The 65,149-nt window shown below is 41.7% G+C and overlaps 1 protein-coding gene across 1 annotated transcript; it reads right to left on the bottom strand.

Annotated features, from left to right (window-relative positions):
* Positions 1–23,894: 23,894 nt before the first annotated feature.
* Positions 23,895–59,994, bottom strand: scarf1 (scavenger receptor class F member 1). Its single transcript, XM_002936053.5, has 11 exons — positions 59,712–59,994; positions 55,346–55,407; positions 50,156–50,257; positions 47,605–48,130; positions 45,521–45,739; positions 43,108–43,236; positions 39,012–39,115; positions 33,175–33,289; positions 28,087–28,208; positions 27,457–27,594; positions 23,895–25,077 (listed from the first exon to the last, which is right to left on the bottom strand). Exons 1-11 carry the CDS (start codon positions 59,831–59,833, stop codon positions 24,044–24,046), a joined length of 2,673 nt encoding a protein of 890 aa, XP_002936099.3. The 5' UTR covers positions 59,834–59,994; the 3' UTR covers positions 23,895–24,043.
* Positions 59,995–65,149: the final 5,155 nt, after the last annotated feature.

The raw sequence follows: 65,149 nt of genomic DNA, 5'->3' as shown, positions 1-65,149 counted from the left end.
ACCTTTTAATGCCTTCATTGTTTTCCCCCTGCAGTGTTCACACCTCAGGCTCAGGCTGTAATCACCCACATTGTTCCCCTGTTCACACCTCAGACATTCCCTCTGACACATCCAGCATTGTGTCACTGTATGCTGCCTGTGTGTGCAATAGGGCAGGCATAGTATGGCACACATAGGCAGGGGTGGGCAGGAAATGTATGGCACACATAGGCAGGGGTGGGCAGGAATAGTATGGCACACATAGGCAGGGGGGGCAGGCATAGTATGGCACACATAGGCAGGGGAGGGCAAGCATAGTATGGCACACATAGGAAGGGGAGGGCAAGCATAGTATGGCACACATAGGCAGGGGAGGGCAAGCATAGTATGGCACACATAGGCAGGGGAGGGCAAGCATAGTATGGCACACATAGGCAGGGGAGGGCAAGCATAGTATGGCACACATAGGCAGGGGAGGGCAAGCATAGTATGGCACACATAGAAAGGGGAGGGCAGGCAGTACTCTGCCTGCTCTATGCCTCCCCTATGCTGCCTGTGTGTGCCATACTCTGCCTTCCCTATGCTGCCTGTGTGTGCCATACTCTGCCTTTTCTATGCTGCCTGTGTGTGCCATACTCTCCCTGCCCTATGCTGCCTGTGGAAGGTGAACCTGGCAGGGGTTTGTTCCTGGAGTTTGGCATTTGGAAATAGTCATTATATGGTCCCCAAGGGGTATAATTATATGCTGGGGGGTTGCTGTGCTATCCACAGAAGAGGAGGAGGCATATCAATTTAAGTGTATGACATAATATAATACTTTCATATATAAATGAAGGGTGATATCCCTTCAGTGAGCACCAACCATTGGGTTTTTGCTGTGTTGCCACCATTAATGTGGGGATGGTCTTAAAAGCTCTTGTGATAGCATGGGTGTAGTTTGAAGTGGGTGTGGTTTAAAAAAAGGGGAGTGGTCAAAACTGGCTTCCATTATCGGCCCTCCACCATGTAGGCAAGAAAAATTCCGGCCCTCTGTACCACAGAAGTTGGACAGCACTGTGCTAGAGTATGGGCTTTGATAAATGAGCCCTAGTTTTAGAGTGGAGAGTCATCAGCTCTATCATTCTGTATTTCTGTCCTACTTTCCTTAATTCCCTTCCCCTCTCTTATACATATGTAACACTTGTTTGGCTAGGATATGGCAAAACCTGGGCTAGTAAATGGTATAGAGCATGTGTTACATGCAACACTTAATACTTAGGAGTGGGCCTCCGCTAAGTGGGAGATTTACTATGGAACGAGGGTGTAGTTGACTACAACTAGCTGAGGTTGTGTGGTGCAATAGATATTAATAGATGCTAGAAAGGTTCTTGCTGATGAAATAGTAACTTATTTATTGTCCAAGACACAGATGTTATCAGGGTATTATACTCACAAGCAGTAGATATAGATTGTCACAGTGATAAACAGCAGTTGTGACCTTTAGGAAACAGCAAAGCCCAATATGGAGATGTGCAGAGTATTAGCTGATAGCCCAAGACTGATGCCCTTTACTAAAACAGATCCCCTCCAGCCAACAGTGGTTCAGGGGTGAAGTGCTGCCTGAATCCTGCGTCTTAACTGTGGTCCCTACAGCAAGGCATACAGAGCCTGGGGTAGGCTAAACCCTTAATAACTCCTTTGTTGGGGCTAATGGCTGCCCTTTCTAACTAGACTGACTGTGCTCACCTCTCCTAGAGAGTGCTATTAATTAATCTGCTGTGGCTTACTAGTTCTCGTTCACGGGGCCCTGTCCCCGACTTTAGTTGTTCCAGTAGTGTTACTGTGGCCTGACTGCACCCAGGCTCAGATGGAGCTCTGCCTAGGACACAGCATGCAGCCAAAAGAGGAAGACACTCCTCCTTGCAAGACACTATATCAGTCTGCAGGGGGAGTGGTCAACCTGTATAAACCTATAAGGGGTACAGTTACATAACTGAACCTGAGTATAAGGGCTCTGCCCAATAACAGTAAAGCTTGTGAAGAGGTAGGGGTAAAACCATAGGGAGCTTAACCCTATGGGTCCCTACACATATATGCATAGAAGGCCAAATGTTGCCAGTTTACACTCACTGGCTGGAAGTCATGGGGACAGCATGCTTGTTAAACACATGGACAGTATGGTTGTGGGATCTGGCTGATCCTGTCACACAAAGGAAAGTGGGCAGGAAACTGAGACTTGGCAAAAACAAAATGTTCAAATTGTAAGCAGCACCGGGGACTATTTCTGTCCGATGATCTGTCAGTCATTTCCCTGGCAAAACAGAACAAGCACAAAGTGTAATGTGTTGTAAATAAGCATTGCTAATTTTCTTTAGTGCAGTGTGTGCACTGTAATATTTTTTAACAAGTGATTCTTTCATTCTCTACTGCAAATTGTGCCACAAATGTGTGACTGCTTGATTCTGATTAGATTGAGAGATTTCTGAATCACGCCTCACTGCATGAATATGTAACACTTTCCTTGTACAAACGGCTAGGTCAGAAATACACTCTGTATACATGGGGCACCCACTGTACATAATGGGGACCATGCAGACCTGTGCACATCCTGGAATCCCCTCTCTCCTACCCCCTGAGGTTTGCTATACACACTGAGCCAGGAAGGTGGAGCAGGGTCTGTGCTTGAGAGTGGCAGGGGGTGAGGTGGAATCCACAGCACTGCTTTGGCAGGTATTACAGGCATATGGCCCACCTGTTTGCACTGGCCCAAAGTTGCCTTGATAGGAAACTTCAGGCGACTTTGGCAAATCATAGCATTACGTATGCCATCCCACCGGCGATTTACATTCTTGCCAGTGGGATAGCTTTGCGGCAGGAGCAACTAATCTCCCCGTCTGACACTGCCCTGGTATTCGACTGCATGGTGCTGATGGGACACGGAGAGATTTGTTGCCCTTGGTTAAATCTCAGTTACCACAGGCAACAAATCTCCCCAGAATGCTTTCGCACTGGCCATAAGGTGTATAATTGTTGTATGTTTTGCCACAGGTGATTCATTTTATCGCCAATAGGAAAGCATTTTAGGGAGATTTGTTGTTCATGGTAGCTCAGATTAAACCACAGGCAACAAATCACCCTGTGGTCCATCAACCTAATTGGTTGGGATATACCTCACAGACATGTCAACTCCCCCATTTTCACTAGGGGTTACACAGTTTGGACCTCCTTCTTCGGCATCCTGTCACCATTCTCCAGCGAATTCAACACACACACACGCAGTGATATCACATCGCAGTGATGTGATATCACTTCTGGCAGCAGGCACATACAATGACGTCACTTCTGGAAAGTGCCAAAAAATATTTGCAGTTCCCCCTGGCTAGAGCCTCCCCCAGATAGATACTCTGACCTCAGGATGTTTTGCAAGACATATCTGGACTGAGATTCAGTTATGGCATTTTTAAAAACACACAGGTCTAAAAAAGCCACCCCACTATCACAGTATTAGTTTATTGTCCATTTTTGCAATTTGTTGATTTTAGTTTGGTTTGTGGCATGTTGCAGCCTTGCCAGCAGCAGCTTCCCCATGCAGACCCCCTGCACTCCCCATCCCCAGCTGATTGGAGCATTCTCTGGCCAGGGACATTGCGAGAATGGGCAGGAACAGGATAGTACAGGAAGACTGCTGATGGGCTGCTAGGAATAGGAGGAAATCTCTGACCTCAACACATATCTGTGTAACAGATATTATCAGTTTATATTATTAGTTTTGAAGGTGGGCTGGCTGCTTGGCCAAGCAAGGGGGACTGAGACATTGGAATAGATACCACATTATATTGTAAAATAAAGAAAATAAAGAGGAAGTACTAAGCCATTCATTTTAATATATGCTCCATTTGATCCACCACCCAGTAATGGATTGATGGATTGGATGGATTTGTTAAGGCATATATATATGAATATATAGAAATGTCGAGCAGCCGCACTCAAATCTGGACTGGTGGATCAGCTGTGGGTGCAGGGTCAAAATAGCACACAATATATATATATATACACTTAATCATAGGGCTTTTTGGCTTAGGTATTATCCAAAGTTATTTTGAAAGCAAAGGACTCAAGACTGAAAGGCAGGCTGATTATTTATACAGCAGATAAAAGCTGTCTGTCATGAGGGAGCAGGTAGGAAAACACAGTGGAATAACAAGATTTCTTAGACTTGTCACATGAATACTGTGCACGTAGCTGAAAGTGTTATAGTTCTCCAGTTGTCCACCATGGGAAGTAATTGGGGATAATCCCATGTTTAATCTATGCAATTTGTTAAGAGGAAAGAAACCACACAATGGAGACATGTTCACTAATGCCATCTGACTTTACTAAACTTTACTAAGGTTTGCCTTATTTTGCCAAGCATCTTGTATTTACTAAAAATCCCAAGTGCACTTTTATGAGAGAAATGTGTCGGATTTTCTCCTGGTGTAAATTCTCTGTGAATATTTGTCCCATACAGTTTTCATATTGAAGATTCTCTAGAGAATTTTTAACATGAAGAAATGACATAGTGGTGTAGATAATGAAATGCAAAATTGACTGCTTTTTCTTTATAATGATAGCTGAACCGAAGATTCACTGGAGGAATTTTGTCTTGCAAAAAGATGTAATTTTTCACAAATACAAAGAGAATTTTCACCAATGCGAAGCAAATTGGGAAAAACATTATAATTGTCTTTTTAGTAACTTGTCAATGTCTTGGTGATTTTTTATATTTGGTGATAATATGCCAAATTTCAACTTTAGCATTTAGTAAATATGCCCCAGTAAAGTAAATTAGCCTCAGTGTTTTCAACAATATTTCCATTAAATGTTGCAGTATTTTTTCAGAGTTGTATTAATAGTTTGAATAAGAGCAATATCTGCATATAATGTATCCTGGGTGTTGAGTCAAGGCACATTTCTTTTGTTACAAAGTTACACAAGATCAGCAGCACGTGAGCACCTTGGGTGCCGCTGGAGGTCACAACTGGAGGGCTGAAATGCCTGAACTACAGCCAACAACATTTGCTTGTGCATTCAGGAATATTTTTAAAAGTATAATAATTTCAGGGACAATTTTCAGAATCACATGGGTGTCCGAAACCAGTTTGGTCAGTCTTTTGCATATCACAGTGTCAAATTTAAACATAATGAATTATACATTATGAGCCTAAGGTAATAGCTGGGAAGTCTGCAGTCTGAGCTTTCTCATGGTTTGTGTTTAAGGCTCTGTTTTTGGCACCCCCTACTAGTGGTTATAATCTCTTACTTAGACCTTGGGCTGATGCTCCTGTTTACTTCAATCTTTGGTGCTGCCTCGGGCTGGGTGTGTATGTGGATTACAACAAAAAGTCAGATTTTGCTCCTAAATTCAGTGTTTCACTCTATACACACCTGGACTGTACATAAGATCCAGAAAGCCAAAAAAGATGGTGGTGTGCCACTCCTACAGTTGTACCCCACAGACCTGGACTGGGATTCAAAATAGGCCCTGGCATTCCAAAAGATCCAAACAGCCCCAGCCAATAAATAGCAACTGTCTAAGGCAGGGGTGTCAAACTCAATCACATAAGGGGGCCAAAATCTAAAACACAGGCTAAGTCACGGGCCAAATTTTTTATTAATATACTTAGTAAGATACTAAGGGGTATATTTATCACAATGTGTAAAAAGTGGAGTAAGACATTACCGGTGATGTTGCTCATAGCAGCCAATAGATGCTTTGCTACTGTTAAAATCTGATTACTGATTGGATACCTTGGGCAACATTACTGGTAATGCTTCACTCCACTTTTTACACAGCATGATAAATATACCCCTTAGTCTTAGTTACTATGTGAGGAAAATGGAAATTGATCAGGCTGAATGGTCAGACACACTCACCAAGGGCCACATAAAACAGCCAGGTGGGCCGGATTTGGCCCCCGGGCCTTGTGTTTGACATATATGGTCTAAGGCATCTTACTGCAGCCTCTCTGGTATTTTACAAACACAGACTGCCAGGCTGGTGTAATTTTTTATTGAACAGGAGCATTAGTCCAGGGTCTCATGTAAGCGAGTACAATCACTTGGGGGAATATAATACTTGTTATAGGATATCCTTTCTTTTTTTTTTTAAAAGTTGTTTTTATTGAGTTTTATTTAACATAAAGAAAGAAAAGAGAGAAGAGAGAGGAGATAGGAAAGAGTGGAAATAAATATTATAGCATGTTACGGTTCTTGGTACAGGCAGTCTGAACAATGACTTACTTATATAGCATTTGGTACAGGCATTGAGTTTCCTTACAATGGTTCAAACAAGGCATTTGCAGCCTAAACATAGGTGAATGTGTAGACAGCTGTATTTTGCCGTTAACTTATAGTTATGTTAATAAACTGTTTCCCAACTTATATTGTTTACTGTTGTTTCCGAGGGGGGGGGGGGAGAGGGGGAGAGGGGGAAATGGTGGGTGGGGGGGGTGTAGGGTTGAGGGAGGGGGGGCTGACTCTCCTTTATGGTAATAATGCAGGTAAATGTTCAGTTATCCATGGGGTCCACACTTTGTGGAACTTTTGGGGGCATCCTCTGCTAAGGTATGTCAAATGTATAGGGGGACTGAGCTGTTAATGAGGTCTATCCATTGTTTTTTTTTTGGTGGGTGTTCTGATTTCCATTTGAGGGTTATTAGTCTTTTGGCTTGTATAAAGAGGAAGCATAGCAATGTTCTTTCAGCTGGGGCCGGGGTTATGTCTTCCACTTGGTTTAGTAGTAGTGGGGGTATCTCTAAAGGTAATATGAGTGCCAGTAGGCGGCTAGTTTCTTCAGTTATTTTGGTCCAAAATCTTTTAATTGTAGGGCAGGCCCACATCATGTGTATATAGTCTGCTGGGGATTGAGAGCATTTTGGGCAAATATCAGGGATTTCAGGGTTGATTAGGTGGAGTCTGTGAGGGGTGAGGTAGGTTCTGTGTAGGAATCTAAACTGGATCATTTTATCTTTGGAGTTAATTAGGGTAGAGTTATAGGTTTCTAAGGTCTCTGTCCACATTTCGGGTGTTAGGTGAGGGATGTCTCTTTTCCATTTTTCATAGAGTTTGGGAAGTGTGGGTTTTTCGGGTTTGTTGAGCAGTGAGTAGAATTGAGATACTGGTTTAAGTAGATTTGGTTCTAGGACCATTTCTTCAATTCTTCTGGGGGTAGTGTCTATTTTGTTTTTCCCAAATTGGGCTTGCAGAGCATGGCGCAATTGTAGAAATCTAAAATACATTTTGTTGGGTAGGTTAAATTTCGCTTTAAGGGTGTCAAAGGTGGGTATTTCACCTTGTTCTATGATTTCTCCTAGGTATTTTATCTCGTGTTTGGCCCAGATGTTTGGATCAGGGATTGTTAATAGGTGGGGGAGGTGAGGGTTGTGCCAGAGAGGTGTATTTTTGGAGCACCAACTTTCCTTTCTAGGGAAGTATACTAGTGCAGTTTTCCAGGTTTTTACAGTAGCTCTCATTAGGGGTGGAAGTGTTGCATTGTTGCTAATGCCCCGATAGAGTAGGTTTTTGAGTGTTTCTAGTGAGTTGACTAGTTGAGCTTCCAGTATAGTGGCTGCGTTATCCAGAGTTGGGGAGCCCCACCACCAGGCATTTACAAGTTTGGTGGCGATATAATAGAGAAACATGTTGGGGGCGGCCAGGCCGCCTGAGTCGGAGGGATGTTGTAGTGTTGTTAGGGCTGTTCTGGGGGGGGTTGAGGCCCAATACATTGTAGATAGTAAGGTTTTAAGTTTATGGAAGAAACTACGTGGTATCATAATTGGTGCTTGGCGGAATAAGTATGTAAATTTGGGGAGGAGAATCATTTTGAATAGGTTAATACGGCCTAACAGGGTTAATGGGAGATTGCGCCATGCTTTGCTTTTGTTTTCTACTAGTGCTAGCAGGGGGTTTAGATTGAGTTCTACATATTTCTCTACTTCCCTATGAATGTATACACCTAGTATTTGAATGTTGTGGTCCATTGCAGGGGGGCTTTATATTTAAGTGTGTCTAGGGAGAAGGTATCTATGGGAAAAATTATTGACTTGTTCCAGTTAATTTTTAGTCCAGAGTGTACTGTGTGTGTGTTTATAATTCTGAGGGCTGAGTCTAAGGTTTCGTATGGGTTTTCTAGGAAAAGTATCGTGTCATCAGCATACATGGCTATGGTTTCAGTGAGTTTACCTATCTGTAGGCCTTTAACGGATGGTGTGTTTTTAAGTATAGCAGCCAGAGGTTCCATTGCAATAGCAAACAATAAAGGGGAGAGGGGGCAACCCTGCCTGGTGCCTCTAGAGAGCGAAAAGGGGGATGAAATAGTTTGGTTTGTTTTTATGCGGGCAAGGGGATTGTTGTAGAGGGCAGAGACCCATTTTTGAAAATTTTTGCCTATGCCCATGATCTCCATAGTGGCCCATAGGTATGTCCATTCTACAGAGTCGAAAGCTTTCTCATTGTCGAGTGCTGTCAGGACCCTATGGCCGGAGTTGTCATGTGTAATTGTTAGATTAGTGTAGAGCCTGCGGATATTGATATCCGTAGTGCGTCCTGGTATAAAGCCAGTCTGATCTGGGGATATCAGTTTTGTAATAATTAAGTTTAATCTGCGGGCCAGAATTTTGGCCAAGATTTTTGCGTCTACGTTTATTAGGGATATGGGCCTGTAGGAGGCGCAATTGAGTGGGTCTTTGCCCGGTTTTAGTATTAGGGTGATAAAGGTAGGATATCCTTTCTTAAGTAATTTTCCAACTGTCATTTTATTGTTATTGTACTTTTTATTACTTATCTTTCTACCTCTTATTCAACGTTCAGTCTCTCATTTAAACAACTGCCTTGTTGATAGGGTAAAATTTACCCCAGGCAATTGGATTGATAAAATTCCAAACTCAAGAGCATTTCATTCTAATGCAGTCAATGTTACCCAGCAACTTGAATTTATCAGCCTGTAATTTACACCTGCCACTGACCAGACAGTGAGTACAGGCCAGCTTTTGCAACACTATGCCCACATGCTTTCTTTTGGGTGGAGGTGGAGTGGCATGATATGATGTGTGTGCAACTAAATAAATAATCTGAATGAATTACTAATCAGCCATGTAATGTGAACTGGATATTGTGTTTATACTTTATATTGTCAGTGCCTAAACTAAGGTAACAGATAGTTACACAGAGCACATTCTGTGAATCAACAGAAAAGAAGATCTATTGGGGGCATCGGTAGAGAAAAGATCTTCACTGCTAAAGGGTGTTGATGTATTTTGGTACAGGCCAAAATATTCAAGAGAGCATTTGTAGCCTAATTCTTGACCTGCTCCGGCGCTAAGAAAGTAAGCACGGGGATGCAAGTGGGCAGCATCTCCTTGGCCGTCTCAAGGTGGCACTAGGTTTTGGATCACTGCTGATTATTTACATCAGTCCCAATGGAGGTTACAAGACAGGCATCCCCAACTTTTTATACCCGTGAGCCACATTTAAATGGAAAAAGTATTTGGGAGCAAAAAAAGCATGAAAAAGGTTCCTGGGGTGCCAATGAGAGCTATAATTGGCTACTTAATAGCTCTTATGTGGACTGTCAGCCTACAGATGGGTCTCTTTGGCATTATATTTGTTTTTTATGCAACCAAAACTTGCCTCCTTACCAGAAATTAAAAAATAAACATAGTAACATAGTAACATAGTAACATAGTAAGTTGGGTTGAAAAAAGACATACGTCCATCAAGTTCAACCATAATGCCTATACCTAACCTGCCTAACTACAAGTTGATCCAGAGGAAGGCAAAAAACCCCATCTGAAGCCTCTCTAATTTGCCTCAGAGGGGAAAAAATTCCTTCCTGACTCCAAGATGGCAATCGGACCAGTCCCTGTATCAACTTGTACTAAGAGCTATCTCCCATAACCGTGTATTCCCTCACTTGCTAAGAATCCATCCAGCCCCTTCTTAAAGCTATATAATGTATCAGCCAGTACGACTGATTCGGGGAGGGAATTCCACAACTTCACAGCTCTCACTGTAAAAAATCCTTTCCGAATATTTAAATGGAACCTCCCTTCTTCTAAACGGAGTGGGTGCCCTCGTGTCCGTTGGAAGGACCTACTGGTAAATAAAACATTAGAGAGGTTATTATATGATCCCCTTATATATTTATACATAGTTATCATGTCACCTCTTAAGCGCCTCTTCTCCAGTGTAAACAGACCCAACTTGGCCAGTCTTTCTTCATAACCGAGACTTTCCATACCCTTTACCAGCTTAGTTGCCCTTCTCTGGACCCTCTCTAGCTCAATAATGTCCCGTTTGAGCACTGGAGACCAAAACTGAACAGCATATTCTAGATGGGGCCTTACCAGTGCTCTGTAAAGGGGAAGAATAACCCCCTCCTCCCGTGAATCTATACCCCTTTTAATACAGCTCAGAACCTTGTTTGCCCTTGCAGCTGCTGCCTGGCATTGCTTGCTACAGCCAAGTTTATTATCTACAAGGACTCCAAGATCCTTCTCCATTATGGATTTGCCTAGTGCAGTCCCATTAAGGTTATACGGGGCTTGCATATTTTTACATCCCAGGTGCATGACCTTACATTTATCCACATTAAATCTCATCTGCCACTTAGCTGCCCAGATTGCCAGTTGGTCAAGATCCTGCTGCAGGGATGTCACATCCTGGATAGAATTGACTGGTCTGCAGAGTTTTGTGTCATCTGCAAACACTGATACATTACTCATAATACCCTCCCCTAAGTCATTTATGAACAAATTAAACAAAAGTGGACCCAGTACAGAACCCTGAGGGACCCCACTGAGAACCTTACTCCAAGTAGAGAATGTGCCATTAACAACCACCCTCTGTACCCGATCCTGTAGCCAGTTTTCTATCCATGTGCAAACGACTTCACTAAGACCAATAGACCTTAGCTTAGAAAGCAGTCGTTTGTGGGGAACGGTATCAAATGCTTTGGCAAAATCCAAATAGATTATATCTACTGCATCCCCACTGTCCAGCTTCTTACTTACCTCATCATAAAAAGCAATTAAATTGGTCTGACATGACCTGTCCTTCATAAAGCCATGCTGATTACTGCTCATAATGCCATTCTCCACTACATAATTTTGAATGTGATCCCTTAACAAGCCTTCAAATAACTTGCCCACCACGGATGTCAAACTTACAGGCCTATAATTGCCAGGCTGAGATCTTATTCCCTTTTTAAATATGGGAGTGACATTCGCCTTCTTCCAATCACTAGGTACCATACCTGATGAAAGAGAGTCTGAGAATATCAGAAACAAGGGCCACTGCAATTCTGCCCCTAGCTCTCTCAGTACCCGAGGGTGTATTCCATCTGGCCCAGGTGCCTTGTTTACATTTATCGTGTGTAACCCTTTAAGCACCATATCCTGTGCCAACCACTGTGTAGTTGGAGCTGAGGCAACAGTGAAGCTATTGGGTGAGACTTGGCCCACTGGCTCCTCTACTGTATACACAGAAGAAAAGAACTGGTTAAGCACATCTGCCTTTTCTGTATCCGCTGTAACCATATTGTTATTATAACTCAATGGGGCCACACCCTCAACCTGCATCTTTTTACTATTAATATACTTAAAAAACTTTTTGGGGTTAGTCTTGGCCTCGGCCGCGATGCGCTCCTCATTTTCTATCTTTGCCTTCCGGATTGCTGTTTTACAACACTTGTTATAGTGTTTATATTCATTAAACGCAGCTACTGTCCCCTCTGACTTATATTTCTTAAAAGCTTTCCTTTTTTTCCCTATTAACTTCTTTACCTCAGAGTTAAGCCACATAGGGTGATTCTTAACACTTCTACTTTTTCTTATTAATGGAATGAATTGAGAACAGTAATGATTTAATATCATTTTAAATGACAACCATTTCTGCTCTGTATTTTTATCAGAAAACATAATGCCCCAATCTATGCCCTGAAGCGCTGCCCTTAAGGAGCTAAAATTTGCCTTCCTAAAATTCAGTGTCTTTGTTGCCCCCGTGTAAATTTGTTTCCTGCACCAAACATCAAATGAAATAACATTATGGTCACTATTACCCAGGGGTTCAACCACTTGCACATTTGCTATACGTTCTGGGTCATTAGAGATCACTAGATCTAGTATAGCATTGTTCCTGGTTGGCTCCTCAACAACCTGTGACATAAAGTTGTCGTGCAGCAAGTTTATAAACTTGTTCCCATTTACTGTCCTGGCAGTACTATTGCCCCAGTCAATATCAGGGTAATTAAAATCCCCCATTATTATCACTTGCCCCAAACTAGCAGCCTTTTCTATTTGCAACAGGAGCTGGGCCTCCTCCTCTTCGCTTACATTAGGGGGTCTATAGCATACCCCTACAATTAGCTTGGTAGATTCTTTACTATCTGTGAGAAGCTCAACCCATAAGGATTCAGCTCCCTCTGTTACCCCCATCACTTCCTCCTTAATATTTGCTTTTAAGTCGTGCTTAATGAACAGACACACTCCTCCTCCTTTCCTATTGCCCCTGTCCCTCCGAAACAATGTATACCCCCCAATATTAACAGCCCAGTCATGAGACTCATTCAACCAAGTTTCAGCAACACCAATCACATCATATTTTCGCTCCAACGCCAGTACCTCCAGCTCTCCCATTTTACCAGTCAGACTCCTTGCATTGGTAAACATACATTTAATACTGGTTCCGGCGTGAGAATGACGTGTAAACAACTTATGGGCCTCCCTGCCATTATCAGTATCCCGAAGCAAGTCTCCTCCCCCAATTTTCCTTACTATGCCCACTACCTCATCTATCCTGTCTACCACAGAATTTCCCGCTGCACCCTCCCCCCCCACTCCTAGTTTAAAATCTCCTCCAACCCTCTAGCCATCTTTTCCCCCAAAGCAGCTGCCCCATCATCATTGAGGTGCAGCCCATCCCTGGCAAAGAGCCTGTAGCCGATTGAGAAATCAGCCCAGTTCTGGAGAAACCCAAAGCCCTCCTCCCTGCACCAATCTCTCAGCCACGCATTAATCTCCCTGAGCTCCCGCTGCCTTCTTAATGTTGCTCGTGGCACAGGTAATATCTCTGAGAAAATTACCTTGGAAGTCCTCGCCCTCAACTTCGCACCTAGCTTTTTAAAATCGTTCTTGAGGACTTCCCCCCCTCCTCTAACTTTGTCATTGGTACCTATGTGTACCAAGACCGCCGGGTCTTCCCCAGCCCCTCCCAACAATCTGTCCACTCGTTCCACCACATGCCGAACCCTAGCACCAGGCAAGCAACACACAGTTCGGCATGTAGGGTCTTTGCGACAAATTACCCTATCCACCTTTCTAATAATTGAATCCCCTACAACTATAACCTGCCTTCCCTTCCTAGCACTACTCCCCCCACCTGTATTAGAGGTGCCGGCTCCCAGGGTGCTCTGAGAGTCAGCCTGCTCCATACACGCCAGCTCAGAGCTGCCTTCCCCAGCATCTTCACCTAACGCGGCAAATCTGTTGGTTTGTACAAGCTTTGAACCAGCCCCCCTACCCTTGTGTCCCCTACTGCCCCTCTTAACTGTTACAAATTTGTCTCCCTCATTAACCTCCACTGTCCCTTCTCCCCCCCCCACTACACCGGCCCCTGCCAGTGGTTGCTCAGTGAGCCTCCTGTTCTCCCCCATGTTTGCAGCTGCCCTCAGTGCTGCCAGTTCCCCCCTTAGATTCTGCACCTGCTTTAAGGCCACTGGGAGCAACATACAAAGAGTTGGTGAGCAACATGTTGCTCACGAGCTACTGGTTGGGGAACACTGGTCTAAGACAACACTACATTATTGTCATTATGTCTATGCAGACGTGTCCAGCCAAACAAAGGGTTATTAAGGGGGCAATTTCTAAACTGAGACTTTTTTGGGTCAGGCTTTTTGTTGCTGAAAAACAGAAAAAAGCACAACTTTTCTGATATTTTTTATGCAACAAGTCAAAAAAGTTGCAGTTTTTGTGACTTTAAATGTTTGTGCTTTTCAGTTTATTGATAAATACCGTTCCAGGAAATGAGTTTTTTTCATGGTTTCTAACAAATATAGGTCCGAAAAAAAAACAGGTTTTAGTAAATGACCTCCTTAGAGATGATTTAGAATAATTGTATACAATTTAAATGTAGGTCAAATCTTGACTTAAGTTTGCTGAACAATCTGCTTTTAACTCTCTGCTGGACAAACCAAAGGATGCATTCACACAAAGCTTGGGATGTTGGTTCATGCTGATCTCAGGTAATCCATTGGTTTGCACATTGTACTTGAAGGATTCAGTTCTTAGTAGAAGACAGATCAGGGAAACTGATATTGAGATTTTTGTCACAGTTTCTCCAAGTAGAGAAATTCATACTCTTGCAAAAAAGACCCATTCTTTAAAAAATAGGTTGGAGTAATTCTAACCCATTCTTTCTGCTAGTCAAAGTGCTAATTGGTGTCTCTTATTTAATAGCACAAATATCTGCTTACCTGCAGCATTTGTTCAAGTTCAGTTTATACAGTTATCTTTTATTGAGGTTCTGCAGGTTATTTTTGCCTGAGGAACAGTTTTCTGCAATGAAAGCTGACTCAGTTCCTGAGAAGAGGCTCAGACAAGAACAAAATAGCATTAGATTCCCTTTTGGGCCCCAAACTGGAACTCACAATTCTGCCAGACCAAGTCTTTCTTCTTTCTTCAGAATCCAGTTTATTTTTCTGCCTATAACTATTATGAGTGGGCTCTGAATGTCAGCTCATCTACTTTGTCATCTGTCTCAGTTTGCGACTACACACAAACATTTACATAACTTTAAAGGCAATTTTTTCAATTTACTTAATCAATATAGTATCTCTGAAACATATTGTCACGGTCAGTATCCCAAAACTCAGAACAGGCTCCAAGGGTCCGGTCTCGGCTCACGCTTCTGCCTATAACCGCCGCCTTTCACGTCGGGAGGAGCCCTTGGCTACTCGGATGCCGTCAGGTCTTATTGTGAGAGACCCAAGGAGAGAGTTCTGAGCAAGCACGGAAACCAATCGTATGACAGGTAGATGGGGAACACTTCAGAGTGGTCAGGGGAGGCTGGAGTCAGCAACGATCAAGCAGCGCAGTACAGAATCAGAATCCAAGAGAATAGTCAGACAGGCAGAGGTCGGTTCAGGCAGCAGACTAGGAGGGTCAAAAACAGGCAAAAGGTCAATACAGGCAGCAGGCAAGAGAGGTCAGGAACAGGCAAGGTCAAGAACACAGCAGAACAGCAGGATAATCGCACCCAGGAAGTAACCAGAGGTAAAACCTACGTTGGGCAACAATTTCCATTCAGTGAGCGCGCATGCGCATAAACAGCAGAGCGAGGCGTGCGCGCGCGCCTAGAAGGCATCGGCGGGCGTCCCCGTCGCCCCACTAGACCACCAGGTATTGTTACATTACCCCGCCCTCCAGAGGGGGCCACCGGACCCCTAGGCTTATCAGGGAACCTGACGTGGAATTGTCGAACAAGACGATCTGCCCGAACATCAGAGGCTGGGACCCACGACCTCTCTTTGGGGCCATAACCTTTCCAATGTACCAGGTATTGTAGCCTACCCCTAGAGAGGCGGGAGTCCACTAACCTTTGTATCACATACTCGGCCTGTCCTTCAACAGAAACGGGAGGAGGAGGAGACCTCTGCCGAACCACTCTAGCAGGTTTTAATAAAGAGACATGGAAGGAATTAGAAATTTTGAGTTCAGGAGGGAGCTCTAATCGGACCGTATTGGGGTTAATAACTTCAGATACAGAAAAGGGACCAATATATTTGGGTGCAAATTTAGAAGAAGAAACCTTCAGAGGGACATTTCTGGAAGAAAGCCAAACTTTATCACCAACCTGATATTCTGGCGATGCTTTATGATGTTTATCGAAGGCTTTCTTTTGAATAGCTACTGCGGTGGATAATGACTCTTGGACTCTTTGCCAAATGCTGGAGAACTGATTGACCAAGGAATCCACCGCAGGCACATCAGAAGATGTGGTAGAGAAAGAGAACACTCTGGGATGATACCCAAAGACCACAAAAAATGGAGACTCTCCAGTGGATGAGTGAGTAGAATTATTGAATGCGAACTCCGCCCAAGGAAGAAACTCAGCCCAAAGGGATTGGTTACTGGAGATATAACACCTGAGGTACTGCTCCAGAGACTGATTTGTCCTTTCCGTCTGTCCATTGGTCTGTGGATGATAAGCAGAAGAGAAGGACAAATCTGTACCCATCAGAGAACAGAAGGCCCGCCAAAATTTTGAAACAAATTGAACTCCTCTATCAGAGACAATGTTCTGTGGGGCACCATGGAGCCTAAAAATATCAGTCAGAAAACGTTCTGCAAGAGATTTTGCAGATGGGAGGGCGGGGAGGGGAATAAAATGAGACATTTTACTAAAGCGGTCCACAACCACCCATATGACAGAATTCCCCTTGGAAGGAGGCAAGTCTACAATGAAATCCATGGAAATGTGAGTCCACGGCCTTTCGGGAATTGGCAGTGATTGTAGCAGACCCTGGGGCAAAGACCTGGAGGGTTTAGAGCGTTGACAAATTGGACAGGTGTCAACATAATTATTAACATCTTGTCTCAAAGTTGGCCACCAAAGGGTGCGGGACAAAAGAGAACAAGTTTTATAGCGCCCAGGATGCCCAGCCAACTTAGAATCGTGGGCTTCCAAAAAAACCGCCTCACGGAGGTTTTCTGGAACAAACAACTTCCCCGGGGGTAGGTTGGGAGGAGAGTTGTCCTGGACCTTAGACAAAGAAGAAAGTACATTTGGACTTAGGGCTGCTACAATTAACTCTTTAGGAATAATAGAATCAGGTTGACACTTCTCCTGTGGATTGGAATCAAAACTTCTAGACAAGGCATCAGCTTTAACATTCTTTTCGCCAGGTCTATAGGTTATAATAAAATTAAAACGAGAAAAGAATAATGCCCACCTAGCTTGTCTAGGATTTAACCGCTTAGCGGATTCAATATATAAGAGGTTCTTGTGGTCTGTGATTACTGTAACTACATGTTTTGCTCCTTCCAAAAGGTGTCTCCACTCTGTGAATGCTAATTTTATGGCCAGTAATTCCCTGTTACCAATATCATAATTCATCTCGGTGGGAGAAAACTTTTTGGAAAAGAAACCACACTGGTGAACCTTATTGGTTACAGGATGACATTGGGACAGGATCGCCCCAGCCCCAACCTCAGAAGCATCTACTTCCACTAGAAAAGGGAGAGCCGAATCAGGGTGCAAGAGTACAGAAGCAGAAATAAAAGCTTCTTTTAGCTTTTTGAAGGCAGTAAGGGCCTCTACTGACCAAATACTTGGGTCAACTTCCTTTTTAGTGAGAGCAGTAATTGGAGCCACTAACGTAGAATAGCCATTAATAAATTGTCTGTAATAATTGGCGAAACCCAAAAATCTTTGTATGGCCCGCAGAGACAAGGGTTGTACCCACTTTAGGATAGCCTGAACCTTGGCCGGGTCCATTTCTAGACCCTTATGGGAAATAATAAACCCAAGGAAGTGAACCGAGGAGACTTCAAAGATGCACTTCTCCAGTTTAGCATACAAATGATTTTGCCTTAATCTAAGTAAGACCTCCTGAACATGAACACGGTGATCAGACAGACTATTAGAATAAATCAAAATATCGTCAAGGTAAACTACTACAGAGCGACCTAAAAGATCGCGGAATATATCATTTACCAACTCTTGGAAAACAGCAGGAGCATTACATAGCCCGAAGGGCATCACCATATATTCATAATGCCCATCGCGGGTATTAAAGGCGGTTTTCCACTCGTATTAAATTATACGCGCCTCTTAGGTCTAGCTTGGAGAAAATAGTAGCTCCCTTAACTCTATCAAAGAGCTCGGAAATCAGGGGAAGGGGGTAACAGTTTTTGACCGTGATTTTGTTTAAACCCCTGTAGTCAATACACGGCCGGAGACCCCCATCTTTCTTCTCCACAAAGAAGAAACCAGCTCCCGCTGGAGAGGTAGAGGGCCTAATAAAACCTCTCTCCAGATTTTCCTTAATATATTCTTCCATAGCCTGGGTCTCTGGGAGAGATAAGGGATAAGTCCTTCCTCTAGGAGGAGAAGAACCGGGGATTAACTCTATGGCACAGTCGTAAGGTCTGTGTGGGGGAAGTGCTTCAGCTGCCTTTTTAGAAAAGACGTCTGCAAACGGGGAATAAGGAGATGGTAGCCCCTGTAAAGAGGTGGCGGCCACAACTTGGACAGGTTTCTTGCATAAGCTCTGACAGTCAGTTCCCCAGTGAAGTATCCTGTTATTTACCCAATCAATTTGGGGACTGTGCTTCCGCAGCCAAGGGAGACCTAAGATCACTGGAGTATGCGGGCAATCAATGATAAAAAAAGAAATGTGTTCCACATGGAGAGAACTTATAGACAGGGTGCAACTTACAGACTTGAAAGAAATAACCCCGCGACCTAGGGAAGTACCATCAATAGCGATTAACTTGACAGAAGGGACTAGAGGAAGTGTGGGTATTGCATGCTTATGGGCAAAGTTAACATCTAAGAAGTTCCCTTCCGCCCCAGAATCAATGAAAGCCAAGCTCTCCACAGTATTCGTATCCCACCCCAAAAGGACCGGAATCATAACTTTAGAAGAACTTTGTTGGGGAGTAGGAATGACATTGCCCAAGCAGAACTCCCCAGATCTGCTTAGGCTCTGTCGTTTTCCGGCCTTTTGGGACAAGTGCTACGAAAATTGACCTCTTTCCCCACAGTACAAACACAAGCCATTAGCCCGTCTACGACCCTTTTCCTCAGCAGATAAGCGGGTAGAACCCAGCTGCATGGGTTCCTCTGAGGCCCTAGCAGAAGTCTGCTCAGGTTTGAATACACACTCAGGAGAAAAGGTTTGTGGGGCCGCTGCAGGAAGTCTCTCCTGGCGTCTCTCTCTGTGCCTCCTATCAATCTGTATGGCAAGGTGCATCAGGGAGTCTAGGGAGGGAGATGTGGGAAAATTGACCAGGCTGTCTTTTACAGCGTCAGATAGCCCGACTCTAAACTGACTTCGTAGGGCAGTATCATTCCACCCTGTTTCTACCGCCCAACGGCGAAATTCGGTACAATAATCCTCAACCCGTTGTTTACCTTGTCTGAGGTTACGAATCGCAGAGTCAGCAGAGGCAGAACGATCAGGGTCATCATAGATTATTGCCATAGCCTTAAAAAAGGAATCAAGGGATGAGCGGGCTGGGTCAGAGGGAAGTAAAGAAAATGCCCACAACTGAGGATCCCCTAGAAGAAGGGTCATAACAAAATTAACCTTTAGGTCCTCAGTAGGAAAAGAACGAGGGAGGAAGCTAAAATACAATTTACAAGCTTCCTGAAAAGCAAAAAATTTACTGCGCTCTCCCGAAAACTTTTCAGGGAACGGAACCTTGGGTTCCACTACATATATTCCCGGAGCAGTGTGACTGCCTCCTGGAGGAGAAACAGGAGTAGGAGCGGCAGGCTGTTGGAGCGCATCCAATCTTACAGACAGTCTCTGGAGCCATTGGATGATCTGATCTTGCTGGGCTTCTTGTTACCCTAGACGCTGGAGGAGATTCGCCCGGATAGCCTCAGCGGAGGGAGGTGACGCAGCAGCCCCTTCAGCATCCATGTCATTTAATGGCCCAACGTAATGTCACGGTCAGTATCCCAAAACTCAGAACAGGCTCCAAGGGTCCGGTCTCGGCTCACGCTTCTGCCTATAACCACCGCCTTTCACGTCGGGAGGAGCCCTTTGCTACTCGGATGCCGCCAGGTCTTATTGTGAGAGACCCAAGGAGAGAGTTCTGAGCAAGCACGGGAACCAATCGTATGACAGGTAGATGGGGAACACTTCAGAGTGGTCAGGGGAGGCCGGAGTCAGCAACGATCAAGCAGCGCAGTACAGAATCAGAATCCAAGAGAATAGTCAGACAGGCAGAGGTCGGTTCAGGCAGCAGACAAGGAGGGTCAAAAACAGGCAAAAGGTCAATACAGGCAGCAGGCAAGAGAGGTCAGGAACAGGCAAGGTCAAGAACACAGCAGAACAGCAGGATAATCGCACCTAGGAAGTAACCAGAAGTAAAACCTACGTTGGGCAACAATTTCCATTCAGTGAGCGCTTAAATATTTGAATTTGGCGCCGAAATGACGTCATGCGCGCGCCGGCGACAGACGCTAGTGCGCATGCGCGAGCATCAGGAGCGCGCATGCGCATAAACAGCAGAGCGAGGCGCGCGCGCGCGCCTAGAAGGCATCGGCGGGCATCCCCGCACCGGAGGAGGCGGCGGGCGTCCCCGTCGCCCCACTAGACTACCAGGTATTGTTACACATATAATATAGAAGCAGACAAAATGTTTTACCTTAGAATTTATTAGTAATGTCTCTCTATCTGGCACTATGCTCTATACTGGTAAGTTGCCCCTCAAAGCACAGTGGTCCTTGCAAAGAAGGGTGTATGTATATAGCATCACCTACAACTTATGCAAGGCCATGTAGAACCCATAAGGAATTACAGGGAGCTAGAATGGGCCTAAAGCTGCATCCAGAAATTGCTGTTGTCTCTGTCACCAACAGATGGGGCAATGGCAGACCAGGAAGATACAGGGGCAATAATTCTCCTCCTTTTCCCCAGATATGCCCATTGAGGCCATCTGAGTATGTAGTTAATGCTAAATACAACATAACATAAACACTGCCCATACAAAGACTACTTTTCTGTGTGGTGTGTAGCAGCCTATGTATAATATTCCAAATAAAAGTTTCTGAGGAGGTATACTGAGTGTATGTTATTACTGATCAGTTGAATACAACTTACTTCAGAACACACAACACTTTAGTTAACTATGGAATCATTAAAAGTTCAAGACTCGTGTTCTTTGGGTGCTAAATTTCTTATATCACCTACAAAAGTACCCGCATGATATACAACTCGGATTCCAAAAAAGTTGGGACACTAAACAAATTGTGAATAAAAACTGAATGCAGTGATGTGGAGGTGCCAACTTCTAATATTGTATTCAGAATAGAACATAAATCACGGAACAAAAGTTTAAACTGAGAAAATGTACCATTTTAAGGGAAAAATATGTTGATTCAGAATTTCATGGTGTCAACAAATCCCAAAAAAGTTGGGACAAGGCCATTTTCACCACTGTGTGGCATCTCCCCTTCTTCTTACAACACTCAACAGACGTCTGGGGACCGAGGAGACCAGTTTCTCAAGTTTAGGAATAGGAATGCTCTCCCATTCTTGTCTAATACAGGCCTCTAACTGTTCAATCGTCTTGGGCCTTCTTTGTCGCACCTTCCTCTTTATGATGCACCAAATGTTCTCTATAGGTGAAAGATCTGGACTGCAGACTGGCCATTTCAGTACCCGGATCCTTCTCCTACGCAGCCATGATGTTGTGATTGATGCAGAATGTGGTCTGGCGTTATCTTGTTGAAAAATGCAGGGTCTTCCCTGAAAGAGATGACGTCTGGATGGGAGCATATGTTGTTCTAGAACCTGAATATATTTTTCTGCATTGATGCTGCCTTTCCAGACATGCAAGCTGCCCATGCCACACGCACTCATGCAACCCAATACCATCAGAGATGCAGGCTTCTGAACTGAGCGTTGATAACAACTTGGGTTGTCCTTGTCCTCTTTGGTCCGGATGACATGGCGTCCCAGATTTCCAAAAAGAACTACGAATTGTGACTCGTCTGACCACAGAACTTCCATTTTGCCACACTCCATTTTAAATGATCCCTGGCCCAGTGAAACGCCTGAGCTTGTGGATCTTGCTTAGAAATGGCTTCTTCTTTGCACTGTAGAGTTTCAGCTGGCAACGGCGGATGGCACCGTGGATTGTGTTCACTGACAATGGTTTCTGGAAGTATTCCTGAGCCCATTCTGTGATTTCCTTTACAGTAGCATTCCTGTTTGTGGTGCGGTGTCGTTTAAGGGCCCGGAGATCACGGGCATCCAGTATGGTTTTACAGCCTTGACCCTTACGCACAGAGATTGTTCCAGATTCTCTGAATCTTCGGATGATGTTATGCATAGTTGATGATGATAGATGCAAAATCTTTGCAATTTTTCGCTGGGTAATACCTTTCTGATATTGCTCCACTATCTTTCTGCGCAACATTGTGGGAATTGGTGATCCTCTACCCATCTTGGCTTCTGAGAGACACTGTCACTCTGAGAAGCTCTTTTTATACCCAATCATGTTGCCAATTGACCTAATTAGTGTTATTTTTTCTTCCAGCTCTTCGTTATGCTCAAATTTACTTTTTCCAGCCTCTTATTGCTACTTGTCCCAACTTTTTTGGGATTTGTTGACACCATAAAATTCTGAATCAACATATTTTTCCCTTAAAATGGTACATTTTCTCAGTTTAAACTTTTGTTCCGTGATTTATGTTCTATTCTGAATAAAATATTAGAAGTTGGCACCTCCACATCATTGCGTTCAGTTTTTATTCACAATTTGTTTAGTGTCCCAACTTTTTTGGAATCCGGTTTGTATAAAGAATAACTATTCTGCTATTGGAATTCTGCCGATTGGAATCCCTACTTATCTCCCACAACTTGTATTAATTTGGCTTTGGTCAGCAATTGTTCTCCATCTTTAAGTAGTGGAACTATCAGTTCCTGTGGGCTAAAATCTTCCAAGCCAGCTGAGAATTGTAGCACTAAGCTCATTCCTAAAGTCCTGAAAAAGTGGAGCATTTGTTATTGTCGTAATTCATAAAAAAAATGGCATAAAAGATTGGTAAATTTGAAATGATATTTAATTTAATTAATATAATCTCTTCCCCTGAATATGTTTTGCTTGATATTGCAAATGATCATAGGTTGCAAAAACTGGACACTATAATGACAATTTCAGCTCCCAAGTCTAGTGTGGAACTGAGTTCTAGAGTAGGCTTATGCCACATGTTCCGATACCACGCTGCACTGACACTGGAATAATAACTTAAATGTAAAAACCCTGGGTATCACTTTGTGCCATCTTGAAAACGCAGTGTATTTCAACTACGTGTGGTAGTTAATATTTCATTTGCATTGCAGTTAATACCCATGAAAAGTTAATAGTGGTTTCAGCCAACACCAAAAAAAAGTCCAGTGTTTGCTGTTTTAACACCAGTTGAAAATGCATGTGTTTGGCAATAGGCTGATGCAATTAATTTTTAGAGTGAATCAGGGCCGGAACAAGCGGTAGGCAGAAGAGGCACCTGCCTAGGGGGGAAAACGATTGGGGGGGGCCAGGCAGGAACCTCTCCTGCCTACCCCTAGCTCTGCACTGTACCTTGTCATTGTCAGCATTGTGAGGGCAATGACCCCCCCCCCTGCTCTTGACAGATCTGCGCATGCTCGCCTGAAGCACACGCAAGGGGGTGGGAGAAAGTGCAAGGGCAAGGTGGCTGACCGGGTTGCCTAGAGCGCTTGGTCGGCTTAGCCTGCCCCTGGTGTGAATGCATTAATTGCACAAACTCATGACTTAAACAATTTAACTGCCATCCAGCCATTTGTGCTGAGGTAAAGCTGGAATGTGGCATAAATGTTGTTTTACCACTAACACTATTTACCAATGGACCATGTTTACACGACCCGCCAGGGGTGAACGTTCCTAGACAAAAAGGTCATTGTTAATAATACTTTAGACTTCACTACAGGCATGTTTCTAAGAAACCTGGGCCACTTTTAATATCCTAGCCTCAAGGAAACCAAATGACCAAATGTTTGCATTTGAATCCTTATATGCCACACCCAGATTCCTAGGGTTGATCCTGATAACTTAGTTGAGAGATTAGTCATTATTACGTTGCCCACTGTGTGTCCTTGAATTTCTGCAAAAATACTACAACGGCAAAGATAAATCAAGAAATTAAGTTATTAAAGTTTTTATATATCTTTCTTTGAAAAAAACTACACATAGTAGGCTACTTTCCAGTGAATATTTGTGCATTTAGATTTAATATGCTTATTTAAAGCAATTAAGGTCTTGGTCTAAACGTTATCTAGTTGACTTATCCTTTAAGCGTCTTCATATAGACTAGATGCCTCTATATCATTAGTCTTATTGCATTTTGTAACTGATATATTTTCATACTTTGGTTCTGAGTCTGTATTCTCTGTAGTATGATAAATATGCTCTGTGTATTTAGCTTGTTCCAGTAGTGCAATGGGTTCAGCCAAGCTGGAATACATATTCTCAAGCTTATCAGAACTGTGCACATATTCTGTCCCCTCCTCAGCTCTGGACGGAATTTTCTTAAGTATAGAAGATGTTGGCATAAGCACTTTCCTTGCTTGATTGTCCTGAAATTTAGCACTTGGAGAGTTAGAGTTTGTGCTGTCTGTTGGGAAACTTTCTTCCTCAGATATCTTCGATTGTGGAATTTTAGCATTTGATGTCTGATGCAAATTTTTTCTAGCAGGTTTTGGAATACCTTTCTGAAAGCTGCCCAAACGTTTTAATACAGCCTGCACAGCTCCATCAATATTACCTTCTGATCTTCTCCGAGGTTTGTAAACCTTTTTTGGAGGTCCAACACTCACATAAACAGTAGTAACACCAGTGCTTTTACGTTTTGTATCGTAAACATTTTCTATTACACTAGATTCTACTACTTCAGATTTCAGTGCTACCTTCTGAGCATTAGACATAGTCCTCCTGCGTCCTACAGGCACATTTCTATGCACTTTAGGATGATCTTCTGGCCCCTGGTTAATGCAAACCTTTTCATAGAAATCATTGGCTTGCTCACTGTGAGTGAGATCTTCTCTATTTATAGACTGTGAGTGAATGGAAGGCAGTTTTGGAAGGCTCAAAGCAAGTTTTGGTTTGCGAACAAGATTGGGTGTCTCAGTGGCTGATGACCTTCTACTCCCAAATTTAGTCCCCTCAGCAAATGACACCGAAGGTCGTTTGGCTTTGGCGATGCTAGATGTCCTGGGGATAGAAAATGGCTGGGAGACATCATCTCTGTTGAAAGCCAAAGAATCTGGAAAAACGTTGCATTTAGAACTTATCTCCTGAAATCCATCAAGATCAGCTATGGACATTCCTGCAATTATAAAGAAAATGGATATTTGCAATAAATGAATCATGTTCAAGATTAGAAGTTTATGATGATAATTATGAATTGTGTAAATATGGTATTAAAAGTCAGCACATTCTTATAATAAAATAATTAGCTATTTGGCAATTAAGCAGAGATCATCTATGTGCTATTGTAACTGTTTTGCCAGCTGAACTGACACATATTGGCAGCTTTGGTTGTACCACATATTCCCCCCACATCATGAATGAATCTCTGCTGAATTCAAGCAGAGTATGTGCATGTAAATTAGCTAGAAGACAATACTCCTGGCAGATGAAATGCTTCAAGTACACTGGGTTAACTGGTGCACTTGGAGGGGATTACCACTGGTTCAGATAGGTTCATACCTGACCCTTTTTGTACCTTTAATATAACTGTAAATCTCTCTAAAATTCAACACATAGGAAAAGTAAAATTAAATAGTCCATGCTGTAGCTATAGCATGACACATTTAGCTTTAAGAAAACAAACTGAGAACTGAATTGGCAGACTGATTTCTGCTCAGCATGCATGCATGTTACTGATTGGTTTGTGCAGTTTGTATACATGCCTAACAAGAGTCATCAACCTTTTTTTTACCCTTGTGAAAAAAAATAAATCCATTGGATGTTGGTCAAATTTGCAGTGATGCATTAAGGGAGGCATACAACTTTGCAGACAGTAGTCAGCACAACACCTTGTTTCTATTATGTAATAGTGCAGGTTCCCCAGTGGCCACTTCCCATCGGCACATCCAGGCAAAAAACAGTACCACTTGTATTCTTAATTAAAATGCCTTTATTGCAAATATTTTTAGGGCATTACAGCAAGGGGAGGGATACACCTGGAGTTAAGGAATTTAACAGGCCTTGTACAAAGAACATTTTAAAAGACAAATACTGATATTGAAGCTTATTTGCAAATATTGGGAATATTTGGAAAAATGTTGCAGTCATTCCATTATTGAACTACCCTTAGATCAGTAGTTCTCAAACTCTAGAAGGTTCTATTCTTAAAGCCAACGATGTGGCTGCATGTCTAAATGCTCCTTGAAGTCCAACCTTAAGCTCAGTTAGGGTAAGATTTAGGCCAATGGCACCCAAGGGCATTTTTTGCAGGAAATCTGCTTTACCATGACTGAATGTAATGTGTTTTACATATGGTGATCTGAAGGTTAGCGAATGATAAGGAAGGAAATTTGGAATGTTTTGTTGCTCACAGTAGTGCAGATTTACCATGGGCAACAAAATGTCCAGTGTGCCATTGCCCTTATGGTAAACATTACTGTCCAAGATATTTTTCCAATGATTTATGACTGATAAAGCAATGCTTTCGTATATATTTATCAATCTTAATCGGTCCTTGACCGAATGTTGGACCTCAAATGCAATAGAAAGTCTAAAAATCACTGCCTTAAATATTGCCATCTTCTGGATGCTCTACTTGAAGATAAATAAGGCTGAGATATGGAATGACACTGTTTTCTGCCACCAGCTATTCTTGCAGCTATAAATGATAAGGTTATATCAATGTTTATATGACATATCTGTAAACTTGTCCCCTGGACAATTGGACAATAAAGGTATTCTGTCATGGTTTTTATGCTGTACTGTTTATATTTAAATTACACTGTTCACATTTAAAATTGTATTCTTGAACCAGCAAATATATATTTTTTAGTTGTAATATTGGTGTGTAGGTGCCATCTCAGTGCATTGTGCCTGAGTCTGAGCTTTCAGAAAGAGCCAGCGCTACACATTAGAACTGCTTTCAGGTAACCTATTGTTTCTCCTTCTCCCATGTAACTAAAGGAGTCGCAAGCCGGACTTTGATTTCTTACTGTTGAGTGGTATTCTGATATTTACTGGGGCTGCTACCTTTCTCCCTTCCAATTTTTCTGCTGATTGGCTGCTGTAGGAAAAGGGAGTGTGACTGAAGTTTATAAGAGCCCAGGTCACATGACTGTGGCACCCTGGGAAATGGAGAATATGGCTAGCCCCTATGAGAATGTTTTAAATTGAATATAAAAAAATCTGTTTGTGTTTTTGAAAAACAGATGTCAATGCAGGATTCTGCTGGAGAAGCTCTATTAACTCATGTGTTTTGAAAAGAAACATCTTTTCCCATGACATTATTCCTTTAAAGGGTTGCATAACCAAAAATGCCTAAAACCATTGCAATAAGAGATCAAGTTATAAATGGAAAATAAAACTGTTTGCACCCAAAACCACAGTCTATACCCACATTTTACCAACACTTGTAACGGAAGGAGTAGAACAAAATAACCTTAGTGATATCTTAAGCAATATAGCTAATCATGCGCCAAATAATTGGATGAAACGTAATTAAGGCTACTGTTACTACCTTCTCTTGGAGGAACACAGTAGACTGGACCACCTTCATCTGATTCAAATGAAGAGAAGGAGTTCTCAGACAACCAGCCAGTGGAAGGGGACTCAATGAAACTATGATTGAAGGGAAGCTCTGCATCATGGTGAGAAACTAGAAAACACAATTATCAACAATGTTGTCATATTGTCTTTTATTTTTACTAACTATAATTCAACACAACAGTGTAATTCATATAACAATGTTTTTTGCACTTTGCATTCTGCCTGTGGGTTCAAGTTGTAAGAATGGAGAGTAAGGACTCCACTTCCCCCATGAATACAGCACTTATGTTCAGCAGCACTGTATTCTGTGTGTGTGTGGGGGAAGACGCATGTAAGCGAGGTGCAGAACACAGCATGACATTGGTATTAATCGATTGCAATTTTGTACCTTTCCTATGAATACATTGCTGCCTGTACTTTGCAAAGGTGCCCTGTAATTACTGCCTCTCCTTTGGCCTTGTGCACACCAGCACTGATTCAAGGTGGAAAGAGCTGCAGGAACTCTAGCACAAGGGCTTATTGAATGAGGACGAAGGGGCACGATTTGCTAACCTTGTTACTCTAGCACTTATGTCTGGGGTCTTTATAGGTTAACACTTACCAGTTACCCAGGAGAGTTTAGTACTCCCAACAGAACAACAGGGCAACAGTGAACTTATGTTTGCCAAGGTCCCTTGAAAATTATGCTTCATTCTTGAAAAGGTTCCTCCTTCTTGGGATACCCTGTATAAGAAAAGGATTTCAGTTAAATTATGTTCTACTGTGGATTATTATGATTTAAAATATATTGACATAACGTCCAGTAAAGTTGTTTAATTGCCATTTTACACATCCATTTGTTTTAGGTACAACACTTATTTATGACCCCATCACTGCCTATGAGTAAGCTTTGAACATCTTTACTGCCCCTTGCTAATAGGGGGCCACATGGGACAACCCTGTAATAGAATAAAAAAGGCATAACATGACAGGACATCATTCTGAAATAACTTGAAAGGGGTAGTTCACATTTAAAATAACTTTTATTATGATGAAAGTGATTTTTGGAGGCAATTTTTAATTGGTCTTCATTTTTTATGTTTTTTTTAATGATTTAGCCTTTTGTTCAGCAGCTATTCTGTAGCTTCACAGACCTATTGCTTTTTGGCTTCTTGGCTCAGTGTCTCCTATGTGCAAGCTCAAAAGAAGTAGAAATAGGTGTTAAATGATTAAAGATAAAGTTCAAATGAAACGTTTCCAGGAATGCTAAGAGTTAACATAACAGTTAATAACAGTTAAGTGCCAATTTCACAAAGGTAGAGAAGAAAACTTTACTTTTTAAAATATAATTTGTAAAAATATTTGTTTGTTTATCATATTTCCTTGTGTCTTCTCGTTGGTGGTATTTGACAGCTCAACCCTGCTGAGGTCCATTCAAACCAACTGGAACATCATTGTTTGTTAAATGGATATTTTTCTACCACTTTGCCCAGGTTGCTTTGCCATTAAACTCTATGGGAACCTTGTGCAATGCTAGAAGCTACATAAAGTCATGGTCCAAATTGTTGGCACCCCAGAAATTTTTCCAGAAAATCAAGTATTTCTCACAGAAAAGTATTGCAGTAACACACGTTTTGCTATACACATGTTTATTCCCTTTGTGTGTATTGAAACAGAACAAAAAAGGGAGGAAAAAAAGCAAATTGGACATAATGTCACACAAAACTCCAAATATGGGCTGGACAAAATTATTGGCACCCTTAACTTAATATTTGGTTGCACACCTTTTGGAAAAAATAACTGAAATCAGTCGCTTCCTATAACCATGAATAAGCTTCTTACACCTCTCGCCAGGAATTTTTGACTCTTCCTTTGCAAATTGCTCCAGGTCTCTCTTATTGGAAGGCCGCCTTTTCCCAACAGCAATTTCAAGATATCTCCACAGATGTTCAATGGGATTTATATCTGGACTCATTGCTGGCCACTTCAGAACTCACCAGCGCTTTGTTGCCATCCATTTCTGGGTGCTTTTTGATGTATGTTTGGGGTCATTGTCATGCTGGAAGACCCAAGATCTCGGACGCAAACAAAGCTTTCTGACACTGGGCTGTACAGTGCGACCCAAAATCCTTTGGTAATCCTCAGATTTCATGATGCCTTGCACATAATTAAGGCGTCCAGTGCCAGAGGCAGCAAAGCAACCCCAAAACATCATTGAACCTCCACCATATTTCACTGTAGGTACTGTGTTCTGTTCTTTGTAGGCCTCATTCCATTTTCGGTAAACAGTAGAATGATGTGCTATACCAAAAAGCTCTATCTTGGTCTCATTTGTCCACAAGATGTTTTCCCAGAAGGATTGTGGCTTACTCAAGTACATTTTGGCAAACTGCAGTCTTGCTTTTTTATGTCTCTGTGCCAGCAGTGGGGTCCTCCTGGGTCTCCTGCCATAGCGATTCATTTAATTTAAATGTCAACAGATAGTTTGCGCTGACACTGATGCTCCCTGAGCCTGCAGGACAGCTTGAATTTCTTTGGAACTTGTTTGGGGCTGCTTATCCACCATCCGGACTATCCTGCGTTGCAACCTTTCATCAATTTTTCTTTTCCTTCCATGCCCAGGAAGATTAGCTACAGTGCTATGGGTTGCAAACTTTTTGATAATGTTGCACACTGTGGACAAAGGCAAATCTAGATCTCTAGAGATGGACTTGTAACCTTGAGATTGTTGATATTTTTCCACAATTTTGGTTCTCAAGTCCTCAGACAGTTCTCTTCTGCTCTATCTGCTGTCCATGCTTAGTGTGGCACACACAGACACACAATGCAAAGACTAAGGGAACTTCTCTCCTTTTTATCTGCTTTCAGGTGTGATTTTTATATTGCCCACACCTGTTACTTGCCCCAGGTGAGTTTAAAGGAGCATCACATGTTTGAAACAATCTTATTTGTCCACAATTTTGGTGAAAGGGTGCCAATAATTTTGTCCAGCCCATTTTTGGAGTTTTGTGTGACATTATGTCCAATTTGCTTTTTTCCTCCCTTTTTTTTGGTTCTGTTCCAATACACACAAAGGGAATAAACATGTGTATAGCAAAACACATGTTACTGCAATACTTTTCTGTGAGAAATACTTGATTTTCTGGAAAAATTTCTGGGGTGCCAACAATTTTGGCCATGACTGTATGATATGTTATGGTAATTGATCCAGGAAAATAAAGTTATTGGTAGTATGGTTACATTTAGCCTTTTTCCTGAGTATTATGCCATGAAAACACATAAAAACAGAATTTTTAGAGACACATAATTTAGCAGAAATGATGGTATTTGTTACAGCCCTGAGTGTGGCTTTTTGAATTTAATTCTTGCATTTTAAGGCTTCCAGAAGTGGAATTCTTAAATGGACCTCCTTCCAAAAACTAATTTTTTTTCTTGGAAAGTTATGTGTATGTAGGGGAGCTGTGTACACTTGTATCTTCTCTTTGTTGTTACTGTGCAAGGAGGAGGAGCCCCCACCCTCTGTGAGAGCTGACAGGAAGGAAGTGAGAAGGAGGTGCTGCTGGAACAAGGAAGTAGAGAGACAAGCAAGGTGCTGGAAGCTCACACAGTGTTCTGTATAAGAAAGTAATTGGGAACCCCCCAGTGTCAGAAAGCGCGCTCTTTTAGGTTGCAGAAGGAAAGGGGGTCCCTGTCAGGGCTCTGAAGAGCAAAGCGTGCTCTTCTCAGGGCATGGAAAGCCAAAGGGAGTTCTTCTCAAGACTCTGAAGTACTTGCCACATAAGTGGGGATTCCCCTCAGCAGTTCAGAAAGTATCAGCTATGTTATGTGAGTGAAGTTGCCCCTGGCTGGCAGGCTGTATCTATCTCTGCAAATTTAAAGGTATAGCGTCCTGCCAAGAAATCAATAAACCTTTCCTGTGTGTGTTATGGATCAGATAAGTTTCCCAGGGAGGGGTACCGCAGTCCAACCTGTTCTGACCCTGGGTGGAGGCACGCCATTTATCAGTGTACCTGCTCTTCCATATAGCGGGGGCACAGGACTCCTGTAGCGCACGCAAGTGAATGCATGCTAGATCTCATGCAGTAGCAAAAGAGGGCTACATGTAAATATAACTGCAGCTGAAATCAGCATTTGTTTCTTTTATCTAAGGGGCCTAAGGGGCCCATTTACTTACTCACGAACGGGCCGAATGCGTCCGATTGCGTTTTTTTCGTAATGATCAGTATTTTGCGATTTTTTCGGAAAATTATCGCGACTTTTTCGTTACCAATACGATTTTTGCGGAAAAACGCGAGTTTTTCGTAGCCATTCCGAAAGTTGCGATGTTTTCGTAGCGTTAAAACTTGCGCAAAAAGTTGCGATTTTTTCGTAGTGTTAAAACTTGCGCAAAACATCGCGCCTTTTAAGTTTTAACGCTACGAAAAAAAAGCAACTTTTCGCGCAAGTTTTAACGCTACGAAAAAATCGCAACTTTCGCGATAATTTCCGAAAAGTCGTAAAGGCGCTGAAAAAATCGCAAAAAATACGAAAAAGTCGCAAAATGTTCATTTTCCAATCGGAATTTTTCCAATTCGGGCGGAATTCGTGTCTTAGTAAATCAGCCCCTAACTCTTCAAACATTATAACAGGAGTCAGTTCTCCTTCAGCTATTTTAATTAGCTTTAATAATTTTATCTACTGGCTTGAAACATTGTTTCTGGAGTCAGAGCCACAAGTGCAGAGAATTAAATTATCAAACTGACACTGCTTTTAATAGCAATTATATTTGCAAATAACTTATTAATGTATTAACTTATAAATTAATGTATTTATTGGAAAGTTATGTTTTCTTTCACTGAGCAAAAAAAAAACAAACAGTTTTTTGGGTGGAGGGTCCCTAAAAGTAGTTGTATCCCCATAAACCTGCACACATTTTCCAATAATTCCTTTAAAGTGGCAAAAGCAAAAGATTGCGGTAGCATAATGTGTTGTCAAACCTGAGTAATGATTTTTATATTTATTTAAGGGGTGGTTGACCTTTAAGTTAACTTTTCGCATGTTATAAAATAAAATCTCCTATCAACTTTGCAATTGGTCTTCATTATGTATGTTTATTTTTATAGTTTTAAAATTATTTGCCTTCTCCTAACTCTTTCCAGCTTTCAAATGGGTGCCACTGACCCCAGCAGGCAAAAAACTATTGCTCTGCGAGGCTATAATACCATTATTATCTTTTATTCATTATCTTTCTATTCTATATCTATAACTTTATTTCCTATTCATATTCCAGTCTCTTATTCAAACCACTGCCTGGTTGCTTTAGTAAACAAGATCCTAGCAACCAGATAGCTACTGAAATTCCAAACTGGAGAGCTGCTAAACACAGTTAACTAGTGTATTGAAGGGTGAACAACTGCTTTAAAAGAATAGTTCAATGTAAAATGAAACTGGGTAAAATAGACTGCACAAAATATTTTTGTTTTGCACAGTCTATCTATTTAACCCAGTTTTATTCTTACACTTAACTGTTCCTTTAAGCAACTAAGGTACAATATATGTAGCTTGTGTATAAGTTACATCCTCTCTAAGAAGAGATACAGTAGCAGCATGTTTTATCTACTGTTACTATATTAGGTGAACAGTTATACTGAGTGAGGAATACCATCCTGTAAACTAGATATTGCTTAACACCAAACAATGCTACCAGGAAGCAGTTGAGATGCACCCATACCTATTTTTTGAATCAGACTGGTCAGTTCCACAACAGCAGCAACAGCACAAAATGAAAAGGAAGAACAACACAGACACAAGGACACCAGCAACGAGAGCTCCTTTTTGACTGGATGCTGTAAAAAGAAATGGGAAATTATTAGGCCACAGGCCAGCATTAGGCTCAAGCATCTGCACTCAAAAAAACAATGTTACTTGTGCTGCTATAGTGACATCTAGAAAGCATGCATGGTTGTTGGTACAGAAGGTCAGGTTTCAGATGTATTTGGGTTTACAAAGGAACATTTTCACAGTGCTGGGCAACACAGCAGAAAATAATAATTGGTTAAAGGCTCGGTTCATAAGAGTTTGCAAATGCTGAAAAACAGATGAAAAGAAAATGAAACATCTTGTTGGGAAACTACAGAACTATTGATCAGACAATAAAACAGATTTACCCATAAGGATATGTAACTATTTTTTTTGTATTACTTTATTTTAATTCAATTAACATTTTAAAAATTTGAAGTATATATCTTAAAGGGGATAGTTTACCTTAAAGTTTGAGTTGGCCTTCATTTTTCTTTGGTTTCCAGCGTTCAAATATAGGTCAGTGATGCTGGCAGCCAAAAACTATTGCTCTATTGGCGTTTGTCTCATCATACTTGAAGACAATGTGAAAGTAACTACCTCTCTAGAGAGGCTACATGAGCAGATCCACCCATTTCACCCAACAACTGAATGAGCAGCTTCTTGTCCCATTAAGCAATCCACATCATGGAAGCTGCTGCTAATCAGAGTTTAAGGGATTTGAATCACGTTTAAAAGCCAAAGCAATTATCAGATGTATGGATTTACCAATATATTAGCCAGATTCTGCTTGTTCCTTTGTAGGGTCAAATAACAGTGCCACCTGGCTTTGGCAAGACACCCAGTCTGATGTTAGTCCCTGACATCACTTATACCATCAGCATGACTATCTGGCCTAGCTGGTGCATCACCAGCTAGGAAGTTGGCAATGTACTTGTTGGCGAATATGAAATACCCTCTGAATCCCTCACATTCCTGGCCATCTCCATTGCCCAATTACCTTATATAAGCTTCCAGTTCCTGCTCTATTCCCAGTCCCACCCTCTTATTTCCCTGCCTAGTGACACTGTATCTCCCCCCACCCCCCTTGACATCACCAACCCCAGTGACCTCACCACCCTCTCCCACCCAAAGGCCAGTATTACATGGCAACATTTCTAAATCGTCCACATCATGTGGACTTGAAAGGACCATTACCTCTAAAAAAGATAAACGTTACCCATCCACCCTGGCCCCTGTGTTACATATGAGTGATGGGCTTGTCTCAAGATTCCTTTCCCAGAAGCACAGTAGGATGTGGGTAGCCAATCATGGCTCTGCTGTCACACAAGGAAAGATATACGGCTGTTCCCTGTCAGGTTTGCCTAGCTGCTAATTTGCTGGCATTCTACAGTGCAAAGTGTGGAGAGCAGCCAGGGTCTCCTGAATAGCCTGGGAAAGCAGCAGTCACAGTGAGGCAGAATAACTGGCTAGTACTAGTAAAGGATTTAAATTGAAGAAGCATAAAAGATAAATACTTCTGTTTTTAATGGTGTATACTAGTGATGTGTGGGCTGACCCTTAACCCACAGGTTTACACTTATGTCAAGAGGGTTAGAGTTGAAAATTGGGCATCCATTGTGGGTTTGGTTTGGTTGCGGGTAAGCCTGGGGAAGTACACTGTTCCTCTGCTCCTGAAATTTCCCTGTCTTGAAAAGGCGGGATCAGTAGTAGTGTACAGAGCAGAAAGACTTGATTATTGGTTGGGTGATGGTCCAACAATGGCAACATTTTGTGGGTTCAAGTTTTACGGGTTAGGGTCAGGTGCGGGTTGATTTTTTCCTGATTTGCACATCACTAGTGTATACTGCAATAGCATGTATTTGTTAATGATACTAGGGGGAAATGTATTAAAATAAAAAACTGCAGCAAAAATGTAATAATTATAAATAAAAATGTAGGTATCTAAACCCTGATATGGTTCTACAGCAGTCAATGGAAGATTTTTTAAAGTCATTTTCATTGCAAATACATTTTATCCATGGCTTAATGTAATTGAATTTTTCAAGTACAAGTATTTTTGTAAATATGCAAGCAATAATCATGATTGAGAAAACATTTGGAACAATAGGATTTCTACCTCCTTCTGCCGATTCAGCTCTGAAGGGAGAATTTTGGTCAGGCGCCTTCTATGGCGCCCGATCAAAATTTTCTAACCTGCCCGATCGACGAGCCGACCGATTTCAGCAGCTTCCTGCGACATCGGTCGGCTCGCTGACATACCATACACGCACCGATTATCGTACGAAACGAGGTTTCGTACGATAATATCGGTGCGTGTATGGCCACCTTAAGTGATGCCCAATCTGCAGCTCACCTGTTGTTGATGGACTACAAACCTTGACACACAATCAACTTGTTAGAGGTTTCATCTCACTAGGACCTACTTCCATTTTTCTTCCTAATCAAACCCTCAAGTTCTTGACCCCAAGAACCTCTATTCATTTATGTAAAAAGTAGATTCTGCTCATGTTTGCATTCTTCCATCCTGATTCAGCCATCTGACCTTTCACCAGACACTGCACAATATGTCAAGGACGAACATTAACAACACAGGTCTGTGCAAACTGGCCAGCTAATAATCTTTGGATTTGTCTTTGGTGAGTGATACCAAGCCGGTGTTTTGGAAACTTTCAGTTAATCTTTAACTTGGCTCATATAAAACACACAAAATGTTTTACTAGAATCAACATAGTGTGAGAGATCAATCATTAATGACATAAGCAATCTGCGACTGATGCGCATTATTAGCCAAGCACTTAGGGAAAATATAATATGTGATTGCTAATATAAAAATGTACCAAAATAAAAAATGCCTTGTGCTATTCATATAAATAATGAAGCAAGAAGCTACAAGGCAAAAATATTTCTTCTCGGAAAGAAAAGCTGGCCATACCGGGACACATTTAAGATGCAGATTAGGCCCCTCCAGACTGAGCTGCAGCTTATTTTCCCATGTATGGGCTCTCCCTGACTGCTTCCTAGACAGATATCTGGTAAAAAAAAATCAGCCATGTATCTAAGGCAAGGACTGTATCAGTGCACTGATTTCATGCCTCCCAACATCTGAAAAATGTAAAGAGGGACAAAAAGAAATGCCGTGCACAGCATGCTGATTTTTTGTGACCACACCCATGTTTATGAATACACCCCCTAAATACCACTCCCATGTTACAACATTTGGCAGGTTATTTAATATGAACACATTTCTGGGGGTTTTGGTGTCTTGTTTTATGTCTTATTACAGTGTTGCTAAATAAGGTAAAACTGCTGAAGGTGAATAGCTGCAAGTCTTAGTTCCGCCAAGAGACCTATTTAGCTTATTAGTTACAATTGTATCTAGTGCAGGTGTAGCTTGCTTAGTTTTCTGGGCTCTCTGCCAAAAGCTACTTTTTTAAATTAAGTTTGAGAAACATTGTATCTAAGGGCAGGTGTAGCTTGTTGCGTTTCTGGGCTCTCTGCCAAAAGTTACTTGTTTAATTAAGTTTGCAAAACATTGTATTTTTAGCATTCAGTTCAGATTCAGTGCAGCAGATCAAAGGGAAATGAGGGACATTTCAGTAAGAATCTGGGACTGCAGGCTGAGCTGTCAAAATCAGGACTGTCCCACAAAAATCGGGACAGTTGGGAGGTATGTTGGTTCTCTCCAGAATAGCCTGAACAGGCCCCTCATTATGATTCAACCCTTGGCCCGGGAGCCAAACCATTGGATCAGCTTGAATAAACCCAGCATGTAAGTTGCCAAATCTGGCAAAGATCTGCTCACTTGGCAACCTTGCAGTGATCTTTATGTGTATGTGCAGCTTAAGAAAAAGAGACAGTAATAGAGCCCATTTAATAACACTGGACAACTTTGCTGCTGGTTAATAACCCATAGCAAGCATCAAATGTTTGCTTTTCATTGTTTTACTTGCAGCTGGCCATGGGTTACTGCCCACGTACAAATTTGTCCAGTGTTAGCAAATGATCCACAGATCAATCCACTCTCCCTCTTTTAGTTTATATGCAATGACAATGTTCAGCAGCTGCACAGCAAGTAAAAAGGGTATTGTAAGGTAAGGATGCACCCCAGGCTAAGCTGCCATTGGTGGGGTTGTAGCACCAATGGTAGTACTACACACTCATGTATGTACAGTAAATCTTGAAAGTTTGTGATTCAATTAGATTATTTTTGCACAAATACAACCTAAAATGTTATCTAGTAACTGGTGTGCCACCCTTGGGCAGCAATAATTGCAACTAAATGTTCCCAGTGACCATTGATTAGTACTGCACTTTAGCTTGGAGGAATTTTAGCCTATTCCTTTTTGCAGAACAGCTTCAGCTCAGGGATGTTGGTGGGATCCTCACATGAACTGTCCACTTCAGGTCATTCCACAACATTTCTATAGGATTAAGATTAGTACTTTGTTGTGGCAATTCCAAAACATTAACTTTTGTTTAGTAGATTGATTTGTGTGCTTAAGATCATTGTGTTGCTGCATACCCAACTTTCTGTTGAATTTGTACAATTCAGAATTCCATCAATGATGGCGAGCTGACCTGGTCCATAGGCAGCAAAGTGGGCCCAAACCATGATACCGTCGCTGCCACCATGTTTCAAAGATGGGATACGGTTATTATGCTGAAAATGCAATGTTTGCCTTTTCGCCAACCATAAGTTCTCTTTTGGTCTTTATACATAGAACATTTTTCCAATAACCTTCTGACTTGTTCACGTGGTCTTGCAAACCTGCCATGCACACCATTCATGTCCAGTGTTCTCCTAATAGTGGCCTCAGGAACACTGCCATGCACCAAAAGAGATCTTTGGCTTTTTAGGTGTTAGCCTGGAGTTCTTTGAGATCTCCCTGAGATCTTTGTTGGTTGACTACACCTGGGGAAGGTAGAAGTGGTGTTTAATTGCCTCCATTTGTACAGCCTGACCGTGAACTGTTGGAGTCTAAACTTATTAGAAATTATTTTGTAACCTTTTCCAGCATAGTGAGCATCAATAACTGTTTTTTGGGAGACCTCAGAAATCTTCCTCTTCCACAAACCTGTGTAGTTGAGATCAGATTTCTGTTCTTAAACTAAGGCAGGGCCTGATTATCATCCCATCAAAACACCTAACTCTAATTTCCCCTTTAAGTGTACTGAGATATTGTTGCCACACAAAAATTTTTAACTTGAAATAAATGTCCTCAATAAATATATCAACAAGCATTATGTTTTTGTATTCTCACAACCTAGTTTTAGGATGTGGGTAAAAAACAAATCAAGTTTTAGGTTATATTTTTGCAGAAATATTGAAAACTCAAATAAGTAAACAAACTTTCAAGCACTGCTTGTATTTAGCCAGTCTAGCTGGCAGTTACATGAGATACCTTACCCCCAAACTGACTGTTCCCTAGCACCACTAGTCCCTTGCCATGCACTTGAATACTCAAAACATATTTTTTGCAGCTTTTTAGGGTCTAGGGGGTAAGAAAGCTGAACATGTAATCAGTCAGTTTTAAGATTTTAAGGTCACTGTCACAGCAATTAGGTTGCTGACAGGCAGGGGCTTTGAAATGACTACTGCAGATGAGAACACTGATGGTGGGTTCTCTGTCCTGGGCAAAAGCCCTTTTTGCCTATGTATTTAAGAGGCCCTGCAGACATATACGTTATCTTATGCTTCAGAATCTATCAACACATGGAACTCTACAAGTAGGTAGTCATGTCCTCTGAATTATTGGTTTGACTTACTCCATTGGCATGTTCCATATATTGGGCTGCAGGGGCCCCCATTGCAATCGCAGGTGCTTGAGCAGTTTAATCCATAATAGCCACGAGGGCATGTCTCGTTGCAACTGAAAGAAAACAGGGATTATATCTTTAAAGAGTTTTAATGAGTTTCTCATCTATGTTTAAATACAAAAGTGATAGTTACATAGTTCCATAGGGTTGAAAAAAGACCATTAAGGTCAATCCTTCCAAGTTAAAGGAGAAAGAAAGGTAAAAACTAAGCTTTATCAGAAAGGTCTATGTAAATACAGCCATAAGCACTCACACAAACGCTACACTGAGTCCTCTATCAAAACATTTGCTGTGTCTGTTTTCCTGTGCCACAGACATGCAGCTCTCTTCTCTCTGCCCTTTCCTGCTCCCCCATCCCTCAAAAATGCTAAGAACTCACTCCCCCCCCTTAGGAATGTGGATCTGAGCCAATCAGCAGGAAGCTTCCTCATACTTTAACTAACTGAGCATGTACACTGGTCTCGGTGCAGGAGTGAGGCATTATGGGAACTTTCTTTACACAGCTCAGCGTTTTTTCTTCCTGTTTGGTTTTGATCATCCGAACAGGTGAAATATTGGGAGACACTATTGAGAGAACTGAAGGTGTGCCTGCAGCTTGAGATTAACTCTTTATTAGCCTTTCCTTCTCCTTTAACCCAGCACACACAAACCGATACTGACCTATCTATACATTCCCCAGCCTCACTGCCCTCACCATGAAAACCACCTACGCCACTTCAAAAGGAAGCTCCGTTCCTCTAATCTAAAGGGGTGGTCTCTGGTGCACTGATCGTTTTTATGGAAAAAAAAGAACATCACCTATCTGCCTATAATATTATAGTATATTATAGTATAATAATATAAACCCCACTTGTACAGAGTAATCATGTCCCTGCGCAAGCGCCTTTTTTCCAGCAAACATATCCCCAACAGTGACAGTCTAACCTCATAGTTTAAATCTTCCATCCCCTTTACCAGTTTAGTTGCAGTCTCTGCACTCTCTCCAGCTCATTAATATCCTTCTTAAGGACTCAAGGTGAGGCCTTACCAGAGACTTATGTTTTCATCCCTTGAGTCAATGCCCATTTTTATAGAAGACAGTACTTTATTTGCTTTAGTAGCCACTGAATGTTTTCCAATTTTGTCAAATCGCTCTGCAAAGTGGCAGCATCCTGCATGGAACTTATAGTTTTGCACAATTTAGTGTCGTCAGCAAAAATAGAAACAGTACTCTCTATGCCCACCTCCAGGTCATTAATAAACAAGTTGAAAAGCAAAGGACCAAGGACTGACCCCTGCGGTACTCCACTAACAACACTGGCCCATTTGGAAAATGTTCCATTTACCACCACTATTTGTAATCTATCCTTCAGCCAGTTCTCTATCCAATTACAAATATTATGTTCTAGGCCAATATTACATAATTTTATCATTAACCTTCTGTGAGGTACTGTCAGGGCCGGATTTCTACTTGGGGCGCCCCAAGGCCGCCCCCATTCGGCGCCCCCCACCCCCGTCGCGTAAACGCGAATGCGCATGCGCCTAACTTGCGCATGCGCGAACAACCCCCTATCGCTAATGCGCATGCGCAAGCGCCTAACTTAGAACTCCCATACGGAGCAGTGGGGAGATGTCCCCATTGCTCCGTATGGGAGCAAAATGTTAACATTTGCTTGCGGCGGGGCGGCATGCCGCCCCTGTGTATTTGCCGCCCTAGGCCCGGGCCTTTGTGGCCTCGCCACAAATCCGGGCCTGGGTACTGTATCAAATGATTTAGCAAAGTCCAAGTAGATGTCATCAACTGCCATTCCAGCATCGAGGTTCCTGCTCACCTCCTCATAAAAGGCAACTAAATTAGTCTGGCAAGATCTGTTATGCATAAAACCATGCTGGCACAAACTAATAGTATTGTGAACTGCAATGTATTCAAGTACCCTATCCCTTATTACCCCTTCCAAAAGCTTTCCTACTACTGATGTCAGACTAACAGGCCTATAGTTTTCAGGCTGAGAACGGGATCCCTTTTTAAATAACGGCACCACATTAGCAATTCGCCAGTCTCTCGGCACCATGCCAGACCTCAACGAATCCTGAAAAATTAAGTGAAGAGATTTGGCAATCAAAGCGCTAAGCTCGTTTAATACCCTGGGATGAATCCCATCTGGTTATGGACCTTTGTTTACCTTTACATGTTCAAGTCTCTTTTGAATCTCCTCCCAAGTGACCCATGCGTCAGTAGTTATATTACTAGAAGTGGGTATATTAAAAGGGAAGCCTACATTAGCTGGCTCCTCAAATAGAATGATTATAATAGAGTGTTTTCCCATAATTAACATGTGGGTTTATAGTGACTACCAATCACTGCTTTTCAAAATATTCATCCTTGTCTTCCTTTAATGCAATGGATAGTAGATACCAAAAAAATTATTTATGCTAACAGAATAATTATTCTGTTTATACCTAGATTAGGGGGAAATACTTCAAAGGTTTTCTGCTCTCTAGTTTCAGACACCTTTGTACACATAAACCCTTGTCAAGTTTGCTTTAGAGCCTAGATTTCAATATTATATATCCATGATATAGACCAAGAAGCCCTAAAAAGTGCTAGAGAAATATGCCACCCATAATTTTCTTTGTTTTTCATTATAATTCATATTAATTGTTAAACGCTTTTATTTACTCAGTTTTCAAACTAAATAAACCGTTGCACATGCAATCACTGACATACAGAATTAGAGCAAAAAGACTGAGAAGTGTTGTTAGAAAGAGAAGAGGAAAGGGTAGAAAGCTAGAGAAAGAAAAGAGGACAAGAGGGAAAAGCAAAGACTGCTTTACATAATCATTGAATATTTTAGGACTACTACAAATTATCAAAGTGTCGGGTATCAGTTGCAGGGTTTAAAACCCATAAAAGCAAATTATTAATAAATATATCAACCTTGTGACAAATATGACACCATATTGTGTCATGTGTACGGCACATTTCAACTGAAGGTATCTAAAAGGCATTTTGTTGTTTAAATAGTGTGTAACTTTTAGCTAATCAAAAGGCCTTCTAGTTACAGATGCTTGGTCAGCATGCCATCTGCTTGTGCCCATACCTTATATTCAAGTAGATGGTGCATGTGTGCAAGTCTATAGGGGTCATTTACTAAAGACTAGAGGAAGAAGTGCAGAGCACTAAGGGCCATAAAAGCCACACCTACATGCCATCCTTTGCAGGACAGAACACAGAGGCCTGCAGTAGTTCTGCAGAAAAGAAAGGCAATGTGAAATACAACTGTTTTTTGTACTTTGCGCACAAAGCCTTCTTGCTCCAAAAAGCCTAGATGATGTCATACTGTAGCTGATGTCCTACAATAGCACGATTAAAGCGCACAAGCATCATATGAACAATAATATGTGGATAAATGGGCAATAACTGCTACTTATCAATGAGCAAAACTCAGGGGTGTCTCTGCTCATTTGCTGCCCCCTAGTGTAAAGAGTTCTATTACTAGTAGCTGAACTTCTGCTAACAAATTGGGAAACTCAGCTTTTAGGGTTTTGCTTGGCTCTGCAGTCACACAAGCAAAGACAGGCTTCAGTTCCCTATCAGGTCAGCCTAGCTGCTAATTGGTTCATATTCAACAGTGCAGTGTGCTGAGTGCCAGCCCCCCTGCACAGCCTGGAAAGGAGGCAGCAGGAAGTGGAATAGATGTGTGGAGCTAGTGGGGTTTTTGGAGAAAATTTCAATAAACTATCCTGAATCACTATTTTTTAAAGCACATTACTTCTATATTTAGATGAGTACAATTCATTGGACAATATTGTTTTTCACACAATATGTCCCCTTTAATACTGATATTGCTGTAAAAGGTGGCCCTACAAAATATTAAAGTGTGGGGTCCTTATGTTAAATTTCAGTGTACATTTATTGTAAAATTAGAGAACTGTTTAGCAGTGTACATTTGCAACAAACTATATATAATGCATTTTGTAGTTGATGCTGTATAGTGAGTGCAAATGTTTAGTAAATATTCCCATAACCATTTTTCATTTGTTAGTGATTTAGGGTTGCGTTTACCTTTGTTTCCAAAATCCGGCATCACAGATACACTCTCCAGTTTTGGGGTCACAGGTTCCATAAATACAGACAGGACACAGATACTGGCATCTTTCCCCATAGCTTCCCGGTGGGCATTTCGAATCACATCTTAAAGGAAAAGTATGCAGTCATTTTTATTTTTTTCCAGTCACAGTAAAAAGCACATACAGGTATGGGATCTGTTAGTCAGAAACCTGTTATCCAGAAAGCTCCAAATTAAGGCATCTCTTTTAATGTAATAAAAACAGTGCCTTGTACTTGTCCCAACTAAGATATAATTAATCCTTATTGGAGGCAAAACAATCCTATTGAGATTATTTAATATTTAAATAATTTTTTGATAGACTTAAGCTTAGGAGACCATATTACGGAAAGATCCCTTATACAGAAAGCCCCAGGTCCTGCACATTCTGGATAACAGGTCCCATACCTGTACTTAGATGGATGGCATCATTAGCAAATACGTTCATTCTTATTACTTGGAAAGTGGTGTGAGACAATGATATGGTTATAGTATGCCACAGGAAGTGGTGTTTTTTCTGCCAGACAATGAAGCAGTTATCCAGAGGAAGTGCCCTGTGCATGCAGGATGAATTTGTGTCGCTCATCCTTTTCTTTAAAAAAAAAACTTCTCTTATTTCCTGTTTGTCTGTGTTCCCACACACCATACATTTTAACTGACTTTACTAGAACTGTGATTTTATCTAACTGTAAAGCCCTTCAAATGGAGTAGAGTAATAATAATAGAGTATATACACTTACTGCCCATTACTAACATATATAGGGCCCGATTCACTAAAGTCCGAAATAAGGAGTGCTATTTATAGCATGCGTTAAAAATCTTATCACTTCTTATTTTTCACTCGATTCACTAAAAGGACACTTGTCATAATTAAGAAGCGATGTTCTTGGCGTTATTTATCTTGCGACGACATATTTTCAAGCAATATATTACGCAGCGCACAACATATTATGCAGCGTGCAATATTTTATGCAGAGCGCAATATATTACCCACGTAACCATTACTTTCTGAAGACTACCGTTCTGAAAATGTTGCGCTCTGCGTAAAATATCGCGTGCTGCGTAATATGTTTTGCGCTGCGTAATATATTGCTTAAAAAAATGTCGTCGCAAGATAAATAACGCCAAGAACATCGCTTCTTAATTATGACAAGTGTCCTTTTAGTGAATCGAGCGAAAAATAAGAAGTGATAAGATTTTTAATGCATGCTATAAATAGCACTCCTTATTTCGGACTTTAGTGAATCGGGCCCATAGTATGTCTATGGTATGCTTGAGACCTGGAGTTTTCAATAATATTTTTTTTCTGTAACTTGGATCACCATACCATACATCTAAGGCAGTGATCCCCAACCAGTGGCTTTGGAGCAACATGTTGCTCACCAACCCCTTGGATATTGCTCTCAGTGCCCCCAAAGCAGGTAGTTATTCTTTAATTCCTGACTTGGTGGCAAGTTCTGGTTGAATAAAAACAAGATTTACTACCAAATAAATGCTCTTCAAGTATTTTTACATTTGACTGTGGCTCATGAGTGAGAAAGGTTGGGGACCCCTGATCTAAGGTAATGGCAGACAGTGAGGTAAACATTCTGTAGCACCACAACAGTGGGAAAATGCATAGAATTAGCCTTTTGTGGTTTCCATTGACTTGAATAAAAGGGATAGGCTTCAGCTGTTGCAGAATAATTCCCTGCATTACTGGCATGGAAATTTGTAGTCTAACAACAGCTGTGGTATGCACGAAACTCAGTCATTTGGATGCTAGTGGATGCTGGGAGTTCAAAAGCCAAAGGGCCATAGACTATAGGCCTGCAACATAAACTCTTGCAGACATGCTTATAAACGTATGTAACAAAAGCAGCATTAAAAGACACCGACACTTAAATGTTATGGTACATCATCTAAAATGTTGTGTTTAAGAAGCTATGTGATGATTTTATGTGGATATGTAGTCGAATGTAAAATTATATTTTCAAAAGCCATATTAAAAGCACATTCTTTTACATCAATGTTCAGGCAAGAGATTCTTTGGTGCCTAAATTGATTTAAAAAGGGATATACCAGGTCTAGAGTGAAATTACATATATATATCCAAAACAAGACCAGCAACACCGAGTTATAATCCAAAAAGATCAGTCGTGTATTAAAAACGCATGAACAGCCAACGTTACGTTTCGGTCCTCATCGGGACCTTTCTCAAGGCAACCATGCTAACCAATCCCATGTTCTATTTATCCATAGTGAACCTATTTGCTTGTTCACTATGGATAAATAGAACATGAGGTAAGAGTTGAAGCAGAGTGCCACCCTGGGTTCGCTATATACTGTATATATAAAAATATACACATATACATTTTTAAATATCCTTACCTAGGCCCCAGTTTCCCAGCATCACAATGTTCGCATGTCCCAGTCTCCCTATTGCATTCCTCCGTTCCGCGGCATTTTGGGCATCTTTGTCCACAGTTTTCTCCATGATATCCTGATGGACATGGCTGGTCACAATGGGTCCCATTCCAGCCTGGGTCACAGGACAGACAAAGGCCATCCACCGGGGAGCAAATCTGTCCCTGTTTGCAGTGCCCACATCTGCCAAGGTGCAATAGAGTGTTCCAGATTAAACCACACATGCAAAATGTCTCTAGCTTATGCATTTAGAGGGTTGTGATAGTACTTTGGCAGCTGTTTTTGAACTTAAACTACCATCATCCTCACCCTGCCAGAACAAAAGTGTACCTCCATATACAGATGGAGGGACAAAGTTGTAGGTCCCTAGTTGCCTTGCATGTTATAATAACAATAGAGGTACTGAGAAATTGGTTGCAGTGCCACTTTTCCACCACATACTGAAAACAAACAAAACATTCTCTGACTGAAGCCATTAGATGTCAGTAATTGGCTTTGTACAACTCAGTTATTCAATGAAAAATGCTGCCCCACACACCTTTTGACCTTTTAGTGATGTAATTTTTCTGAACGAGTTGATATTAAATTAAATTTGCCATCTCTCTGTGAGCCCTGAGTTTTTGACCCACGGGATAGACAGTGGAATTGCTAAAGACTTGTGGTCTTATTTATTTACAGACTAACCTTTAATTATTTCCACTGACTAAAGACCCAATTTGAAAATTCTAAAGACCCAAATATACCTGCATATAATGAATATCTAGGACAGTGCTGTCCAACTTCTGCGGTGCCGAGGGCCGGAATTTCTCTCGCATACATGGTGGAGGGCCGCTAATGGAAGCCAGTTTTGGCCACTCCCTCATTTTAAACCACACCCACTTCAAATCACACCCATTTTATCACAATGGTCGCTGCAGGGATATCAACCATCATTCTTGTGTTAAAGAATTATTATAACAACAAAAAAGCAGATGGCACTCAGGACTGCAAACAAGGGTAAAACCCTTTTTTTAAAGTTTATTGCGGAAGTGCAACGTTTCGGGGCAATGTGACCCCTTTATCAAGCTTGATAAAGGGGTCACATTGCCCCGAAACGTTGCACTTCCGCAATAAACTTTAAAAAAAGGGTTTTACCCTTGTTTGCAGTCCTGAGTGCCATCTGCTTTTTTGTTGTTACAGTGTTTTTGGGGGGTGCCGATCCCCTCAGCAGTGTGCACCGGACATAGAATTTTGGAGCGCTAGGGTGTGCGGATAAGGTCTCTGTGGTCCAGTTAAAGAATTATTATGTCATATTAAGAAATACCCTTAAATCCATATGCCTCCTCCCTGTGGATAGCACAGCAACCCCCAGCATACAGTATAATTACACACCTTAGGGACAATTTAATGGCTATTTCCAACTGCTAACAAACTCCCAGAACAAACCCCTGCCAGGTTCACCTCCCACAGGCAGCATATGGCAGGCAGAGTATGGCACACACAGGCCTCCCTGCCCTATGCTGCGTGTGATACTCTGCCTGCCCTATGCTGCCTATACACAGGCAGCATAGGCCAGGCAGTACATACAATGTCTGAGGTGTGAAGACGTGAACAATGTGGATAATTACAGCCTGAGCCTGAGGTGTGAACACTGTAGGGGGTGAACAATGCAGGAATTAAAAGGTGTGAACAACACAGGGGATTACATTTTTAAACAATACAGCTATGATAAATCTAGGGATAATAAAGATGGGTTAAAGGTACCTATCCAGATGGGGAACACTCTAGAGAAATCCCAAACTAATTGATTACACTCTAGCATTCAAGGGTCCAAACAGGTCAAGGCTGACACCTATTCTTGATAGATTACAAGTGATTTATTAATGATATGGCCCGTGGTTAGCATTCCCTTTCCTTACTGACTTCAACTCATTTCAAACTGAAGAAATATTTTGAGCTTTTTCTGCATAAAATAAAACAGGTACAATCATTACAGTGCCCACATTCTTTAGCTTTTCTTGTACATATATGTATATCTGGTAGAACCATATTAGTCATGGCATACTCACCTGTTTTTACAGTTGGTTCCATATGTGCCGGGAGTGCAAGGATCTGCACAGCTTGCTCCTTGATATCCCACATGACAGTCACACTTTCCATTCAGGGGGCTGCATTTGCCATGCAGACAGTCACACTGGTACTCACAGGAAACTCCCCACCAGCCTTCTTGACATTTGCATCTCCCATTGATCTGAAGGCAGGGTGAGTTGTTGCAATTGCATTTCACACTGCATTTCTGACCCCACCATCCTGTGTCACAAATACACTGGCCAGTAGCTTGGCTGCAGCGAGATGTCTGCAGGTTGCAGTGGCACTGCTTGTTGCAATAGGGGGTCCACCATCCATTCTCACAGTGACATACACCAGTGAGAGGGTTACAGGCTCCATGTTGGGAGCAGTGGCAGGGATGCTGGCAGTTAGGTCCCCATCGATTTGAATAGCAGGTACATTGCCCACTTACAGGGTCACACTTCCCATTAGGAAAACAGGAGCAGCTTTGCTTGCAGTCTGATCCCCAATACTGGTCAGGGCAACCTAACACACAAATCAATAGTTTTAGTCCAGCAGCTCCAGCATTCTGATTGGTTCATTAAATCTTGCTTATAGGTTACAAAGTGTGCTTCATAGCAAGAGAATAGAAGGTTTAGTAACAGGCACAGCTTTAAAATGACAATATTAAAATATTTTAAATTTTACATTGTGTAGTAAATGTTTAATATTTCAGCATACGCCAAACTGCAGTTCCCAATATACCATCAATAGCTAAGAGACTATAGCTTGGCTATCCCTCTGTTAGGTGCAGTTGTCAGGCTTTCTGCATTGCTAGAGTCCCATTGTCTTTAACTTTAACCCTGCACAGTAACCTAAACCTATTCTGATTTGCAACTTAGTCACATAGCATGTGGTACCATGTTTATTTTAGAATTGGGACAGTGAATGCTGGACATAAGACTTGGCCTTCTGCAGCTTGATTGAATGCATGGTAAGAGATGCCTGACTCTCTGCTTTCTAATTTGAATGTAACCATGCTAGCACTCCTTAGAGAAAAAGGGGGCCCCGGAATAGAACGAGGAAGGAGTTGAGGGCACGGGGCCATGACAAGGATAGGAAAAAGGCCCGGGAAAGTGTTTGGTGCTAGGGAAGATGGGTAATGTAGTCCCTATGGGGATTGGCCAAAAAGGGAACTGAGAAGGGGACAAGTGGGGAGGAGCATAGGGGAGAGTGGCCATTTTGGGAGCAACAAGCTCCCACCCTCCCTCCCTGGATTTAAGGAGATAAAGGGGTAGTAGTAAGGAATAGGTGAAATAGTGAATCACAGTCGCAGTCGAGGATTACGGAGCCCAAGGAGAGGTAAGCGGAAGGTTAGGCCTGAGGCTAGATATGACAGCCATAGGTCGGTGGTAAATGAGGATGTGGGGGTTAGAGAAAAGGGGTTTTAACCTCAAGGAAATGATTGCAGTGGGGGGCAGGTACAGCCTCCACAAAGCAGCCTTCAGCGGCTTAATGTTATGCTGTTATCAAGAGATTAAGATGTTATTTATTTTAATATGTTATTGTTAAATAGGGTTGTATGGAATAATGGAAAATGTTACATTGTTGCAAATAAACAGTCTGCAGCCTTTTCTGTCCACAAAGGAGTCGTGTGATTGTGCTTGCCGGGGGTAAAGGGGTAAGTTTAAGGGGTTGGAAAGAGGGCCACAAATTTGACGCTGCACTTGTCAGGGAATTGAATTCTTTCCCCATAGAAGAAATAACAACTGCACTGTCAGTAGCCAATGCACTTTCCTTATGCCTTGAGGATATGAATAGACTAAGGAGGTGTGAGTAAAGGTGTCATAAATTCTCCATCAGGCAGAGACTGACGTATATGAGTTGCTTGCAAGGAGACTATAGACAACTTTTGGGAGGAGTTCCTTCCCCTTCACTACAGAGAGGTTCAGCATGGATTTTAGCCAAACCGTCTTAAAGTTTTTTTTAAAAAGTGCTTCCCGTCTCTTTGTTTCTTCTTTTATTGAAGATTCCTTCCAAGCCCTCTAGAACTCTTCCAGAGATTTGATTCTGTCCAGAGCACTGATGCTTAGGCGATGTGGCCAGATATTTGACTCCATGACTGCAGGTTATTCAAACCAGAAACTAAATCTGTTTTACCAGTATATTTACCAGTTTGAGGGGTGCCATGACATAAGAAACAGAGAGAGAGCTGAACGTCCTTTTTGGGACATTGGGGTGACCCTTATCTGAAGTTGCTATTGTCTTCCTTGTAAGCAGCAAGGTTAGGCAAAGGAGAACTCCCCCAAAAAGGGACAGAAATCCAGGGAATCAGAGGAAACCTAGGATAAAGTAGTATTGCTCTGCTAATGTGGCCAATTCTTCAATAGGTTTCTAATTATAATAATTTTGAGATGGATAAAATAAATTGTGCCCAGTTTGTTCCCTTGTAATTAATGCAATGTTATTTATAATTATTACATATGTCTTTAATCTATTTAGAGTAAGCTTAAATATGGCATCACAATTGTCAATTACAGAAGGTCAACAAAATGAAGTTCCTGTACTTACGTGAGTTACAACTGGCTCCAAAGTACCCAGGTTTGCAGCGGCAGACTCCAGGCCTAATACATACTTCATCTGTTTTACAGGTATCTTCTCCTTCACAGATTGCTATAGAAACACAGAGGTGGAGAAGGGGCCACTTTAGTGTGGTTCCGACACATTTATGTGCAAGTACAGTATACAAGTATTGGGTTAAAGAAGAACTAAAGTCTAACTAAATAAGTAGACTAGAAATATACATTATGTTTTAGGGTTTTGTACAGCCCAAGGTAACCACAGTCCTTTAGCGGGGAAGATCTGTGCCCCAAAGATGCCCAAGTAGCTCCCCATATACAGCTTATATGACAGACACACATAATTTTCTGCTTCATAAACCCTATGCTCAGCTTTTCAACAGCTGCTCAGAGCACACTGAGCATGTGCAGTGTCACTGACACTTTCCAAGGTGGGGAACTTCAGTGACAACTCTAAACAACACCTGGATCATTACTGCTATAGAGATGCTGAAACTTTATGCTGGTGCGGTAAGTTCAATATATAAAATATAGCATTTCTAGCCATGTTCATTTTTAGGGTTTAGTTCTACTTTAAGATGTGTTTTTATGAATGTGAATTCTCTGAATACAAGTTAACTGCAATCAGGTTGATATACTCTTGCTTTGGGATCTCCTTGTGCACAGCTGAAGATTAGTTGAAGTATTATACTAGGGCCGAGCTAAGCACACTTTTTAATTATTAGCCATTCATTTAGCTTATAGCATGCATGCTCTCAGTCAAGCTTGGAACTCACATATCAGAAGAGTGTTGATGCAGCAGTGTGGGGTCAATGAGCAAATTAGTGCAAGTAAATACATTACTATAAACAAGTGGCATTAAGGGCTCTGGCACACGGGGAGATTAGTCGCCCGCGACAAAACTCCCTCGCGACAGAGTGATTTCGGGAAATCGGCATAGTTGCCTCGCGAGGCTTTTTCGGCGATTTCCCGAAATCGCACCGCCACGTGTGCCATCCCACCGGCGACATACATTGTCGCCGGTGGGATGGCAACTGGCAGCAACTAGGGGAGATTAGTCGCCCGCGAACAGGGAGTTTTGTCGCGGGCGACTAATCTCCCCGTGTGCCAGAGCTCTAAAGGAAAGCTCTTTTAGGGAGATATGCCCAATTAGAGAGTCCAGGCCCTTCCACTGATAAAGTTCTTATCATGGCTTCCCATAAAAACCAGAATAACTTACAAACTCCTTCTGTTAAAGGAACAGTAACACAAAAATATTTAAATACCTTATAAGTCATCTCTAATATTAGGTCTAGCCTTTCCCCCCTTGCCTTTTTTAAATGCTTTGTGTAGAATTTTAGTGAGGAACTGCTCCATAGCAGCATGGCGAATAGGCGATGGGTGCTGGAATTCCTGTGTGCACTGACCCGGAAGTTGTCTTCGTGTCGGAGGACCTTCAGCACTTAACTTTAACTTTAGCATTATATCAGTTATGTTAATACACAAAATTAAAGGATATCCCCCTCAGTGTACCCCTACTAACAATATTGTATTCAGTTATTATTAAGACATTATATTGACAACTTTATTTTTATTTAGTTTACTTTCTTGTTCTTGCAGAGTCATTTCGCTTTAGGTTTTCCAAAAGCTAAAAATGGAAAAGGTTTTTATTGATTTTCTTTTTCAGTAAATGTAAATATTGTTGACTTGAGGGTTATGATCTGTTAATAAATGACTGTTTTGCTCTGGTCGCACAGCAGAGGATTTTTCCATTATCTGTAGCCATTAAGGATAGATAATCAATCATGTAATGTACCGTTGAGATATTGTAACTATGCTACCATTGGGAAGCAGTCAGGATGTTCTGTGATGTCAGTAGAATATTAAAGGGCTACCACATCTTCCCTTTACATTGTGAATGTAGTAAAATGTTCAGTGCAGGTACAACAGGATGCCTTTTTTTTTAGGGTAATAAATTAAAAATAATTAGCTTCAGTTAATGGGTTCCATTACTATTTGCCAGTGTAGGAAGGGGAACAGATCATTAAAACCATAGAGACCCATTTTTGGTTACATATCATTCTTTTCAAGTGGACCTCACAATACTGGAGCCTTGCAATCTTACATAATTATAAGCTACTTCGAAAGTCTGTGATTGCAAAGGATTTTGCAAGCCACCTGTAACCCTAAAATGCTCAGTAGCAGTATCCACAATGCTATTAGTTTCAGAGCCCCAACTATATTAAACTTCTCCTCTATATTTTTGCCTTAAAAAGCCATTGCCCCATAAAGCCAAAAGCAACTTTCCTGACAATTCAGCCATTAAGCATTCCTTTATCAAGGTGGCAATTTACTGAAACCTTGGATGCATGTTAAAGAAGACTAAGGAGCACAAAAGGATACCCCTTATTGCTCATTCAAAAAGTATCTGCATCTGGGATGTAACTGCACTCTGCACTGTGCACCCATGATCCCTAACTTGTTCCTATGAATAATGTGCAAGTTAAGGGTCAGGTATATGGCAGTGCCCTTTGTCACAAGTACATTTTGCTCACAAAAAAAATCATTCTGTGTGCAAAACTATCTCCAATACATTTTTGTAGACAAAATAAATTTCTCTTGGGGTAACTATGTGACTGTGTACACTAGTAAAAAATGAAATAAAAGCCATATTTTATTACAGAATGAGAACAAAATCAATTTTGTGCACAAAATGATATTACAATATCATGAAAATGATATAATATCATAAACTACATTATGTAAATTCAAACATGAATTCTGTTCCTTAAAATGTACAGTATTTTGTGTCTCAATTATATAAAATCCATGTAACAGGACCAGTGATGTGTAGCATACTTACAGAATAAATTGTGTAAAAAAACTTTTCGCGGGACAGTCCCGGTTTATAGAGCGTATCCCGCTGTCCCGGATAGTTCCATGAATGTCCTGCATTTCCGTAATAGATTACGGAAACGCATGACATTCATAGACCTATCGAGCACAGCGGGATGCGCTGGCTGGAGCCGGACGTTCCAGCTTCTTCTGCAGCTGCTTTGCTTGCTATGCGGCTCCTTGTGCAGCGCGACAGGCCCTTTTATAAGGTTGCGCCTGTGGGTACGTGTGACATCATTATGCACGGGGCGCAACCTTATGAAAGAAGTAGCAGCTAATGAAGGCGGAGCTCCTATGGGTGCTACTGTGTATGGGGGCTACTGTGTATTGGGGGCTACTGTGTATTGGGGGCTACTGTGTATTGGGGCACTGTGTATTGGGGGCTACTGAGTATTGGGGGCTTCTGTGTATTGGGGGCTACTGTGTATTGGGGGCTACTGTGTATGGGAAGTACTGTGTATGGGGGGTACTGTGTATGGGGGCTACTGTGTATGGGGAGCTACTGTGTATGGGAGCTACTGTGTATGGGGGGGAAAGTGTATGGGGGGCTACTGTGTATGGGGGGGTACTGTCTATGGGGGCACTGTGTATGGGGGTACTGTGTATGGGGGAGCAAAACTGGTACATAGTTATAACTCACTTATAACTGACTGCCTTCTCTCTATATTTGTATTTTATATGTAGGAGTTGCTATATTGTTTTCCTTAGGTAGTACAGTATGAGGGAATAGCACATTTGCGTCTGATCCCGCCATTTCAACTATATAAAAGGAGTATTTTTTTTTTAAATTGAGTGTGGCAATTGAGGCGTGGCCACAAAAGTGGGCGTGGTTTTGTCCCTATTTTCATTTTTCAAATGTTGGGAGGTATGCTATTAGGCATCAATAGGTGCAGCGCTGTTGAGGAGCAAAGCAGCAAATGTGCCAAGCACAACATCCCCCCTATAACTGCAACAACACTGGAATTCTGAGGGGAAAACGCTGACTTGAGGTAAAAAACATGGCGATTGCATTTGAAATTACTCTTTACTCACTGCAGTTGCAGATGCATCTTGTAAATGACTAGCATATGCCAAGCTGCACAGTTAATATCTAAATCTAATTGACTAGATTTAAATAAAAAAATAGATGCTAATTACAGAAAGTTAATTAACAAGGTTATATTCGACAAAACCCATGTTTTTATTTCCACAAAATCAATTTTGCCAAAGCATTCTTTCAGTCAAATTACTGAACCAAGGGCCTATTTTGACTCCCAGTCTGGAGCTGGTGTATGTAGGTGATTCATTAAACTGGGTGGAAGCAATGGTGCTTGCAGGGGCGATTCTGGCCATATCGCCGCCTGAGGCGGCTCCTGGATACCGCCACGCTCCCCAGCACTTACCTTCTGAGCGCAGGAGCGGGTCCGGGGGCGGTGAGATCGCTAGTGCAGAGAGCGCAAATGCACTCTCTGCACTAGAAGAGCCGAATTTCCTGTTTAAAAACCGGAAATTCGGCTCTTAAAGTTACCAGGAGCGGCTTTTTGCCGCCCCTGGTAACTGGGGCGCTTCTGCCGCCTGAGGCGAGTTTCTCAACTCGCCTAATGGCAGAAGCGCCCCTGGGTGCTTGGTACATGCAAGTACGAAGTGCATGTTTAGGCACACATACCTTTAATGAATGACAATAATAATAATACGTTTTTCACAAATACATTTGCAGCTACAGTTGTAAATGAGTCCTATTGTTAGCTCACACCCAAGCACTCCCACACACAGACACTCACTGCCAGTTTCCTTACGTTTATATTCTTTCATAAACTGTCACACACCTACTCCACACACAAATTTGCTCACTCCACCCACACATACTCCACACATACTCATTCCACACACTCATACTTACTCCATCCACATATACTTACTCCCCCTTCCATACACACTCAACACCACCCACCACCGATCCGTACTCATATACACAGATTAATCTGGAACTAATACACTACTTACACAGGCCTACTTAAGCATCCATATTTGTACTAACAACATTAGCCTCATATTCTTCAGATGTCTCCCTTATACCCACACATATATTCATGTCCCCACATTAACTCTTTCTCTACAGATAGAAAAAGGGTGTGGAGAAGCTTTCTACTCAGAGATGTCAAACATCAAACAATAGAGCAAAGAGAGTGGGGGCTGTCCCTGCAATAGGGGTCACTCAAAGTGATTTCTCAGCAAGTTCTCTCATTGTGTTTACGTGACGTGTAGGCTTTATCTGCTCAACTTCTTATTGCTGGTATTGTCATTTGCAAGGATTTATGTTGTCACTTACCAACTGTACATGCTCGCCCTTCCTGTTTCCATCCTGGGCAGCACACAAGCTCCTTGGTGACACTGGAAGAAGGGAAAAGCAGGAAGTAGATTAGTTCTGCCATTTTGAATTGATCATATCCTGTAATTCAGGACGAGACCATTCTAGCTATATGTGAGATGTACTCAGTTTGGTCTGTTCTAAAAATGAAGAACTAAATGTTTTAAGACAAACCTTTCTTAAAAATAAATGTTGTTTTCCTTTTTCCTAGAAACAACTAATCAAGACCAATGTCTCAGGTAATGGAAGAGTGCTTATGTTCCTTATATAATCACAAAGAGACAATCTGCACCAACAGAAACAACACAAGCCTTTATTTAGAATCTGGATTCCTAAATTGGTAAAAAATATTATAAAAAGTTTCGTGTATGATAGGCCTGTGCGGTGCCAGGCCAAGCCACCCGCCCGCCATCAGCTTGGCCCGCCCACTGCCAAAAATGTAACAATAGTAAACTGTCCTCAGCCTGCCTTTAGCCCTTATCCTCCAAATCCCACAATAGCCCGCAATTGTGATCTCAATAAGGAAACAAACATTGCAGTGTAATGCATTGTGCGTTCCTGCATGCTGTCTGCAAGCTGTACAAATACAATTTGTAACAATTTGTCAAAGTTTTAGTCCCTCCTCCCCAGCCACCGTTTCAAAAGATGCAGAAAGAGAAAAACAGTTTTGCAGCTTGATTTCAGCATTTAAATTGTATTTATTCATACATTTTGAAGGAACAAATTACAGTAATAGGTATATTAGGGGTTTCTGTGTTGTATTGGGCTCTTTAAGGGCCGTGACACACAGGGAGATTATTCGCGCCGGGGAGTAATCTCCCCGTGTGTCACGGCCCTAAGGGCAGGAGTACATGGGGAGATTAGTCGCACCACAACAAATCTCTGTTGTCGCAGGGGACTAATCTCCCCGCAATGCAATCCCACCGGCTAGAATGTAAATCGCTGGTGGGATGGCATACGCAGTGCTGCGATTTGCCAAAGTTGCCTTGAGAGGAAACTTCTGTGACTTCGGCAAATCGTGGCGCCGCGTATGCCATCCCCCTGGCGGTTTACATTGTAGCCAGTGGGATGGCATTGCAGGGAGATTAGTCGCCTGCGACAACGGAGATTTGTTGCGGCACAACTAATCTTCCCATGTAGCCCTGCCCTAACACATCTTTGTTTGGAAGCCGGAGTTTCCCTTTTACAGAAGTGTAAACAAAGAACAAAATCATGGATCCAGTCTGCTCTTTGCTGTCTATTGTAGTTAGTATTTACACAGACATGAAACACTATTTCAGATACAAAATACCTGTAAGATGACTATTGCCCCCAATAAGTGCAGCATAACAGAGGAGGAAAGGGTAAAACCATTACAGAAAATTGCCTTGGCTTGGTCACATAATACATATTGAATCCTAGAAAACAGAGTTTGTTAGTAGAACCAAGTTAACCACACATGTGCAAATTGATGTTGCTGTAGCACTATGCAAAGTGAGTGCCACGGCACTTATTCGTTTCATTGCACCTTTGCAAGCAACATCTAATTTAATACATTGCCTTATGTCCAGTTTACTCAGCAATTAATCATGCAATTCAAACCCTGCTGTGCTGATGAATGCCTTACCAGACCGGAGTACTAATGACTTAAATAATATTTATAGGGTTGCCAGGTTTTCCTGTTACTATGTTCACTAAGCTGCATGCATTATTTACTATAGTCCAAGCCACTTATAAAGTAATGATGATTCAGCTGGGAAGAAATAGAAGTAGCAGGACCTGCTGGTATCTGCAAGAGATAATCTGGTTGTCTTAGGGCTCTGGCACACGGGGAGATTAGTCGCCCGCGACAAATCTCCCTGTTCGTGGGCGACTAATCTCCCCGAAATGCCATCCCACTGCCGAAAAATGTAAATCGCCGGTGGGATGGCATACGCGGTGGCGCGATTTCAGTCAAATCACGGAAGTTTCCTCTCTAGTTTCCTCTCCCTTGTTCGGGGGCGACTAATCTCTCCGAAATGCCTTCCCACCGGCGAGAATGTAAATCGCTGGTGAGATGGCATATAGAACTTGTGTTGAAAATTTATTTTCTTTTAATCTAAAAAATCCGTATTTTCCTATTTTTTTGCTATGAAAATGAAAAAATTCACCCAAACTGTCCCCTGTAAACAGTGTAATTTATTATATACCGCACAAACCCCCTCCCATCTATGAAAAGCAGCCTTTAGTAGGCTTTGATATAAGGAACGGTTCATTATACATTAACCGTAAACTGGTCATTTGGTTGACTACCAAATCCTCCTCAAACAGTGAGGCAGAATATGTGAAATGCATTAATCTGTGTAACAGTGTCGGCAGTTAGGGTGTCTGCTGTTTAACACTTTAGGGTTCATTTACTAAGACCTGGGCATGAGAGTCTGGGTGTACTCTGCATTTGCAGAACATAAAAAATCCAGTGTAAGGTGCAAAGCGAAGTATCAAAATCGTGTGATTAAAAGAACTCAAATAAATACCTTAAGTTTTTGAGTTTACAAACTCAAATAAAACTCGAATTGAAAATAAGGCTTGACAACTCCCACTGACTTCTAGAGAAACTCACAAGCTTTTAGATGGCAATTTTTTACATTCGAGTTTTTTAACCATAACTCGAATTCAAGTTTTTTTAGGCACTGCACATCTTGGAGAAGCTGAAAACTCTGTTTACCTTATTTTGGGGAACTCTGGCTACTCTCAAGCGACAAGACTAATAATTCTTCTAATTTTCTGAGATACTAGTACAGTGGTCTTGCGTGAGTTTAGAGCTGTGGCAAGTGGGGGAGGGGCTTCTAGCCTGAAGGCCACCTGGATATATGGTGTGGAAGTGTAACTAGTTCCCTAGATACTGAATGACTGATACACCAATATTTTCCTATATTTGTAGCATACCAAAGGGCACCTTTGAACTGAAAAAGTCAGACAACCACTGCAATAGTAGCTTTTGCTTGCTCCAGTGTAGAGCATTTTTCAACTATTATAATCTCTACAAATGGTGTGGTGTAGGCTGGTGATCTGGCAGGTTAGCCCTTTGGATATCACTCTTGCTGTTTCTAGTGGGCTCCTAAACCTTCAGGTCACATTAAATCAAATTAATATGTGACCATCTCATTTGGGTGCCTAAAGCCTACACCCTAGACGTACCGAGAGCATTTTCTAGCTGTGATATTCCCATTTAGTGCTATAATACACTCCACTTGCTATACTGCACTCTGACATTTGTTTTATGCCTCATTGGTGCTTTCAGCATGAGGTATTTTGTACTGCTTTTGTTTTGGTGGATAAAAAAATATCTAATATTTTGCATTTTGTATGAAGGCATTACTAATGTAAGAAAAATATGTACTTGAAATACACTTGGGTTGGTATGGCACTAGCCTGTTGGGTTTTTATGCAGTTTATCTATTACCAGAGAAAGCTCTGTCAGATAGGGCCACGCTGAGTAGCCATTTTAACTTCCACGATTACAAGAGTTTGTTGTCATCATAAGTCTAGAGTTTCCCATAGACAACAATGAGAAGCAGTTTTCCTAATGAGGCCTACTCTGAGCCTTGCATGCAGAAACCAACATTACAAAATCACATGACTTGGCTTTGGTTCCTGCTTATCGAAACAGATTCTTTTTTTAATAGCCAAATGAAACTCACTATCTATTGTTCAACCCATAGTGTCAATTAACATCAATGACCCTCCATAGCCAACCCTTTGCTGGCTGTTTATGTTCAACAACAGTTCATTGGAGGAACTCTGGTTTCTCAGTGACAAATCCACTTGTATTGGACCCTAAACAGCAATGCTGTAAATGGTATGGAGCCAGGCTTTTATCAGTGTAATGCAATTCATCATTTTTGTATAGTGAATTATGTTATTCAGTAAAATGACGTCAATTCTTCTGAAGGGCTATTACTCATCAGCAAGTAACATCCATTGTTTCTGCTGCTATTGTTCATGCAAAAACACTGCTATTCCATCTAATGCAACATGGGAGTTGCACTCTGAAACGAAGAGACTAAAATGCCCACCGTGCAGCAGGGGAGCAAGTACATGGCAGGAGCTTCTGCTCTGAGGTGCCATCATATGGAACATAATATTCAAAAAAAGGAAGACAGAATTTAAAATTGGCACCCAGGTAACTTTTGTTTGAGGTTTTTTTAGTTATAATCATCTCAGTATCAACATACCAAATATAATACAATAACATACAGGTATTCACCAAAAATGGCATTTATTTTAGATATAATTATAAAATATATAGTGCTCAGCAGATATAAAGTAAATAAAATAATTACTCTGAGTAAAAACTGAATGGACTTACCTTTCTGATATACAAACATTCACCCCCTTGGGATCCAGATCCTGCATAGAGCACATTGCTTGAAGCCAACTCCAAAGGCAAATAATGACCTGCACTCTCTGTGTTCTCCCTGGCATCCCCATTGCCCACAGGTATACCAACCCAGTGTCAAAATGGTAGCATTACCGTAGACTGGGGGGTTAAATAAATGGACCAGAAGTTATTTTGAAGCTGTTCCACCATATCCAGATGGTTGGTAGTCCTTTCCTCTCACCATCCCCATGTGAAAGCCCTCGCTCCAGGATCAAGCTCCTTCTTGATTTTTTCTTTTTCCTGAGGAAGTAAAGGAGGTGGATGTAGAATTCCTGCCATTCAATGTAAGCGGTGGGAGGAGGGGAACAATGTCACATAGGATGTAAAGTGAAATCAAGAATTCTGGCCATGATCGTTTACTAAATATTAAAACTGTGAATTAAACACAATAGTACAGTAATTGTGACTTTTTACAGGCATTTCTAGTGCAAGCTTGTCCTTACCAGCTAATGCAATGTACATAGAATTGATAGCACATAATACAATCTGAAATGGAAAATCCCAACACTAGCTGTCTTTCATTTAAAGGACATGTTACATTTCTATGAAAATATATATACCATGGAGCTTGTACTCCTTATTAAAGTATGGACATTTCTGGAAAATGCTTTATAAAATCATTTGCTTTTCAGACATTAGAGATCTGCCTGTCACTTTCCCTAATAGGAGATGACTGTTTTATTTGTATTTATGGAGGAATTTGCCGAGAGCAAAAATTGGTACTGCATATTGTTTTGTAATTCGATATCTTTAATAGTTCTTTATGATAATATATACCAGTAATGGCAGACTCCTTATTTATATTGTGTAGATATATTTAGGGCATACTACTATATATATATAAAGTAGTCTACCAGTGGTGTAACAATAGAGATGATAGAGTCTGTGGCTGAACCCTGATGGAGACTGGGCCCAGTAAGATTCAAAAAGAGCATTCTCCCTTACAAACATACAGGGGGATAAAAGGTTGTGATATTGAGGGGCCTAGATACACCCATGTTACACCCTTGTGTTTCACCATTACCATTATCTTTTGGTGGGGGACGGGTCATAAGACCATTCAGTATATCACATGATTGAATAGATGTGTATTACCTAAGGTTCTAGTAAATTTACAAAATGTATTCTTTTGTGGATTTTTTAATCATTGCATTTTGATTCAGTTTTGGTTGCTATGTTAAATTGCGCAAAAATAAATACGCTTTCTAATAAAAAGTGTACATTGGATTCTTTAGTCTATTAAAAACAAAACTATAGAAGGCACTGCTGCTGTTACTGTTCCTAAAAATAGAAATGCTGTTCCCAAAAAATAGAAGAGTGGTGCACAGGTCTGTTTCTCTGCCTGGGTAGAAAAGTAGGCAGAGAAAAACCAATGTGCTCCCATCAGCTCTTTCTTACAAGAGCACTCACGGACACGGCGTCAGCCTGTGAGCTCACATAGAGTGGATTTCTGTGCAAAGGCATGCATTTTGGCTACAAAATTTACTCCGTGTATGCATGCTGTGGCCTTTGCGCACACACACAGCGGATTTTGATGCAAAAAAGCATACTTTTGTGTTTTTGCACTATAGATGGGATTAAATAGCTTTTGTGGTGCAGCATTAGGCCGATGCACACAGTGCTGATTCTTTGCTTTTGGAAAAACACAGGCCAAGAATCAGCCCCTCTGCCGACATCAGCCTCCTACCTTCCCTGCGCTACCTGGAAGCATTGTGTTAGCCCAGGCTCACACAGACATATACAAGCTGCATCTGCCTGCACCTGGGCAGACACAATGTTTCCAGGTGCAGCATGGTAGAAGCCTTATGCCAACAGAGGGGCTGATTCTTGGCAAGCGTTTTTTCCACAGGCTGAGAATTAGCTCCATGTGGCATCAGCCTTAGCCTAAATGTTGGTTGTTGGTATATTGCTATTTGCATGTGAGATGCTTTTCCACAGCAGGGATGCTAATCTAGATGCCATGAACTTTGGATTGGTAGAGCATATGTTCTACCACAGGCGATTTACCTTATTGGTGCCTACAGTAAAGGAGAATTATCGTGGGCAACTAATCTCCTTGTGTGCAATAGCCCATAAGACAATGGTGTCATGTTCACAACTAGCATTCATATTTTAGACACACAGGCTCCTGGGGAACTTTCTTAATTTAATTTGTTTACATGTAAAATGCATAAACACAAAGCAACAAATGGTACCAGCCAATTGCAAAGTGTAATTTTTAGATGCAAACCACCAAGTTTTGTTTTGTTTTTGTTTTTTTAAATGGAGCGTTGCAATCGGGAAGCATCCAGCATCATTGCAGCTGCAAGCCAATTTGTGCCCAGTGTATTAACGCAAATATCAGTCTGGGCCGTCAGAATACCAGGAAAAAACCTGGTGGGCCCTGGCTCTGGTGGGCCCCACTGATCCAGACTTGCTCCCTGCTGGAAATGATGTAACTAGAGGGGTGGGATGCAGTGTTGGGAAAAGCCTGTGGAGGAGCTCATGACATGGACAGGGGCATGCAAAGGGGTGTGGGGGCGTGAGGTGGTAGCCCTGGTAGACACTCCAGTCTGACGCTGTCAATACACACCATATTTGTGACTCTTTTTTTGAACGGCTGCAAATGTGGCTGCATGCAGATAAGCCTTTGAGTCTTCTCCGCTGTACCTTTTGATGTCTTCCAAGGCTAAAGACTATAGTGAAACAGATGCTATTTGAACAATGTGGCTAAGGTACTGCTGTACCTTGTTGTCTCCCTATGACAGCGTTGGAGAATGAATGATGCGTGGTACCTAAGAATAGAATAAGATGAACTCAGAGGTGGAGCACATTCACTTCTAATTTTCAGAGGACTTACCCACGTAGCTCTATCAAATCAATAAGATCAGGTTTAGTAACACAGCTCTTTAGAGTTCCACTTAAATATATTTGCTAAAATGTTATCAAAACATATGCTCCAAAGTCTATTTCAAGAAAATCAATGCAGGCAGCTGCAGCATTACATAATATATGCAGGAGTGTGTGGGGGTGTAAATCTATGTTTAAAACAGAATTACTATTTTGTAACTGTGATTTTTTTTCCTTGACAAGGTGTAAATCAGAAAGAAACTCAATGGAACTAGTAATGTCTATGGCTATTCTATGGGCCCAGATAAAATTATGTGATGTAGTTTAGCAAGTTTGTGTGTTTCTCCAGGAGGAATAGGTTACTAAATGCAGGGTCAGAACTAGAGGTAGGCAGAAGAGGGACCTGCCTAGGCCACAACGGTGGGGGCACTATGCAGGGACCTCCCCGCCTACCACTAGTCCTGGCATCTTTTCTCCACCACGGCACTGTCCTTCTCCCTCCCACTCCCCATGGTGTCACTGTGCATGTGCAAGTTGGCTTGCATGCATGCACAAAGGTCCGTTCACACGGGTGCATGGAGGGCTAGGTAACCGGCCAAGTTGCTTAGGGTGGCTGGGCGGATGCCTCGGGTGCCTGACTGGTTGTGCCCACCCCTGACTAAGTGTATTCTAAAGCTTTGAACAGAATGACACCTCAGTTCTTAAACAATCTTCAAATCTTCTGTTGACTTTTTCCATCATTAAAAACTATCGATAGGAATAATAGACAGGTGCTGTCGAAATTAACATTCCATAACCATTATATATTTGTTGCTTTAGATGCTGGGTCACTGTGGCCCAGTACAACTGTTGCCACGTGTATGGCATGTACCACTTGGGATACTCTACTATATACAAAAACAGCTGCAAAGTAAGCCCTGGTATTAAAGGGTATATATATCACCTAAATAGAAGGAAGCTCCCAGTGTGTGCTCCAATGTTAGGACACATACATGTGAATAATGCTTATGATATGCTGTGTTGGACTGGCCCATCAGAATACCAGGAAGACTCCCTGTAGGCCCAGTTGTCAGTGGGCTCCCTGCTCACCCAACTATTTGCCTTGTATGCCTTTACTATGACCAGATTTACAACTGATGTGCCCCTAGGCCAGCCACCTTACTTCCCCTCCCACCATTCATGTGCAGTTTCCCCTACAGACTAATTTAGTTGCCTTTTATGAGGAGGTGAGCAGGAACCTCGATGCTGGAATGGCAGTTGATGTCATATACTTGGACTTTGCTAAAGCGTTTGATACAGTACCTCACAGAAAGTTAATGATAAAATTATTTCTGTACTTGGATAGAAAACTGGCTGAAGAATAGATTACATTAATTGGGCTCGTATTCTTAGTGGAGTACCGCAGGGGTCAGTCCTTGGTCCTTTGCTTTTTAACTTGTTTATTAATGACCTGGAGGTGGGCATAGAGAGTACTGTTTCTATTTTTGCTGATGACACTAAATTGTACAAAACTATAAGTTCCATGCAGGATGCTGCCGCTTTGCAGAGCGATTTGACAAAATTGGAAAACTGGGCAGCAAACTGGAAAATGAGGTTTAATGTTGATAAGTGAAAGTAGAAATAATATAACTACAAGTTATACACTAAATGGTAGTGTGTTGGGGGTATCCTTAATGTAGAAGGATCTGGGTGTTTTTGTAGATAACAAGTTGTCTAATTCCAGGCAGTGTCATTCTGTGGCTACTAAAGCAAATAAAGTGCTGTCTTGTATAAAAAAAGGGCATTGACTCAAGGGATGAGAACATAATTTTGTCTCTTTATAGGTCCCTGGTAAGGCCTCACCTTGAGTATGCAGTGCAGTTTTGGGCTCCAGTCCTTAAGAAGGATATTAATGAGCTGGAGAGAGTGCAGAGACTGCAACTAAACTGGTAAAGGGGATGGAAGATTTAAGCTATGAGGTTAGACTGTCGAGGTTTGGGTTGATTTCTCTGGAAAAAAGGTGCTTGTGAGGGGACATGATTACTCTGTACAAGTACATTAGAGGGGATTATAGGCAGATGGGGGGGGGTGTCCCCTTAAGATTAGAGGAATGGAGCTTCCATTTGAAGCAGCGTAGGGGGTTTTCGCGGTGAGGGCAGTGAGGTTGGGGAATGCCCTTCCTAGTGATGTTGTGATGGCAGATTCTGTTAATGCCTATAAGAGGGGCCTGGATGAGTTCTTGAACAAGCATAGTATCCAAGGCTATTGTGATACTAATATCTACAGTTAGTATTAGTAGTTGTATATATAGTGTATAGTGTATAGATAGGTCAGTATAGGTTTGTGTGTGCTGGGTTTACTTGGAAGGATTGAACTTGATGGACTTTGGTCTTTTTTCAACCCTATGTAACTATGTCTAAATCGTGCTGCCCTAGGCCTGAACCTTTGCGGCCTCGCCACAAATCCAGGCCTGTTCCTAGGGTTTAATATTGGCTGCATATTGAATACACATCTTGCAAGTCTAATTAGAAATTAATTTAGGTGCATGCTGCATGGCT

The sequence above is a fragment of the Xenopus tropicalis genome, chromosome 2, assembly GCF_000004195.4.
Source record: "Xenopus tropicalis strain Nigerian chromosome 2, UCB_Xtro_10.0, whole genome shotgun sequence".
Taxonomy (NCBI): domain Eukaryota; kingdom Metazoa; phylum Chordata; class Amphibia; order Anura; family Pipidae; genus Xenopus; species Xenopus tropicalis.
This window is presented reverse-complemented; position numbering and strand designations above follow the sequence as displayed.

Coding starts and splice junctions, on each gene's coding strand:
- scarf1 (XM_002936053.5), bottom strand. CDS start 59,833: ATGGGGATGCCAGGGAGAACACAGAGAGTGCAGGTCATTATTTGCCTT. Junction 39,116..43,107: donor GCCGGATTTTGGAAACAAAG/GTAAACGCAACC, acceptor GTTTTCTTTCAG/TTGCAACGAGACATGCCCTC. Junction 27,595..28,086: donor TAAACTCTCCTGGGTAACTG/GTAAGTGTTAAC, acceptor TGTGTTTTCTAG/TTTCTCACCATGATGCAGAG.